Raw genomic sequence first — 72089 nt, forward strand, 5'->3', positions numbered from 1 at the left:
ATTTTCTTATAGCATAATAATGACTTTATATCTCTGTGTGTGGGGGGGGGGGGGGAATAAGGTGAAATCCAAGGAATATGCTTTAAAATGATGGTTTAATTAGGTCATAAGAATTGTTAGTATCACCTCTAACCTATGAAATTATGCTTTTTAATTTTCTAGTATGCTTTAGATTTAGATATTGAGGGAATATATTATGGTTTGTGTGCATATAAGTAACTTTCGATACTAAAAAATATGGATTAGGAAGAAAACCATTCTTTAAACCTTGATTTAGTCTATAAGAACCATATGTATCACTCCTCATCCATAAAAGTGAGTTACTAATCCATTATTTGGGAAAATTTTCATCTCTAGGATTTTTTATAGTCATGTAAATGGCATTAAGTCTAGAAAATTTCGATTTTAATTTAAGACACTAAAACATGTTTTATATCACAACAATCATCCATACACAAACTTATCCATGAAATTAAGATAAAGGGAAAAACATGGTTTTAAAAACCAGATCTAGTAACCACCTCGATCCACCTTTCAAACCAGTTTTTGAACCAGAACTGGAAAAATAGGATTGGTAAGATCTCAATGAGTTACTAGCCTTTAAAAACAAACATTAAATAATGATTTTTTAATGAAAAAAGTATTTATAAAATTTAAAGCCATGATTCCAAACTATTAGAGACAAAATATGCAAAGTTTGCTCATCTATATACCATGTAAGGATGAATAGATCAAAAGGGCACTCGGTGCAATACATATCAACAACAAAATACATAATCATCGAGGCTCTAAATGGGCTCTAGAGTGAAAAAAAATGTTATAAGCCACCAGACCACTAGCCTACTACAAGTCTACATATCAATGATCAACATGATCACTCCCTGTCAAACTCATCACCACTACTAAACAATGGATCATCAATAAGAGCTACATAAACATCATTTTGCTTAGAGTCTGAGGAATAGTTGCAACCTCAGTAGTACTAGTTACAACAAAACTAGATCTAACATAAGCATGAGTTAGTCGAGTTGCACGATTAGTGCTTTCCATTGGTTGTTTTATTTTGCTTGATTGAGCTACTAGTTCTAGTTCCACTAGAACTACAAAATATGCATTGTGATCAACCCCCCTAACTCTATGGCGTCAATATCATATTCAGGATCAAAATCAGTTGGTTGAGTTGCCTTTTCCCATTCTGATGTTGGATCAATATCCTCGAACATAATGTGATCTAGATCAGGCCTTTTGTTCATCAACTAATTACGTCTTAATCAAAGGTTGTAATGCACAAAAATGAGATCATTCAACCATTTTTATTCCAAATGAACTCTCTTCTTCATGTGAATCCACTAAAAAATAGACCAGTTGCGCTCACAACTAAAAGGAATGCAATTTTGGTTGAAGACTCTAACTGCAAAGTTTTGCAATTGAGGAAATTGGCTACCAAATGACTCCCACTAATGTGTTGCAAAGACAAAGACTGTAGTTAGTTCATTGTACAATAATTTAGATTCTAAATTTGGCTACAAAGGAAATTGTTTCAGATTTGAATTGTAAATAATTAAACCTAAAAAAAAATGGAATTTCTTACCTGGTTGATCCACATCTCTTGCCATCTTTGCAAGTTTTTTCCAAAGGTACCCGAGGCATTAGTGAAAATATTTTTACATATTTCCAACTATTTGGACTCATTACGTACCATGAGCTCCAAGCAATCATACAACCCAAATTTTATCTCGACATTCTAATCTTCTCCTAGCTAAGCTATATAATGATACATTGGGTTCAAGAAATACCCAACTGCATATATTGTACAATGGAGTTGATTATTTCATCTATAGTCAATGATTTCCCAAATTGGCCCATATTTACCCATTTTATGTTTGTAGGCTACTCATATCTTCTCCTTTTCCTAATCCATAGCCTCATAAATGTATCCCATGGCCAATTTTTCCCCTCCACCACCTATAACACCTTAACAAGGAGCTCTCCAATTTTCACAACCTCTGCAGACTTTTTCAAAAAAGGGTTATCAAAAAATTATTTTTGGTGTCATTTCCATCTTGTTTATGAGCTGACCGAGATGAATTCCATTCATCACAAGAAAACACTTTTTGCAAGTTTAGTTGTTGAGATTTAAGAGATTGCAACATAAGGAAGTGAGTTGCAAATCTCATAATTGTAGGCTTAATAATCTCCTTTCCCCTTGTATTTTTCTTCATTAGGATAAATACCCATGAGTGGTTGTAGATGTATTTAGTGATACACTTAGCAATCTCTACGATATTCTTTACCCACTCCACTTTTCCTATTCCCTCAAGCGTGAGGTCTATGCAATGTGCAACACATGGGGTAAAAAATATGGTCCTATATTTGGCCTCTAACATATTTCTAGCTAGAACATAGTTTAGGCATTATCTGTGATGACATACATATCATTTTGATCCCCCTTTTTACTATTCATCTCATCCAAAAATTGTACTAGAAGGTTAGTATCATTCACCCTATCATATGCATCAACTGATTCCAAAAACAAGGTTTCTTGAGGGAAAGAAACAAGGAAATTAATGATAGTGTGGTTCTTTCCATCATTCCATCCATCTGACATGATGGAAAAAAACTAGTTTTGTTTCGTGACTCTTTATACTTAGTCAAATGTCCATCAATAGAAAAAATATCATTTTGCAAAAAGACTCCTCTCAACTCATGCATACTAGGGCCTTTGAATCCCTTTCCTCTGGATATAACAAAGCCCCACATAGCTTGGTAACAAGGTGGGAACTAATCATTAAATGGGATATTTACATAATACCACCATGTGATAATGTATTGAAAAACAACTTCTTTCCATTGTTTTTTCTAATAGTGATCTATTGACAGTGTTGGACCTGCCAACATTTAAGGGATCTATCTAATGTGAAGTCCCAAATAAACCTCACACCATTTGGAGTAGGAGTCCCAGTAGTGGGTGATAGTGTAATTCCTTGACCATGGTAGCGTGCAAAGGGAAGTATGATGACTTCCGGTGAGAGCAAGTGTGTGACCCTACGGAGATTCAAGTGTGATGCATGGAGGTTCCATCACATGAATAGAAAAGGAAGTACTCCCCTTGGAAGCCTATAATACTATGCAGCTTGAAGGGAACACATGAGTGAAATGACATCACAAGCTAAGATGAAAAATAGTCCACAAATTAAAGTGATTAGTTAATCCAACAACACGTATTCAACACGATTCGTACAAATTCATACAAAGTAGTTCATAAGAAAATGTTTAAGTTAAATAAAATATATTTCCAATACAACAAGAGTAGTCCTACTATATTAACAACATATGCATGAAAGTGTGTTGGCTCTGGTTTTATTATTATAAGTGAAAGTTCCATCCATACATACACCATTGATGACCACTAGCCCCAATAGTGGAACATTACAGTCAAGGACACTTTCTCCTCCATAGAAGTATATTGGCTCTATGCTATGGAGAAGCCAAGGCTCTTCACAATACTCCCAAGCCTTTTCTAAGCCTAAGCCTAGCCAAAAGCTTCACTCCCAAAAGCTTGTTACATGAGTTATGAGGTTCTATTTATAACAATAAGGGGGTTGACTCTCCAACTCCCCCTTTGTGACCTTTGGACTACCCTCATGAATCTCCAATTTCTTCACTAAATGACAAATAACATGGTGAATTTTCATATCCCAATATTGGCACTTGGAATTTCACTTACAAAATAATTACAAATAGTATTACATTTTCCACATGTACCCATATAAGACAAAATAGGGTAGAGACATCCTAACAAGAAACAACACTATGATTCTGGAGCTTGGGGAAAGTCTAGCTCAATGACCTCCACTTGTTGTTTCTCGGTCACATATTAGTGCCAAACTTGGTATTGTGTGATGGTGTCCCCAAACTTATTAATAGTGTATTGTTGGAAGAAGACTCTAGCCGTCATGGAATTCGGTTACACTCTCTTGGAACCCATGTCCAACTCATTCTGAATCATGAGAAACATTTTCTTGACCTTAACAGGACCACCGATGTACTTCTGCATGTTTTGTGCATTCAACTCCAGGTCTTCCCTAGTGGATTCTTGTCTTAGCTACTCCAAGTATTGATCGATCTCTAGTTAGACCTGGTTCTTGGGTTTAGCATCGGAGAGGGAATCGATTGAAGGGATCCAGTGCTTTCTCACCATGACATCCAAACTACTGTACAACCACACATATGAGGCATGTGTGTTGTTGATGAATGAGGTGAATTTCTCATTGTTCTAAATCAACATTCAGACCTTCGCTTTCTCCAGATCTGCCTATGGCTTCATCTTCTCCATTAAGTCAAGTGGGGCCCCTATGTATCACATTGTCCACTCTTTTACATGGGAAATGGCAGCATGTATTTTTTTAAGAGTTTTAACAAACTCTTTTCTCTGCTATTATAGCCCATGAAAAAAGACAATTGCTTTATGCACGGTGACAAATACGTCATAGAGTTTCTGCATGGCTTCTCCAAGTGATGATATTTCAAAAAGTATCATTGTCCTCATCTCCCCTAATGTGGAAACTACATTTTTCACTATTGCTCAAAATTGTTTTACCTCTTTCCTGGCATCCTGCAAGTTCTTTGCCAGTTGTTCATTCTCGGTTGTCAAATACTTAACATTTGAGCTTATTTTGCCTACATAGGCTATGCTAGATTTGGAAATGGTAGTTGGATGTTTCTTGGTGTCTAAAACTATCACCAAATCATAATAGAGGAGAACTACATACCCTTGGTCACTCGAGGCTGGCTCTATTGCCGAAGGTGGTGGATATTGAGGGATGACCTGTGGCGCTCTCAGAATCAAGTCAACATCTTCATTATGTGGCTCATGTTCCAACTCCATGTCTGTTACTTCAATCAATTGCTCAATCTATTGAGCAAGTTCTTGATCCTGCATTTTCTCACCTTTCTCCTCTACTACTGGTTGTTCCAACTCTTCAACATGTATCAGAGTTGTTTCCTCCATCATCGTGCCTTGTCTTTGTTCTTCTTCCTACTTTTTCTTCTCTTCTCATTCTCTCCTCCTCAATTCCTGTTCTGCCATCATCTCCTTCTATGTCTCCTGCAGCCTCTGCTTTTCTCTATTCCTCTGCTATGCTCTCTTGATCAAATGCTCCCTCTTTTAATCCACTGCCAAAGCTACATTCTCAAGGATAGGATCAATCTTCATTTTGTAGCTTTTATCTCCCTCTTTATTGTGAACAATGTTCCTCTTTCCCTTGACCTGCACTAGATTGTTTCCTTTTGTTGTTGTTGTTGTTTTTGCTTCTGGAGTTGTTGTTGTCTTTAGAGCACCCTTCCAAGTTCTTTTTATACATATTGGCTCATTGAGTTTGGAGGCATTGTATCAGTACCTCCAAGGGTCCTCCTCTAGGAAATGAGATGTCTCATTGATCCATGGAAAGTAAACTCTCATACAGTGGTCCTTGCAAATGATATGGGGATGACACAGATTAAATTCCTTGGTGCCAATCTCAAATTTCATTATGTCCTTAGCCTCATCATCTGCATATTTCAAGCTTTTAATCACTTATAATCTGATCCGCAAAGGAAGAGTGGGCCATGGCACTTTCTTCTTCCTATGCATTCCTACTAACAACCCTGTTGTGAGGTGGTATGATACTTCTTGCATGACTAGTTTGTTAGTGGCATTCCTTGGTAAGAAATGTAGAGGCTTCTCTTCACCAAACACTCTGATGAAGGCACCACCTAGTGAGGCATACCAATCTACAATGTTTATTATTTCCTCCATTTATTCTCAGGACATGCAAGGTGGATCTTTCTCGAATATAAGCTTGTATAACAAGATGATAAAGTGGTTAGTTAGTGTTTCCATCACTCCTCGATAATTGCAGTAAAAAAAGAACTTGTAATAGATGTTCACGAAAATATATTGTGGTGTCCATGTCCTATTCATTCCAGAGAACTATTATTGCAGACAGATTGCATCCAGAAAGTAAGGGGACTTATAAAACCATGATTTCTCATTCTTGGGAAGTTTCCTAGCCTTAGCGACATGGGACTTCAACTATTGAGCCAACAAATCCAACTAGTTGAATGACCTTCCAGCGATGATGTAATCTTTGAGATAAGTACTCCTCCCTGGTGCTTCTTAGGCCTCCCTAATAATTTCCCTGTGCTCCGCCCTTATGTATCCTTCTTCAATGATTTGATCTTCAAGTTGCCTCTTCTTCTTCTTGTGGTCACCTTAGCTCTGATACCAAGTTGAGAAATCTATGAGGAAACTAGATTAAGTGATTTATATTACATTGGTAACTGCTTATGATGTATTTTTACTTAACTTGATTAGCTTCTTCTTCAACATGACTATTATTATGTTTTCTATCATCAAACAGTGACCAAACATTAAACATCAATGAGACAAGAGGACAGGAGTTAGGTTACTAGCCAAGCCGAAAACCTCTCCTCTTGAGGGGAAAACCCATGAGAATTCTTCTATTCTTATAGAATCTTCAAATGACGAATTCCAAGATCTAAGACCCTTAACAAAAACCCGTTCATGACCAAGTCAACCTTTCTTCTTAATGAGCTTTCCTTTCACAACTTACAACAACAAACTTTGACCTTCTAGTGACAACTTCAACCCCAACAACTTTTCCAGCAACTTCAACTTACAACAACTTTCCGGTGACTTCATCCTCTAGCAACTTTCCAACAACTTTTACCTAGAAGCATTAGAATTTTGTTGCACTTAAGAGAGAGAGAGGGACCCAAAAACTTCGACTCTAGCTTCCTTCTTGAACTTCACTTGCCTTATGACTTATTCCTTTTAAGATAAAACTCTTATTCTTACATTTTTGTATGTCTTGGATGTATGCTCCAAATAAGGTCAAATGCCTCTTAGACATAGGTTTTCCAGGGGTACAAATTGCCTCCATGAGGCTGGCTTGATCTTGTATGTAGGTCAACTTGTTCCAAATCGTTGACACGGCCTTGGAGGGTCTTTTATGACTCAAATAAATTTATTTTACATAATACAAGATGGCCAAAGGGGTCTTACATATATGACAATCACTCTTTTGACTTCATAATTCTATGAAAAACCTAGAAGAACTTAATGGGTACTTGACCTACAAATAAATTTACCTTCAGCATGAAACACATGCATCAAGAATGAAAATAATAAATTTATTTTTCTATTTTCGTTGAACACAGAAAATCATGATTACAATAGAAATTATGAAGATATAACCTAGTTACGCGTTTCAACATCAACGTCGTGACCAATTTGGCAAGAAGGAAGGATGGAACCTCCATTAGGAGGATCATGAATTGCATTGAATTGAAAATCCTTGTAAACAATATGTTGACCAATGACGTTTCTCCTTAGGACATACCCTTTAACATCAAGACGAGAGTGTCATTTTGTCTCTCCAATCCCATGAAGACAACGAAGGAGTTGTCATCCGTCTTCACACATGGCACAGATATGATAGGAGAATCCCCCCATTCTCATTAATATGGGCGAGAAGGAAGAAAGGATGGGTTGGAACAAGAGGCTTTGCTATCTTCATCAAGAACCTAACTGGGAATCCTCTCCTTTTCTGGGTTGTAGATTTAGACTCAGTGACAAAGTTGAAGCAGCTCATAGAGAATAGGTTGGGTATTCCTGCAAATACACAATGTCTCCTTTATGAAGGAAAGTTGCCACAAGATTTTTCTTAGATAAGGAACTACTGCATTTCAAGAAACTCTACCATAATCTTGAACCTGAGGTTGTGTGGAGGGGCTCGGTGATCCAAAAACCTTGGTGATTATGTCTCCTACAAGGATGCACCACAAGGAAAGGGCACCAATCCAACAAATTTACCTATGCACATCGCATGACCTCACGCTGCAAAACAAATGAAACAAGTGTCTTCCATGGAGGCTAACCTATAATTGGTAAACCACCTCTTTTATGCTCTCGAATCTATGGTTGTGATCTATAAGTTCAATGGCTTTTGGCCTAAATTTGATGCTTTGCATTAGTGGGTCTTTTCAACTTGCACCCCTAATTGTGATATTTATCTATGATCCAAGGGTTTCTTTATTGTACAATTTTATACTCAGGAATATCGGGAGAAAGTATTGAATGATGGGCCCTGGATATAGGGAAGAGTTTGGATCTTCATCACCCCTTGGTTCCGAAATTTTGATACCACAAAAATGGTGGTCTCAACAATGTTTGTATGGGAGAGGCTACCAAATCTCCTCGTTCCTTTCAAGTACCTCAAGTACCACAAGGCTCTAGATGATATTGAAAACACCCTAGGATCATTCAAAAATATTGACCTCGAAAGAACGAAGAAAGGTCTATTTACCTTCGTAAAAAACCATGTAGAAATAAACCTCGGTAAGGCCTCCCTAATCGCATTCTGCTAAAACATAATGTTTAGTGGACCGAATTTTTGGACTATGAATATATAGCATTCAGATGTCAAATATGTTACCAAATAGGACACTTGTAGAACACATGCCCAGAGGCAAAAAAAATTGCAAAAAATAAAAAGAGGAAAGCTCGAAAATCAAAGGGATGGTGGCCTTCTGATACCTACCTCTCAGAACAAGAAATGATGGAGAACCCTCCAAATCAAGCAGAAGGGGATGCTCTGGTGCAGAATGATGACACAACACATATGTGGAATGGAAATGAATCAAAAGAGTTCCAAGCACTAGATCAGTAGAAAAATGAGGCACACAAAGAATATGGAATAAGAGGTACAAAGAGAGATCACATTTCTGAGAGCACAAATTCAGACAAAGAACTTCCACCAAAGACAATAGGAAGTGAATTGGCAATGGTTCAAATACATCCCAACTCTCAGGGATGGAAAAAGGTGCAAAAAAAAGAAAGGCAAGAAAGAAAAGTTAAGTGATTATTATCACACTTAACTTGCAATATATTATGTAATTTTTTCCGTTTTTTTTTTCTTTTTGCACATAAGCCAAGAATCCTATCTTACCAAATGCTTTTGGCATCTACAAAATGCAATTTTGTTCCTTGTTTAAAGTAGAATAAAATTATAGATTCTTTCCCTTTGAAGAAAAAAAAAAGGAAAAGAAAAAAGAGTGCAATGCATAGTAAGTTCTTTCTCTTGATGTTTTGGACCAGCAAACCTAAGTATTGGTTTACTCAAATTTTTCAAAAATCTACCCTCCACCATAGAAGAAAGTTCATAACAACCTTTTACCATTCAATTTGTCTATACATTCTCTGAGGGATCTCAGTAATCGCTATAAACATATAAATCAAAACCAACTCTCTTGAACAAACAATTATCTACTTCAAACACCCTTATTCCAATCCAATTATTCAATTAAAATTCACCCTCTCCACACAAATAGTAGGTGTCAATTTCACTAGAAGGACCTTTATATTGTACCAAATAGGAAGATTGTTCTTTTGATAAATGTTCCAGTGTCACCATAAATGTGATAAAAAGAACATTGGAGCAGGGCTTCTGATAGTGGTTATCAATTTATATGGAAATGGCATTCTATTCTTTGCATTGTCAGGAACTTACTCTCTACAATACACTATATAGTTAGGGCAACCTAGAGATGATATCCATAGCTATCTATTGGGAAAGAAAGGGAAGAACAAGAAAAGAAAACCTCAAATTGGGTCAATACCTCTAGTGGTGAAACTCATTCATTTATTGAAAAAAAAACCATTTCACTCACTCCGATTAAATCGTGACTCGTAATTTTTTCCTTGCTTATACATTTTTCAATGGTTAATTTTGTGAGATCCCAGATTTTGTCACAAAAACCTTTTGGTAGGTAGGTGCCATTTTACTGATAACAAGCACAGTCCCATCACCAACCATACTACTGCTCATGAAAATATAGGGGGGGATATTATTCTCTAGCACACAAAGGATGACGAAACTATCAATTTGCAGCATGGAAGAACACACACAACACACAATCATTTGATGAAGCTCATTCCCCTTTTCTCTGGTATCTTTGCCTTTGGAATGGCAGAAGAAATATTATGTGAGGAGAAAGAGAAAAGCATCGAAGGTAAGAAAATTGGTTTCCTTCTCTCTGTTTTGACATCTCTGCTGGGGAAACCATGGATTACATACCTCCCCATCTAATTTATGATGGCCTTTAAGAGAATAGGGGAGACAATGGTAGGAAAAGAAGAGGTAGGCCACCTAAGTCCCATAAATGAGAGGAGGTTGGCCATTTTCATAGGGCAATGTATAGATGATATCCATAGCTATTGGTTGGGAAAGAAAGGGAAGAACAAGAAAAGAAAACCTAAAACTGGGTTAATACCTCCAGTTGTGAAACTCATGCATTTATTGAAAAAAAAAAAAAAACCATTTCACCCTCTCCAATTAAATGGTGACTTGTAATTTATTCCTAGTTTATACAGATTTCAAAGGTTAATTTTGTGAGATCCTAGACAGTGTCACAAAAACCTTTTGGCAGGTAGGTGTCATTTGACTGATAGCAAGCACAGTCCCATCACCAACCATACTACTACTCATGAAAATATAGTGGGGATATTATTATCTAGCACACAGAGGATGACGAAACTGTCAATTTGGAACATGGAAGAGCACACACAACACAATCATTTGATGAAGATCATACCCCTTTTCTCTAGTATCTCTAGCTTTGGAATGGCAGAAGAAATATTATCTGAAGAGAAAGAGAAGAGCGTCAAAAGTAAGAGTATTGGTTTCCTTCTCTCTGTTTTGACTATATTTACTGGGGGAAACCATGGATTACATACCTCCCCATCTAATTTATGACAACCTTTAAGAGAATAGGGGAGATAATGGTAGGAAAAGAAGGGGTAGGCCACCTAACCCCATAAATGAGAGGAGGTTGGCCATTCTCATAGGCCACCACTGGCTTCTCTTCCTGGGAAAGAAAAGCAAAAGTGATGGTGGCTGCCACTAAAATAGTCTACCAGAGGCACCATTTAGAGACTACAAGGAACCAAGTAGAGCTTGGGAATAGAATCAAGCGGAAAAGAGCCCAAACCCCTAATCCAGTAGTAGATGAGGTGGGAAAAGTAATTCGAGACCATGGGCATTCAAGTGGCAGAAACTCAACATATTTTACGATGGCAGATCTTTATAGGCATGTCTAGGGAATGATGGCCTCCAAATTTGGAGGGCAAGAGATTCACCCAATTATGGAGGAGCTAGATCAAATGGATGCCAAGTATGATGCATTCATCATGGCCATTCTCACCTTTAATGAAGAAGATGATGAAGAGGAAAATGACACTGGGAAAGATCAAATGCTGGATATTGATGAGGTAGGAAAGGAAGCTAGAAGTCCCTCAAACCCCATTTCCCTGGACACTAATGTCTAGGAATGACCCCCAGACCTGCCCTGTTATATACTTTTCTATGATGAATATGACATTAGTAGTAATTCTTTTGGATTATAGCCCAGTTAGTTCCAATTTTGGTTGTTAGTGTTACGGTAGTATGTATCGTAGACTCTAGAGGCAAAGGGCCCATTTTTTATTTATGCTCATGGAAAACCACTGGTTAAAACTGATCTTTTCACAATTACAAAGCATTGAGCCTAGTTCTGCCAACCCTCACTCTCTGGCATCGTAACCTCTGTGTATATTAATAGAATAGACTAAGTTACAAAAAGACAGTTAATTTTGAAGGAAAGAGATTGAATATCTGTAATTGGATTGCCCTATTTGCTTTAATTTTCTTATTTGAATAATTTGCCTTCCTTCACTGTCATATGGAATTGAGATGCATTTACTTTACATACATGACAAAAATGAAATAAATGGCGAAAAACCTCAAATACATCAAGGCCATTGTTCCAAGCATGCAAATATCTTGAACTGACAAAAAGCACTAGGAAGCAGATAGTTCCTGCGTACCTTGCATAGATAAAATAAAATTCTATAAAAATGCTCATTATAGAAATACAGTTTACGGCTGTCCCTTATTGCGGTTGTCCATTAAATCCATAATAAATAGAACGTAACGTACAAGAACAAGGTGTAATAAGTTGGAACCATTTATTTGTAAATAAAATAGTTTCCATTGCTAATCTTCCATTCTAACTCATTGTGCTGAATTCTTCAGAAGCCAAACAAATTCATCATGTGACAAGTATGTAGTGTCTCTAATTGGAACTAAATTGTTCAATGGTTCTAGTCGCAAGCACTAGGATATCCACAAATGCACTGAAAGAAGCACGGAGAAATCTAGCTTCCACTGCTGCAAACTGACTGAAGTAACAAATGCAAGCAGCAATTAAATTCTTTGAAAGTTAAATTGGCAGAAAGTATAATGTTTCTTAACATAGCAGATGTAAATACAAATCCTTCAATAAAACGTATTTCAAGTCCTAAAGCTACTTCTTTAATTCTGCATGACATTAAATCTTAGGAACTGAGACCAGTCCAAGCACCTACACTTGATATACAGACTAGAGATGATAACATGCTGTAATCACATTAAATCACTATACCTACTAGAAATGCACATTACAAGTGTAGACCCATTCAGAATATCCTGAAGGTCACTAGCTGCAGACTTGGATGCAACCAGACTTCAATATCCGCAATACCATTTTAGGTGCAGATGCATTGCATAAAACTGATAAAGGGGAGATTTACTCACACCAAAAGTTGCCAACCATTGAAAGCCATATTCCTCTTCACTTTGCCAGGTTGTAACTGCAGGGAGAAAAATATATGTTTAGGAATAAGAATCTTACTGACTTGCACTTAATAGTTCTTCTCCATCATGAGGAAAATATAAACATGAAATCATCGGACACTCCCAGCAAAGAAATCACAAAAAAATAGCAGAGAGGCCTTAAGTCCATTTATTAAAGTTGCAAGAGCAACATCAAAATGTTGTGAAACACAGTTTCATGCTAACAAAGATTCATTACAATAAACTATAAAGTTGCATGCAGAATTTAGATACACAGTTCTATGATGTATCAAAAAGCATTCAACAAAAATACCTAGACAAGGACGTCCGTGGCAGTGTTGAAAATATCACGAAAAGATCGTGATGAGTGCCGATTTTATCTGCAGGAAAAAAAATACCAATTTTTAAGTCTGAGAAAAATAGGGTAAAATCGTAAAAATTGTGATAAAATCTAAAATATTGCCATCACTTTTTTTAATTTAATTTTGCCGATTTTTAAAATTTTTTATTTTTCAAACCTTTGCAAATTTTATCCTGATGCCGATTTTTTTAATATTGATCTGGGGTAGCCAGTGGGTCAACCCAAACGCTGTTTATCAATGTTACAAAACGACGCCTCCCCCAAGCTGGGGCATGCTCCCCATGTTTCCCACACTCCTAGAATGGGGGATGGCTATGGAAATGTTTCCCCACATCCCCTTTTTGGGGAAACGTAGGGGAAAATGTTTATCCAAACTAGTAAACATGTTTCCTTAAAACAGGTGCATGTGGGTTGCCTCCCTCGAAAGGGAATGGGGGTGAGAGCATCCTATGAAAAATCCACAATTGTAATAAAATAGAAATTATTCTTCTAACTAATGCAGTTTATTTGGTTCTGTTAATTAATTGATGGCAAATAACAAATAGCTCACTACTACAATGTTCACAATTAAAATAAATGTTGTGAAAAATAAATTTAAAATAAATGCTGTGAAAAATAATTTCAAGCAACTAGTTTCAGATTGAAAAAATGAGATTAATTGAGAAACAACACAGAATGAGCCCGACACACACCTGGACGCTGGTAGGCTCCATCAAAAAGCCCTAGGCCTGATCATAGTTTGTAAGATATTCTTTTTGTGTCAAAAAATTTCTTTTAATGGATTCCAACCACTGCCACATGCACTCCTGATTTTATAAGCTATTTGTGGTGGACTGAGCTCTACTCCTTGGAATATGATTTTGTTCCTTGAGGTCCAAATACCCCAAACATATAACATGGTAAATCCCTGAAAGCTTTTTCGTACATGTCTCCAATCGAAGAACAAAATCAATACATCAAAGTTCTCTGCTCCCACTAGTTTTCTTTCACTTATTTGAAGCATTTCAACCCATACTACTGTAGACAAATTACAAGAAACAAACAAGTGATCCACAGTTTCCACATTGCCCTTACACAGAGTGGATCTCCCTGGACCCTGCATGTTCCTTTTCTAACAATTTCCCCGTGTCAAAATTTTGTTGTCGAGCTAACCAGAGGAAAATTTTGGCATTTAAAGGGCAGTCTAACATCCACACTAGTTGTCACCACAAAACTCTTTCTCCATTTTGGTTTTCTTCCATCTTAGCTTAATATCTCGAATTTTATCGTATACTCTCTAGATCCATGACTTTTAGACCGCTTGAGAAATGGCTTCTTGATGTGAACGTTTTATGGCACTCGATGCTAATATGTTTACAAAAAGTTTCCATTCCTCTGATTTTTCCCCTTGCATAGGCCAAGTCTTCTACCGACTTCTAGCACTCGGCCCATATATTCCTTACATCATTTACTACTGCATCCTCCAAAGAGAAAATCTCTTATGCATGAAAATACTTAACAACGCTTCAGACATCATGAAATACCTTTACACACAATCCAGGGTCTTCTCCTATTCTCTACTTATTTTCCCTAACAAGTTTCCATGCTACCCATTTTCCTATGAAGGGAAGACCCTTACCAAAGTTCCTTCTGAAGACTTCCTTTCATTCCTAATCCATTCTACAAAAGACAACCTGCTCAGATATTTAGACTTCATAACCTTACCCCACAACTCCTCATTATATACAAGCCTCCAAAGAATTTTGCTAAGAGCCTGACTAAAGCAATGAATATTTTTTAACTTCCAACCTCAAGCTTCTTTTAGGTTTCCCACTTTAGTCCATTTTACTCTAGGAATTTCTTTCTTCTCCCTCTTTCTAGTCCAAGGGAAGCTGAAGCACTAATCTTGTTAAGGATAACTTTTGATATGTGAGCAATAGACATCCAACACATGGGAATGCTTGCCAAAATAGCCTCTACGACCCCTAGGAAGCCAACTATTACACTATAGGGAAACACTCACTTAAATTTTATTGTACACCCATACACAGTATTCACACTTGTGAATATTAGGCTTTACGATCAAGCCTAGGTATTTGATGCCTTCAGATAAGTTCAACGTATTCATTGGGTGAAGGGAGACCATTTAAGTTTTTACTTCTTCATCCACAGTATTAAACAACATTGATGACCTTCCCAAATTATTCTCCATGCCTATGGCCTTGAAAAAATTATCCAAAATCTCTTTTATTTTTTTGATTTCAGAAATAGAACCTTTGCCAAAGGTCACGATGTCATCAACAAAAAGTAAATATGATAAACACGCTTGGAAATTTGTACTCCTTTCAAGGTTCCAACTCTCCTAACTTCTCTAATCAACATACTTTGATTTTTGGCCACCAGTACAAAGAGAAAAGGAGCTAAAGAACATCTTTTTTTAAGTCCTTTGGCTACCAGTACAAAGGAAAAATGAGCTAAAGCACATCCTTGTTGAAGTCCTCTAGAAGCAATAAAGAAACCCAAGGGAGAGCCATTTGTTAGTAAGGCAAAGGAAGCTAAGGCCTGTAATCCATTCCACAATCTGCAAATTCATGCCCAGTTGGATCAATAACTGTCTAAGATATAACCAATTTACCTTGTCATGTGCTTTTGCAATGTCTAGCTTCATCATTGCAGTAGGAAGATTCTAGATTTAATTGAATGCATTCCTTGCTAGGCTCTTCCAACAACATCATGAACTTTTCTATTAAAAAGAAATCTAAAATGCTCTTCAGCTATAACTCCAAATAAAAATTCCTTTCAGCTTGTTGGAAATAATTTTAAAAATGAATTTGCCTACCAGGCTACACATAAAGAGAGGCTTCAAATCATCAAAGGATACTGCATCTTACTTCTTAGGAAGGAGTGCTATAAAAGTAGAGTTGAGCACACCCAATGCTTTCCCCAAAACCCTAGATTCCTCCACCATCCCAAGCAGATCATCCACCATCAAACCATAGAAATGTAAATATTCAACAACATAATTCAGCAAGGATTCCCAAGAGACTGGACAACTAGCCTAACAATACTCCTTTTTAAAAGTGGAGACATTAACAATCCTTCCAATCATAGAACCATTATGATCAATCCTTTGTTTGCAAAAATTTTTAGCAGCATGGTAGAAAATAAAATTAGTAAGTGGGCAAAAGTAAAAGAAAAGCGGGCAAAAGGACAAGCGGGTTTTAGGCCGAAGCATTCTATAGTGGATCATGGTATCACATTGACATACATTATTGAAAAGGTTTGGGGGGACAAGGAAGAAGTATTTTGCTGCTTTGTTGACTTCAAAAAGGCATTTGACACAGTCCCTAGAGATAAGTTGTGGCATAGAATGGAAAAACTTGAAATTCCTTTGCATTATAGAGTCGTTGTCCATAGACTTTGTGAAGAGGTGAAAGTCAAAATTAGAACCTCAATGAGTATTTCATAAAGCTTTAGAAGTGACATTGGAGTCAAGCAAGGTTGCCCTCTATCCCCTACTATTTTTGGTTTATATATTGATAAACTAGAAGAGTGGCTAAATGTGCAAGGTGGAGATGGTGTTAGGTTGAGGGAGTCTGTGATAAAGATTCTTTTATATGCTAATGATCTTGTATTGATTGCTAAATTGGCCCTTGGATTGTAGATGCTTATATTCCCTTGAGCATTATTGTAGAACAATGAGGATGCAAGTCAATACTAGCAAGACCAAAATAATGATCTTCTCTAGTAAAAGGAAGAAGAGCCAGCATATGTTCTTTTTTGAAGGCAGCGTTCTTCAAGAAGTAAATGAGCACAAGAACCTTAGTGTTGATTTCAACAACAAACTTAATTGGGAGGACTGCAGAAACAAGATAAATTTAGGAGGGTGGAAAGCATTATATGCTCTTCAAAATAGATGTAGAGAGGCAGAGTTATGGGATTGGAAAATGAGTAAAGTGTTTCTTGGACTCCTAGTATGTCAAGTGATGCTATATGGGTATGAATTGTGGGCTAACAACACCCCCATCTCAAAATGGAAACAAATTGAGAAAATCCAAAAATGATTGATCATGAGTAAGTGAGGCAAAGTTATGGGATTGGAAAATGAGTAAATTGTTTTTTGGACTCCTAGTATGTCCAGTGATGCTATATGGGTATGAATTGTGGGCTAACAGCATCCCCGTCTCAAAATGGAAACAAATTGAGAAAATCCAAAAACGCTTGATCATGAGTAGGTTCAAAATAAAAAGTTTGGTACCTTATGAGATAATGTTGAGTGAAATAGGAGCAATTCCCATCGAAGCAATTGCTATGGTGCGGCTCATAAGATATCTAAAAAAAATTAACAAATGGGAGTAGGTATATGGCCTAATGTTATATTCGATGAAGACATGAGTGAAAGAGAGAAAACATGGATGAGACAAAACTACACATGCATGCAAAAATGGAATATCTACCTCAATGTTTGTCCCACAAATAGCAAGGAGCAAAATAATTTTCTTATGGAGAAGTTTCGTAAATGGATATGGGGAAAAGAGTTGGGTAGAAAGAAGAAGTACTACGTTGATCCGGATTTAAATAGGAACGCAATAAAATACAAAGATAACCATAAAGACAAATATGCAGCGGAAATAATACTTCATTTCATTACTGTAAAATACTGAAATATGCTTACAAATAGAAATGGAAATAACCCAGCTAAGGCGATGGTAGCTTATCTCTGGGAAGAGATGTGTCGCCTACATGCCTCTGAACTGTTCTCCAAAAAACTGTGTTACAATGAGGCTCGAGGGCCTATTTATTGTTGAGAAACAATGGAAAACCCTTCACATTCCAAAACCTAACCCTAGAAGATGAAACGCCAAATTGTGGGCCCCGTTTTTGGGTAAGTTGGTACATCAACTTCCTGGGGTCACGAATTGATCGTACTATCTCCGTTTGATGCGCATGATAGCCCGTTGGAAAGATCTCTCCGAGGACTACGATGAAAAAGACGATTGTTGGATTTCCCAAAAAACGTCGTTTAGGGCCTCAAAACAGCTCCAGAAGTTTAGGACCCGAAAAACTGCTAAAAATAGTAAACTGTGCTATAATTAATGAAACAGAAAAACTGAAAGAGACAGTTGTGGGGATCCAAATGGGATAGGTGGGTGGCCACCAACATCCACCTGGATCATACGTTGAGGATTTCAACCCTACATGTGATCTCCAACAAAAAGAGTACATCATGGCTAGAATTCCATGGAGGGCAAAGGTTCTTATCGTTGAATTAAGAGCCAACTCACATACTCTTTGGTTTGAAACAAGATAGTGGAAAAGGCCTAAAGAAGCTTGCGAAGAATGGATGTGTACATTTTGCACGTTTGGGGCAGCAGAATTGGAAAAACATTTCAATTTGGAATGTGATGCATTCAAAGATATCAAAGAAAGTTATAGGAATATGTTAGCATCAGTTTCTTGGCATTGTATTTTCAACGAGGGGATTGTTAGAATGTTGGGCCAACTCATCATCAATTTGAATAAGAAAAGGATTGAATTGTAAAAGGCGAAAGAACAGGGCACTGGTGGTCCCATAGACTATTTCTAGTCTCGTGGACATTAAAATATCATTTCATTTCATTTTACATATGTACATGACAACGTCCAAAAAATTAAACTAGCGCAAATCCATCTTAAAACTAGATCTAAACACCTAGAGGGATCAAATTTCTTAAGGTGTAATTTTTTTAATCATTTAATATAAAGAAATTAACACATGATGTTGGCATAATATTTTCCTCTACTTTTGATTCTAAAAGTGGCTCTAGCATACTTGCATCTATCTACAAAGGTAAATAAAAAATAGAAGATCATATATTTCTTGTTAACTATCCCTTCTACTTGAGCCAAATTATAAAGCACTGATGAAACAATAGTTTACATCAAATGAAATAAGGAAAATAAACTTGGCAATGAAATGTGTCATGGAATTCATTGTCAAGAAAAATACTAAAGAAAACAATTATTAAGGAAAATCGAGAAATGTTGAACTTCGTAAACTTCAAATTTTATTTATCTAATTGTTCAAACATATGGTAGAATCCAATCATATCTAAATCTTGAAGACATGCAACAAGAACATAAGAATAAAAGGACTTCAAGAATTGCACACCAATAAGAGATTTGTAACTAACAAACTGATCTGAAATACATTGCAATGTAAGTTACACTTCTAAGAAATTGTTGGAGCTATGTTCGGCAAAATGTATGCAACCGGAATTGTAAGCTTAGCTTATAAACCTAATAGACTTCTTTTATGGAAATTTGAAAACATAATATTCTAAGAAATTGTTGGAGCTATGTTCGGCAAAATGTATGCAACCGGAATTGTAAACTTAGCTTATAAACCTAATAGACTTCTTTTATGGAAATTTCAAAACATAATAAGTTATAATAGTGAAAAATACCATAACGCTTTATATATATCAACCTACCCTAATTGCAAATATATTTAACAATTTTTCCCTGTACATTGATTCCAGTAATCGACTTTGCAAAAGTTCCCATTCCAGACTTCACCCTTAAATTTATCAACCCACATAAATTGCAAAACATTTAACAATTTCACCTTTTACAATGATTTCAGTGAATTGACTCGGCAAAAGTTCCAAAACAGATCTAGGAAAAAGGTGAAGTCTCGAATTCCCATGAATAAAAATCCCTTGTTTTAAGTTTTAACTAGTGGGAGATATTTTTCTTTAGATGAAAAACATTTCAGAGTGACGACAATAATTTCCATTGTCCAATAACCTGATTATACATCATCACAAACAAAATCAAATTACGGGGCATAAATGATGCCTGCAGTCATGACTTACCTCTTTGTCAACGGAAAGTGCTGTATAAACCCTGGACGCATTCTCGTCTGAAGCATATTCCACTTGCAAATTGCTGCATGTCAAAAAGGCAATATTTCATCATATTCAATCACATCGATAGTTTGCCATAGATATGACTAAGGCTGCATTCCTAGCCCTAAAACCTAAAATGACATTGCACTTGCAAATGGCCATTTAAGGTAATTCATTGAATCAAACTGCCAACAACATAGTCATCTTTCCTTGAGGACTTATATTGTTTTTACCAAAGGCTTATTCCAAACATAGACTAGAGATATCCAAGATAATATTATGAAAATCTTGAAGATAAAAGCAACAAAAAAGGTAAGTATAATCTTGTCGAATGGTGTTAACTTTCCAGCCTACTGCTCGAGAAAAATAAAGCAGGGGTAGATAGAAACATTCTCGTAAAATAGAAGTGATATAGTAAATCAGGATAAATACAAATCAAAGCAGCCTAAGTACGATGATCCTTTTCATTAAAAAAAACTAGAAAGCAAATCAAAGGCTCATGTTTATGCTTTTAAAATTGGATAAGTAAAAGACCAAATGTATTAGCAGTAAGCTTTATTGCCTAGTGTGACAGTTTATCTAATGAAAAAACACGTCTGGTGCTAACTGTAATGTCAGACCACAGAAGCCAATTGAATGGAATACTTATATGTTTTGCGTAAAATGTTTCCTTTAACTATTAAGATGATCAACATATGTATCATTGTGTATTGTGTATACAGGGCATTTTATATAATTAAAAAAAGTCGAGCTGCAAAGACAACCTTAACCACTGACAGTCTAAAAACAATAATTACAGACAACGGGCCCATGCACTCATAGTAGTTCAGAAAACAATAGACACAAGTTCTGCTGTCGAGGGAATCTGGCCCAGTGCGGGTAGAGAGAGAACAATTTTCATTATCATGAAAAGAACACTATACAGTTAAGCATTCTGATGGATAGAATTTGATGTGTTATGTTTTGAGTGGATTTTCTCCAATAACATCATGGCTGCCTTGAAAGTATAGAGAACCATTCAAAGTTCAAACTAAAAATGAAAAGTATTGTCATCGGCATTTTGGACTAGACGTGTTAAATCGATGGAGTAGGAGAAATGAGAAAAATCACTAACAGACTGGTGACTGTTATTGAAAAGCCATCCACCAGGGCTTCATTCTTGCCATTGTTTGCTTGATGGCATGAGTCTCGAAGTGATGAGGCCAGATGCATTTACTTGGTGACTCGAGTGGAATAGCTATGGCACTTAATCCCAATGAAGTTCGCACCTGGGGTAAAGCACTGGACTTCAAAGCATGTTTCTCTAAACACTTATAAATAATAATTATAAAACAAAGGAAAAAATGTTTGATCGTGACAAAGCGCAAAATAGTCCTGAAAGTTTCAGAATTGTGAAATAAAATCAAACTTTTATTTGCCTTTAAACATGTGTGAGCATATGGTAGCTAAAGGATAGAGGACCTATTTCAAAGACTTTGTATGGATTTTTTGTAGACAGTTTTTGTTTAGTCTGAATTTTAGCAGAGTAAAAGTTCTTGTGGAGTGTAGATGAAAGGATGTACTAGAATGCCTCTCTCCGAATTGTAAGTGCAATAGCACGGTGGAACTCTAATTTATCCATTACTTGCTAATAGCCTTCAAGCATTTGGGTAGTGGCATAGGTGACCTCTATATAATTACTGGTAACATTTAAAAGAAGGAATAGCAAAAATCATTGAGTTGGGAAATAAGATTACCAAGTAAAATTCCAATCTACATTAGAAAGAGACTGCCCCATCTCCGCGAATGAAACCAAAATCGCAGGTATCGATCGACATTTCTCTCTGCCCTCAGAACTTGAATAACTCCTCCGTGGATTGAGAACATGAAAAAAAAAAAAAAAAAAACTAGATATGTAGATCGGGAACACCAATTTGAATAACTCCTCCGCTGATCAAGAACATGAAAAAAAAACCGCTTGGGTCTCAATGAAATACAAATCTCTAGGTAAAAGGGCAAGGTAAAGGAAAGTGTTTATAATATAAATTATATAAACATTAAATAATGTTATTTGTTTTATATAATTATATGTTAATTATCTTTATAACAAACATGCAATACCTGACATAGTAATCCAACCATGGCCTCTTAAATTTCTTAGGAGAGAAATGGGGTGATGATATTATTGAATTTAAGAATGATTTTATTCCTGAAGGTATATTAAATTAACATCGGGGATTATGTTTGTTTGTTAATTATTATTGGTCTGATTAATTTATTTTATAGTTAATTTATTTTAATTAATAAAAAATATATAATTATTAAAATATAATTAATTTTTTATGTTTTTTTAATTAAAACCAGATATATAGATAGATAGGGCCCTCGGGAACACTTTGATTTTATAGATAAGACTTGGTAACCTTGTTCTTTGAGGCCCTACTATATTAGAAACGCGACCGGAGTGATCATTCTTGGAGGAAAACAAGCTAGAAATGGGACGGTATGGGAAACGTCATTTTCTATGGTCGTTCTAGTCACCATGGGTCAATGTTGGACATAGTGAATTATTTGGAATACATAATCTATAATTCTGTGTATAGAGTGTCTAAATAAGGCAGTTTATACAATTAAGCTTTTTATTACATTCTTCAACAGATAATCCAACACGATGTGTTCTTTTACCATGTATTTTGTTTCAAATGACTTAGTGGGAAACAACATCTTATTGTGAGAAAAATCGAATATTTTCAAATGGCTTATTATTTGCGCATTGAAAAACATGGAGAATGTTATTGCCAAAACAAACAAATACTATAATATTATCCTATAGTTTATTGTTTGGATCATGTTAAAAGTGGTTAACTTTATTTTGAAATGATGTATTTTTAAATTTTATTTAATATTTTACAAGTGGTAGATTATGTATTCTAATTAGGTTTTAGATTTTATTTACAAAAATTTGGTTCTAATTTATAGTTTTATATAAAATTGAGTGTATTCACACTTTAGGTTGAACTTTACTTTATTTGAAGAGTTAAATTTATTTTTTTCTTATTTTTATTGTTTTTTCTCTCTCCTCATTTCTTGAATGTGAAATTTCGAAACTCTATTTCTCATCTTGTTGATGTTTCTCGTCTTGTTTTCTATTTTTCGTTTCTGGTAATATAGGTGCAATAGCACAATGGAACCGTAATTTCTTTAATTCTCGAATAGAAATAGCTTCGAAAAAAAAACAAAGTACAAAAAGCAAAAGTAGGCAGAAAAACATGGCTTCACTATCCATGACTTGCTAATATGCTTGGAATTGTAAGGTGCAATATCACAGTGGAACTATAATTTTATTAATTCTCGAATAGAAATGGGTTCAAAAAAAACAAAGGGCAAAAAGGGAAAGTAGGCAGAAAAACATGGCTTCATTATCCATGACTTGCTGATATGCTTCAAAGACCTCTGTAAAAAACCTTTTACTCAACAATCCACCTCAGCATTGGAAATATTATGAAGAAAAATTTTGCTAGTGTAATAATAGCCTTCAAGCGTTTGGGCAGTGGCATAGGTGGCCACCGCTCATTTTATGATTACTGGTAATATTTAAAAGAAGGAATGGCAAAAATCATTGAGTTCAGACATGGGATTACCAAGTAAATTTCCAGTGTGCATAAGAAAGAGATTGCCCCATCTTCGCGAATGAAATGGAAATCGTAGCTAGCATCAACATTTCTCTTTTTTCCCTCGCAACTTGAATAACTCCTCTGGGTATAAAGGTTCATTCCGACAAACTTATTTCGAACCAAAAACCAAAATGAGTTTGTTTGGGGTTTTATTTTAATTTTTGTTTGTGCCAATAAGTATGGTTATGAGATTTTTTCAATGCATTTTTAAAGTATATTTTTGGGATGAATGAAGAGAATTGGTGTAAATTAAATATTTTTAAATAGTTTGTTTTACATTTTTTATTTATAGTTTATTTTATTAGGATTAGGATTCGTAATGGATTTATAGTTGGTTTTATTAGGACTAGGATTAGTAGTGGATAAATAATTCGCTTTCTATTGATTAATTGCTTGACTCTATTTATTATATTGTTTTATATACTAATTTTTAGTCGTCTGGAAGTTAAAATATTTTTTTTCCTTTTATAAGAAAATTATATTATTAATTTATTTCAATTATTGAATTTTATTTATCTATTATATTATTGGTGGGTATCTTTAAAATGTTCTTATGCAAGTGTAAGAAAGATTTTGAGCTTTTGCTAAGTTTCATGTTAAGAATCTGTGAGAGTGAGACAAGACAAGAAAACTAGTGGAAAAGGCTTGAAGCCATCTATTCTATTATATTGATTTCAACATTTAACTTTATAATACATCAATTACCATTCAGGATCTTTTAGGTCTAGATATAGATCACACTGACAACTTATTAGTGGATCATCATGACATCTCATCAAGATAAGATTTACAAGTCATGACAGTTGTATTCTCATATTTTGTGATTATTTAGGAACTCACAGTGTAACATCTCCTGCCCTAAAAAAAAAAATCACAAGTTCAAATAATTGTACCAGTAACATGTGTTATCTTCAATCTCTAAAACTATTGAACGAAGTTTCAATGAATATATCCCTAAAAACTACCAATATTTGAATATCGAAGAAGTGAATAATTGTTATGTCCAAATATTTTAGTTGAATAGTTGAAATGATTTTATATTGAGACCAGTTACTATGAATGAACTCCCAATTGAAGACTAAATGCTAATAAGACCTCGAAACTTATATTTGATGTCCACCCCTATCAGGTGCAAGGTGAGAAGTTTTTCAATAGTTCATTCTTGAAAGGATCCAAGCAAGGGCTTTGGATTCTTTAAGTGGTGGCTTTCGTGGTTGACCACTAATTATCTTCCATAGAAACTAGTGGTTTATGGTTTACCATTAACCAATCTACTTTGAATAATGTGGTGTCTTGTGGATGACCACTAGCCAATCTTCTTTGAATCAGGTGGAGGTTTTTGGATGACCACTACCACATCTACTTTCAATAATGCGGTGGTTTTTAGATTACCATTAACCTATATGCTTGATTTGAATAATGTGGTGGTTTTCAATTTACCACTAACCAATCTGTTTTATAAATTTACTCTCCCCACCCAAAGGTGTAGGAGAGTTATGCATGTGCTACCCCCATTAAGGTGTGGGAGAGTACCATTTTTTTTTTGGAATAACTTCTTGAAAGAAATTTGTCAATTTCTTCATAAAACTTTGTCTTTACCTCTATCTTGACCAAATTGTAGGACTTCTTCAACTTCTTTACTTCTTGATTCCATCTTTAATGATTTATCCATCCATATTGAATTAATTTCTTAGACTAGTTTGCTTTCGACATCTTTCTGATGGGTGATTTTTCTTCCCACAATAAAGACAAGGTTGAAGATCAAAACATTGATGTCTCCATTTCTCTAACATTGTTGGCACTTTTATCAATCTTTTTAACTTCATCAAGAAATCCTGAACTCACAAACAAAATTGGTTTGGAGTACTTTGAAATATAAAAGTGATCATTGAGTATAGGTGGCCACTGTTCATTATATGATTATTGGTAATGTTTAAAAGAAGGAATGGTGAAAATCATTGAGTTGGGACATGGGATTACCAAGTAAATCTCCAGTCTACATAAGAAAGAAACAACCCCATCTCCACGAATAAAATGGAAATCACAGGTAGCGTCGACATTTCTCTCTTTTCCCTCACAACTTGAATAACTCCTCTGGGTATAAAGGTTCATTTGGACTAACTTATTTCAAACCAAAAAGCAAAATGAGTTTGTTTGGGGTTTTTTTTTATTTGCATCTATGAATTTACTCTCCCCACCCAAAGGTGTAGTAGAGTTATGCATGTGCTCACCCCATTAAGGCGTGGGAGAGTACCATCATTTGTTTTTTTGAATAACTTGTTGAAATCTCTTTGTCAATTTCTTCAGACAGCTTTGTCTTTATCTCTATCTTGACCAAAATGTAGGAATTATGCAACTTCTTTACTTCTTGATTTGATATCCAATGATTTATCCATCCATATTGAATTAATTTATTAGATTATTTTGCTTTTGATATCTTTCTAATGGGTGATTTTTATTCCCACAATGAAGACAAGGATGGAGATCAAAGCTTTGATGTCTCTATTTCTCTAATAATGTTGGCACTTTTATCAATCTTTTTAACTTCATCAAGAAATCCTGAACTCAAAAACGAAATTGATTTGGAGTACTTTGAAATATAAAAGTTATCATTGATCATAGGTGGTCACTGCTCATTATATTATTACTGGTGACAATTAAAAGAAGGAATGGCAAAAATCATTGAGTTGGGACATGGGATTACCAAGTAAAGTTCCAATCTGCATAAGAAAGAGACTACCCCATCTCCATTATAGAAACGGAAATCGCACGTAGCGTTGACATTTCTCTCTTTTCCCTCACAACTTGAATAACTCCTTGGGGTATAATGGTTCATTCCGACGAACTTACTTCGAACCAAAAGAAAAATGAGTTTGTTTGGGGTTTTATTTTAATTTGCATCTCTGCTAAGTATGGTTATGAGATTTTTTCAATGCGTTTTTAAAGTATATTTTTGGGATGAATGAAGAAAATTGGTGTAAATTAAATATTTTTAAATAGTTTTTTTTTACGTTTTTTATTTATAGTTGATTTTATTAGGATTAGGATTAGTAATGGATTTATAGTTGGTTTAATTAGGATTAGGATTAGTAATGGATTAATAATTCACTTTCTATTAATTAATTGTTTGACTCTATTTATTATATTGTTGTATATACTAATTTTTAGTCTTGTGGAAGTTAAAATACTTTTATTTCTTTTTATAAGAAAATCATATTATTAATTTACTTGAATTATTGAACTTTATTTATCTATTATATTATTGGTGGATATAATTAAAATTTTCTTATGCAAGTGCAAGTAAGGTTTTGAGATTTTGCTAAGTTTTATGTTAAGAATTTGCAAGAGTGAGACAAGACAAGAAAATTAGCGGAAAAGGCTTGAAGCCATCTATTCTATTATATTGATTTCAAAATTTAGTTTTATAATACATCAATTACCATTCAGGATATTTTAGGTCTAGATCTAGATCACACTCACAACTTATTAGTGGATCATCAAGACATCTCATCAAGATAAGATTTACAAGTCATGGTAGTTGTATTCTCAAATTTTGTGATTATTTAGGAACTCACAGTTTAACATCTCCCACCCCCCTAAAAAAACAAATATCACAAGTTCAAATAATTGTACCAGTAACATATGTTATCTTCACTGTCTAAAACTGTTGAACTAAGTTTCAAAGAAGATATGCGTGAAAACTACCAATATTTGAATATCGCAGAAGTGAACAATTGCTATGTCCAAATATTTCAGTTGAATAATTGAAATTATTTTATATTAAGGAGACCAATTACTATGCATGAATTCCCAATTGATGACTAAATGCTAATGAGACCTCAAAACTTATATGTGATATCCACCCCTATTAGGTGAAAGATGAGAAGTTTTTCAATAGTTCATTCTTGAAAGGATCCAAGCTAGGGCTTTGGATTCTTTAAGTGGTGGTTTTTTTGGCTCACTATTAATCGTATTCCATAGAAACTGGTGGTTTATGGTTTACCATTAATCAATCTAGTTTGAACAATGTGGTGGCTTGTGGATGACCACTCACCAATCCTCCTCGAATAGGGTGGTGGTTTCTGGATGACCATTAACCATTCTACTTTCAATAATGCAGTGGTTTTTAGATGACTGTTAACCTATATGCTTGATTTGAATAATGTGCTGGTTTTCAATTTACCACTAACCAATCTGTTTTATCAATTTACTCTTCTCGCCCAAAGGTGTAGGAGAGTTATGCATGTGCTCCCCCCATTAAGGTGTGGGAGAGTACCATCTTCATTTTGGAATAACTTGTTGAAATATTTTTGTCAATTTCTTCATACAACATTGTCTTTACCTCTATCTTGACCAAACTGTAGGACTTATGCAACTTCTTTACTTCTTGATTCCATCTCCATTGATTTATCCATCCATATTGAATTAATTTCTTAGATTATTTTTCTTTTGACATCTTTCTGATGGGTGATTTTTCCTCGCACAATGAAGACAAGGATGGAGATCAAAACATTGATGTGTCAATTTCTCTAACAATGCTAACACTTTTATCAATCTTTTTAACTTCATTGAGAAATCGTAAACTCACAAACTAAATTGGTTTGTAGTACTTTGAAATATAAAAGTTATCATTGAGTATAGGTGGCCAATGTTCATTATATGATTACTTGTAATATTTAAAAGAAGGAATGGTGAAAATCTTTGAGTTGGGACATGGGATTACCAAGTAATGTTTTAGTTTGCATAAGAAAGAGGTTGCCCCATCTCCACAAATGAACTGGAAATCGCATGTAGCTTTGAAATTTCTCGCTTTTCCCTCGCAACTTGAATAACTCCTCTAGTGATAGAGAACATGAGGAAAAAAAAGAAAACCAGATATGTAGATAGATTGGGCCTCGGGAACACCAATTTGAATAACTCCCCTGGTGATCGAGAACATGAAAAAAAAAAGATATAAAGATAGATCGGGGCCTTGGGAACACTTTGATTTTATAAATAGGACCTGGGAGCCTTATTCTTTGAGGCCCTACTCCACCAGAAACAAGACGGGAGTGATCTTTCTTAGAGAAAAAACGAGCTAGAAACTGGACAGTACAGGAAACGTCGTTTTCTACAGCCGTTCTAGTCACCATGGGTCAATGCTGGACATAGTGAATTATTTGGAATGCATAATCTATAATTCTTTGTATAGAGTATCTAAATAAGGAAGTTTATACAATTAAGATTTTTATTCCATTCTTCAATTGGTCATCCAACACGATGTGTTGTTTCACCCTGTATTTCGTTTCGAATGACTTAGTGGGCAACAACATCGTATTGTGAGAATGTTAGTTCCCTATAATACTAGTGATTCCCCCATTACTATTGTAGTTGTATCCCTTATTAATATTGTTGTGCCCCTATTGTCCCCATATTGTTATTACTGTGCCCCATAGGATCCCTCTATTGTTATTTTTGTGCCTTTATATTATTATTGTTAGGTCGGCTTGGTTATATTGTGACCCCTTAGACTCCTATATATAGAAAGGAGGTTTTTTCATTTGAATCATCCAATAATTGTTCATTTGTGTAATGTAAATGAGGTTGCCCCCTCGAAGAGGCTGAACTCTAAGGTGTTCAACTAGCTTTTCTATCTTTTTGTGAGCTGGTTTCATAACATTTGTTATCAGAGATTTGAATTCTAGGGTATCACTGCTCCAAACAGGTCATCGTGGCATATGCGCTATAACATTTTTTCTGCGACATTTCATACGCTAAAAAAATCCCATTTGGGCCAAAATTGTTATGAACCTCAGGTTTGAATTTCAGAACTTTTTGCGCTATATTTGTGGAGATATGACCTGAGGAAGTTGGCCTTTCTGCAGACTCTCGAATTTCATTCCAAATAGGTGACCTGGGGAAAATTTTCATAACTTTTGTTTTGAGCATCAGATTGAAATTTCTTCAGAAGTTATAAAAATAGGACGGATTTTAGTTTCCTGTGTATATTTTTCAAATACTAAGGTCGAAACACTGACACGTGGCACTCCATACAAGTTCGCTCTTCTGCAAACGTCTATAATTAGGTCATCTTGGGAGATTGTGCATAACTCTGCCTTGGAGAATCTAAATTCGATCAGACTGGTGGCACTAGAAATAGCACACAAAGGGCTACTGCAGCTCACAATTTCAGAAACAGATGATTTGAAATTACAGAGATACATCAGATTCAATATCGAGCTCCTACAAAGTCAAAAAAGGTGTGTAGTTTTTTTTAATTTTGCATAAGCCTGGTTTGAAAAATTAGTTTGAAGGAATTCAGAGGGCATAGTAAAGCATTATTATCGGTAATAGATGCCCTGAGGAAAGAAAATTCAAACACCTAGTAAGCAACCTAGAATCTCTAGCATGACTCATGAAGAAGAGGAAGAAATGCAACATGATATATATATCAAAACTACAAGACCAAGTGCAACAAATGTCACTCGCACAAAATGTAACAGAATCTAAGATAGATGGTTTAAAGAATGGCATGGAAGCTAAGATGAATGGCATGGATGCTAAGATGGATGGTATGAATGATAAGATGGAAGAAATGAAGATAAATTTGAATAAGTTGCTACAAGAAATGGTCACTAATGGTGAAAGGGTAGTAAAGGAAACTCATGATGAGAACAAAAGAAATGTTAATCATGATTTCATAGACTCTAATGTTGGATCGAAGACCCACCATATTCCAAAAATCGATATGAGGAAGTTTTATTGCAAGGATCCCGCAACATGGATACTACAGATGGAGCAATTTTTTGATCTCCATAATGTGCAAAACACACAAAAGGTACATATTGCAACTTTATATTTGGAACCAAATCAGTTTGTATGGTATCGATGGCTTTTCTCTCGTAAACAAATTGTCACTTGGGCAATTTTTATAGAATAAATGACATCACATTATGAGGATACAAAAAGAAACACTTTTTTTAGCCAATTGATAAGTCTCAAACAAAAGGGTTCAATGATGGAACACATTGAGGAGTTCAAAAAATTGAACATAAGGGTAAAAGATATTCCAGAGGAGCATAGGATTTATGTGTTCATAGGGACTTTAAAGGATAATATCCAACATGATGTTCGCCTTTGGGAACCTAATTCATTGGAGAGGGCATTTAGGTTAGCAAGAAAAATGGAAAGCAAAATTATGACAACCAGGAAGCCTACCACTCACAACTATAAAGATGGAAGTGTTGCTGGTCCTAGCCTTCCACAACCTATAAGGTTGACACCAAAACAATTTGAAGAAGAAAGAGAAAAAGGGCCTTGTTATAGTTGTGATAGCAAATAGACTAAAGGTCATAAGTGTGATGAGAAGAAATTATTCTACATAGATTGTGAAGAGGAAGAAGAAAAGGAACAAGAAATGTCAAAAGAAGAGGAAATACTCCAGAAACAAAGCCTAGATATAGAAGAAATGAATTCGACCATATCTTGTAATGCATTGGTTGGAATTACCACTCCTCAATCCATCAAGATAGAAGGACATATCGAGAAGAAAAAGGTAATAGTGTTGATTGATTCAGGAAGTACCCACAATTTTATTCATTGTAAGATAGCAAAAGAATTGAATTTCTTCCTATATCCAGCACCAGAGTTTCAAGTGATGGTTGCAAGTGGATGAACGATAAATTGCTCTAGAATGTGCAATAATATCAAGCTATCCATGGGAGAATATGTATTGAATAGCCCAATGCTTTCCATTCCAATGGGAGGTGTTGATGTTGTACTAGGAGTCCAATGGCTACAATCCTTGGGTACAATAGCTTTTAACTTTCAAGAACTTTTCATGAAATTTTGCAGAAGGAAAGGAAGTTGAATTAAGGGGTATTGCAGGGAAACCAGGAAAGATAATCAGCTCTGATAGTATGACAAATCTTCTAAAAAAGGAACAATGAGGTGTAATTGCACAATTATGTTTGCTAGATGTTTCCACATTGAAATCATCTATTTCTCTAGATCTCTGAAAATTCTTGGACAATCATTCTAAGGTATTTGATACTCCCAAAGATATCCCACCTATTCGTGATCATGATCATGCTATTCATTTGATTCCAAGAAGTTTTCCTCCAAACATTAGGCCATATAGATATCCCTATTCCCAAAAGAGTGAAATTGAACGTATGGTTGCAGAAATGCTAGAGGCTGCTATAATTCAACCTAGCCAAAGTTCTTTCTCTACTCTAGTAGCATTGGTGCACAAGAAGGATGGATCATGGTGAATGTGTCCAGATTATAGGGAGCTCAACAAACTCACCATTAAAGATAAGTTTCTCATTCCTGTCATTGATGAATTATTGTATGAATTGCATGGATCAATTTAGTTCACCAAGTTGGATCTTCGTTCAAGATATCATCAAATCAGAATGAAGATTGAAGACACTTCAAAAACAACATTTAGAACTCATGAGGGTCACTATGAATTTTTGGTCATGCCTTTTGGCCTTACCAATGCACCTTCTACATTTCAAGGTTTGATGAATTCCATTTTCAAACCCTTCCTTAGAAAATTTGTGTTAGTATTTTTTGATGATATACTAATCTACAGCAAGTCTTGGAAGGATCATGTTGAACATGTTGACAGGGTGCTAAAACTATTGGAGGAGAAAAAATTATATGCAAAAAGATCCAAATGTTTCTTTGGAGTACAAGAGGTGGAATATCTGGGTCATATTGTATCTCATGAAGGAGTTAAGGTAGACCCTAGCAGAATTAAAGCCATTAAGGAATGGAAAATCCCCGCATCCTTAAAGCATTTGCTAGGATTTCTCGGGTTGACGGGGTATTACCACAAGTTTGTTAAGAATTATGGGAAAATAGTAGCACCTTTAACAACATTATTGAAGAAAGATGCATTTTCATGGACTCTAGAAGAAACAAAGGCCTTCAAACATCTTAAAGAGGCAATGTGCCAAGCATTGGTCTTAGCTACACCATACTTTACAAAAACCTTTATTGTGGAATGTGATGCTTCAGGAAATGGAATTGGTGTTTTTAATGCAGGATGAAAGACCCATTGCTTTCGAAAGTCGTCCAATCAAGGGAAAGTATTTACACAAAGCTATTTATGAGAAGGAAATGTTGGAAATACTATATGCACTTAAGAAATGGTGACCCTACCTAATGGGAAGACACTTCAAGGTAAAAATGGATCATGATAGGCTTAAATACTTTTTAGAACAAATATTATCCTTTGAAGAACAACAAAAATGGGTCACAAAGATGTTGGGTTATGACTTTGAAATTATCTACACAGAAGGGAAGCAAAATGTTGTGGTAGATGCACTCTCAAGAAAGGATGAGGATGTCAAAGCATTGTTGTGCACCATTTCTATTATCCAACTAGACTGGATAAATGAAGCAAGGGAGGAATGGAAGAATGACGAAGAAGTGTGGAAACTTATTCAAAAGTTACAACAAGATTCCAGTACATCTAATACATTTAGCTAGAAAAATTATTCGTTATGGTACAAATATTGCTTATACCTCTGTAAGAATTCCCAACTCAAACAAAAGATTCTTCTGGAATTGCAAGCTTCTCCCTTAGGAGGGCACTCAAGATTTTTAAAAAATTACCATAGGGTTAAGAAGGAATTTTTTTGGGATGGGCTTAAATGGGATATTCAAAAGTTTATGGCAGAATGTTTGGTTTGCCAACAAAATAAAGTTGAAACAATTAAGACACCAGGTCTATTACAAGCTTTATCCATTCCAAGCTAACGTTGGGAGGACGTTTCAATGGATTTTATCACAGGTTTACCCAAGTCTGAGGGAAAGAGTGTCATCATGGTGGTAGTTGAAAAGCTTACCAAGTATGCACACTTTTTTGCATTATCACACCCATTTAAAGCCAGTACAATTTCTACTGCATTTATGGAAACAATTCAAAAGCTACATGGAAACCCAAAGATTATTGTAAGTGATAGAGATCCCATTTTTACTGGAAATTTTTTGGATAGAATTATTTTCTTGTCTTGGTACTCAGTTAGCTCATAGCTCATCTTATCATCCTTAATCTGATGGGCAAACTGAGATAGTAAACAAATGTTTGGAAGTATATCTTCGTTGCTTTGTATTTGATAAACAGACACAATGGGTCAAATGGTTGCCTCTAGCTGAATGGTGGTATAACATTTCCTTCCCTACTGCAACAAAAATGACCCCATTTATGGCACTTTATGGATATCAACCACCATCCATCACATCCTATTTAAGAGAAAATTCTAAGGTTCAAGCAGCGGAACATCACATCGAGCATCAACAATAAGTTCTCCAACTCTTAAAGGATAACCTCGTGTTGGCGCAGAAAAGAATGAAACAATAGGCAGATCAACATTGTAGCGAAAGAAGTTTTGATGTAGGTGACTGGGGATTCATATGGCTACAACCATATAAACAAATGTCCCTCAAGCAAGCTAAGAAGGATAATAAATTATCACCAAAGTATTATGGTCCATACAAGGTGTTGCAAAAGATTGGTACTATGGCATACAAATTGGAGCTTCTTGTAGCTTCTCGAGTGCACCCAGTTTTCCATGTTTCATGTTTAAAGAAGGTTATAGGTGACAAGCTCCCAGTTCAAACAATATTGCCAGAACTTGATGATGAAGGAAAAATATATTGGAACTGGAAGCAGTCATAGAAACAAGAATTCAACAGCTACGAAATTGATCCATTTCGAAGTATCTCATCAGGTGGAAGAACTTATTTGGTGAAGATTCCACATGGGAGGATGATAATTTTATACAAAAGCATCCATAACTACTCAAGAGTTGAGGAAAACACCTTTTTGAAGGAGAGGGGCAAGCTAGGTCCCTATAATACTAGTGATGCCCCCATTACTATTGTAGTTGTATCCCTTATTAATATTGTTTTGCCCCTATTGTCCCCATATTGTTATTACTGTGCCCCATAAAATCCCTTTATTGTTATTTTTGTGCCTTTATATTATTATTGTTCGGTTAGCTTGGTTACATTGTGAACCCTTAGACTCCTATATATAGAAAGGAGGTTTTGTCATTTGAATCATCCAAGAATTGTTCATTTGTGTAATGTAAAGGAGGTTTCCCCCTCGAAGAGGCTGAATTCTAAGGCATTCAAATATCTTTTCTATCTTTTTGTGAGATGGTTTCATAACATTTATTTATTTATCTATTATATTATTGGTGGATATGTTTAAAATGTTCTTATGCAAGTGCAAGTAAGGTTTTTAGCCTTTGCTAAGTTTTATGTTAAGAATCTGCAAGAGTGAGACAAGACAAGAAAACTAGCAGAAAAGGCTTGAAGTCATCTATTCTATTATATTGATTTCAAAATTTAACTTTATAATACATCAATTACCATTCAAGATCTTTTAGGTCTAGATCTAGATCACAACTCACAACCTATTAGTGGATCATCACAAATTACTAGTGGATCATCAAGACATCTCATCAAAATAAGATTTACAAGTCATGAAAATTGTATTGTCATATTTTGTGATTATTTAGGAACTCAGAGTCTAACATCTCTCACCCCCCTAAAAAAAAATCACAAGTTCAAATAATTGTACTAGAAACATGTGTTATCTTCACTGTCTAAAACTATTGAACTAGGTTTCAATGAAGATATGCATGAAAACTACCAATATTTGAATATCGAGGAAGTGAACAATTATTATATACAAATATTTCAATTGAATAATTGAAATGATTTTATATTGAGGAGACTAATTAATATGCATGAATTCCCAATTGATGACTAGATGCTAATAAGACCTTGAAACTTATATGTGATGTCCACCCCTATCAGGTGAAAGATGAGAAGTTTTTCAATAGTTCATTCTTGAAAGGATCCAAGCTAGGGCTTTGGATTCTTTAAGTGGTGTTTTTTTTGGTTGACCACTAATCGTATTCCATAGAAACTAGTGGTTTATGGTTTACCATTAACCAGTCTACTTTGAATAATGCGGTGGCTTGTGGATGACCACTAACCAATCTTCTTTGAATAGGGTGGTGGTTTTTAGATGATTTTTAACCTATATGCTTGATTTTAATAATGTGTTGGTTTTCAATTTACCACTAACCAATCTTTTTTATCAATTTACTCTCCCCACCCAAAGGTGTAGGAGAGTTATGCATGTGCTCCCACCATTAAGTTGTGGGAGAGTACCATCTTTATTTTGGAATAACTTTTTGAAATATTTTTGCCAATTTCTTCATACAACTTTGTCTTTACCTCTATATTGACCAAACTGTAGGACTTATGCAACTTCTTTACTTCTTGATTCCATCTCCAATGATTTATCCATCCATATTGAATTAATTTCTTAGATTATTTTTCTTTCAACATCTTTCTGATGGGTGATTTTTCTTCCCACAATGAATACAAGGATGGAGATCAAAACATTGATGTGTAAATTTCTCTAACAATGTTGGCACTTTTATCAATCTTTTTAACTTCATCGAGAAATCCTAAACTCACAAACTAAATTGGTTTAGAGTACTTTGAAGTATAAAACTTATCGTTGAGTATAGGTGGCCAATGTTCATTATATGATTACTAGTAACATTTAAAAGAAGGAATGGAAAAAATCATTGAGTTGGGACATGGGATTACCAAGTAAAGTTTTAGTCTACATAAGAAAGAGGTTTCCCCATCTCCGCGAATGAAACGGAAATCGTAGGTAGCTTCAAAATTTCTCTCTTTTCCCTCACAACTTGAATAAATCCTCTAGTGATCGAGAACATGAAAAAAACCAGATATATAGATAGATAGGGGCCTCGGGAACACTTTGATTTTATAAATAGGACATGTGAACCTTTTTCTTTGAGGCCATACTCCACCATAAACGCAATGGGAGAGATCGTTCTTGGAGAAAAACGAGCTAGAAATGGGACGGTATGCGAAACGTTGTTTTCTACGGCCGTTCTAGTCACCATGGGTCAATGATAGACATAGTGAATTATTTGGAATACATAATCTATAATTCTATGTATAGAGTGTCCAAATAAGGCAGTTTATACAATTAAGCCTTTTATTCCATTCTTCAACTGATCTTCCGAGACGATGTGTTGTTTCACCCTGTATTTTGTTTCAAATAACTTAGTGCGGAACAACATCTTATGTGAGAAGAATTAAATATTTTCAGATGGCTTATTATTTGGACATTGAAAAGCATGGAGAATGCTCTTGCCAAAACAAACAAATATTATAATATGATCCTATAGTTTATTATTTGAATCATGTTAAAAGTGGTTAACTTTATTTTGAAATGATGTATTTTTAAATTTTATTTAATATTTTATAAGTGGTAGATTATGTATTCTAATTAGGTTTTAGATTTTATTTACAAAAAGTTGGTTCTAATTTATAGTTTTATATAAAATTGAGTGTAATCAAACATTAGGTTGAACTTTACTTTATTTGAAGAGTTAATTATCTTTTCTTATTTTTATTGTTTTTTCTCTCTCTTTGTTTCTTGAATGTGAAATCTCAAAACTCTGTTTCTCATCTCGTTTCCTATTTTTCATTTCTAGTATCATAGGGGCAATAGCACAGTGGAATTGTAATTTCTTTAATTCTCGAATAGAAATGGCTTCGAAAAAAAGCAAAGTGCAAAATGTGAAAGTAAGAAAAAAAACATGGCTTCACTATCCATGACTTGCTAATATGCTTGGAATTGTAAGTGCAATATCACAGTGGAACTATAATTTCTTTAATTATCGAATAGAAATGGCTTCGAAAGAAACAGAGTACAAAAAGGGAAAGTAGGCAGAAAAACATGGCTTCACTATCCATGACTTGCTAATATGCTTCAAAGACCTCTGTAAAAAACGTTTTACTCAACAATCCACCTCAGCGTTGGACATATTATGAAGGAAAATTTTGCTAGTGTAATAATAGCCTTCAAGCATTTGGGCGATGGCATAGGTGGCCACTGCTCATTATATGATTACTAGTAACGTTTAAAAGAAGGAATCGTGAAAATCATTGAGTTCAGACATGGGATTACCAAGTAAAGTTCCAATCTGCATAAGAAAGAGATTGCCCCATCTCCACGAATGAAATGGAAATCACAGGTAGCATCGACATTTATCTCTTTTCACTCACAACTTGAATAACTCCTCTAGGTATAAAGGTTCATTCCGACAAACTTATTTTGGACCAAAAAGAAAAACAAGTTTGTTTGGGGTTTTATTTTAATTTGTATTTGTGCTAATAAGTATGGTTATGACATTTTTTTAATGCGTTTTTAAAGTATATTTTTGGGATGAATGAAGAAAATTGGTGTAAATTAAATATTTTTAAATAGTTTGTTTTACATTTTTTATTTATAGTTGATTTTATTAGGATTAGGATTAGTAATGGATTTAGAGTTAGTTTTATTAGGATTAGGATTAGTAGTGGATAAATAATTCACTTTCTATTGATTAATTGTTTGACTCTATTTATTATATTGTTTTATATACTAATTTTTAGTCATCTGGAAGTTAATATATATATATATATATATATATATATATATAAGAAAGTTATATTATTAATTTATTTGAATTATTGAATTTTATTTATCTATTATATTATTGGTGGATATCTTTAAAATGTTCTTATGCAAGTGCAAGTAAGATTTTGAGCTTTTGCTAAGTTTTATATTAAGAATCCGCAAGAGTGAGACAAGACAAGGAAACTAGTGGAAAAGGCTTGAAGCCATCTATTCTATTATATTGATTTCAAAATTAACTTTATAATACATCAATTACCATTCACGATCTTTTAGGTCTAGATCTAGATCATACTTACAACTTATTAGTGGATCATCACAACTTATTAGTGGATCATCACGACATCTCATCAAGATAAGATTTACAAGTCATGACAGTTGTATTCTCAGATTTTGTGATTATTTAGGAACTCACATTCTAACATCTCCCGCCCAAAAAAAATCACAAGTTCAAATAATTGTACCAGTAACGTGTGTTATCTTCAATCTCTAAAACTGTTGAACTAAGTTTCAATGAAGATATCCCTGAAAACTACTAATATTGGCAAGACAATGACTAATAGACACCATCATCATTGTCTCTTAAGGCACATACCCCATACCTATTGGATACCCTACCACATCCTCAAAGGGTATCGAAAACCATATGCTTACTCAATCCTCCATTCTTTCTTCATAACATGAAGAAAAGAATGATGTGTCTATCTCTCCCTCTTAACTAGGGAAGGTATACCCATTCCTATAAAAGGAATATATTCAATCTCCCTTTTAACAAGGGACTTGTCTAAGCTCCCTCTCAACTAGGGACTTGTTTCCAACAATAGTTTTTTTCTCTATGGTGGAGATCATGGTACCATCAATTGCTTGTAGGGCTTCTTTTTTTGCATCTAGTTATGAACTTCATCTTATTCATTATGGATCCTTCTTCAGTATAACTTCTTTGTAGGGCATCATCCATCTTCTACATCAATTTCTTTTCATAGAGTTGAACCAATAACCATGCCATCCTTCTCTTCATAAGAAAGTGATCTTCTAGTCCACATCTCGTTATCCTTCATATAACTACCTTTTCAAAGTCATATTTATTTTATGATCTTCCATCCATTCCCATGAGCACTAGTTGTAGGTAACTTCTACAAATTTCTTTCGGTAGCCCTATTTCAACCCAACCAGATGTTTTCAAAAATCAAAATTAACATCAAATCTAATTTTTCGTCATGACATCAGCTTCTTGCAACATGAACATCCTGCACATGTATGACTCAATCTCCAAGACATTTAATATCAAGGGTCTCCTTTTTTAGTCTTTATTAGGGTCTGCATACCTTCTCCATGGAGATGTCATAGCTAATTCTTCTACTTATCAGATGTTGATCATTTATCTTATGTGACTATAGTTGCAACTTTCACGAACTCTTCTTCCTTTCTTCACATATTGCTTTCCTCAGGATCTTGTTTACATGGTTCTTTCAACATACGAACCATGATTGTCAACCAACTCATATTTTATATAAGGTCATATAATGTTGATTTCATCTTATCAACATAGATATGAGTTCAAGGCACATTGTCTACATGCCTTCATGCATCATTCTAATGGAATTGATCCTTCTTCTTTGATCATGCTCATGAGATGGAGCATTCAACCATGCTATCAGAAACTATATGATTACATGACTTTATTTATTAAATATATACATACAACTTCTTCCTTTTGGTCATCTAGACTTCCTTCTAACAGCTTCCTTTCCTTGCTTGAAGATGAAAGTACTTCAACCAACTTGACATGTTGCACATCTCGATCATCATACCATACCAGTGGATCCCACACGTGATGGAATGTGAACTATCTGCGATTCACTTGCGTCTTCTTAGTAGAGGTGAAACTTCCAATGAAGATTCCAATGGAGGATCTTGATTATCCTCATCTTGTGAATGCCTCATTCCTAATGATGATGTTGTGTGATGATTTCTTTACCTTCTATCTTGCTAGATGACTTTCCTCCCACCATACATATTGCTACTATGGTTGTCCTTATATGCTTCTAATGGAGATGTCATGAGTTACTTTCTTTCTACCATGATGATAGCTACAACCATGTAGACTTCTATTTCAATTATCCTTCCATGCTTCTATGATGATGTCATCTCTATCTTGCTATAATGCATCCTATCATATTTATGATGCTTTCTATTCTCTTCTATAACTGAAAAGAACTAAGTGAAGCAGATTATATCAGTCATAGTAAATATCTTTCACTTCCTCCTTCGATTTATTCTTTTTTTTATTCTTCCACTTCTTCAGTAACATGGGCTTCATTTATTTCCTTTCTCTTCTTGTTGTCCTTCCTGCATTTAGGACAATTCCTTTTGAAGTGCCCATATTAATTGCATTCATAGCATTGTATCTTTGACATATCGATCTTCTTCTTTTTCCAAGGATCAAACTTTCCAAACATTCCTTTTCTCTGAGCCATGGTAGCATATGCTTTAATTTCTTCATTTGACCCAACATCACTCTTTGTTTTCAACCTAGTTTCTTCAATCTAACACAATGACCAAATTTCATCGAATGGAGTGGCTTCCTTCTTTCCATAGATACCAGATATACAAAATTGCCCCATTCATCAAGTAGTGCATTGAGCAAAAAGGTGGCCATCTCTTTGTCAGACAATATTTCTCCAAGTTCTTGTAGTTGATCTCCTATTTGGGATACCCTCATAAGGTACGAGACTACCCCTTCTTCCATTGATAAATTCATTTTGTATAGTTTGGTTCTCAATGATATAAATTCTCCTATCATGCTTATGGAAAACGATTCTACCAACTTTTCATAGATATATTTTGATTTCTCCAACTTTTCTACATAAGAGATGAGGGAATCCTTGATTGATTCTATGAGGATTCTTTGATCCCTTGTTTCCCCTTACATATATTTCAATATTGCCTGGGCTTGCTCTTGAGATGGCTTGGATATTGAACCCTTAACATATTCAATAACTTGATTCTCTATGTGGATCAAATCTATCCTCTTTTTCCATGCAAGGAAATTTGATGACCCGACCAATTTATTGCTCTCCTTATAGAATGAAGTCATTTTAATAGTAGATTCAAACATATATATAAATATTCTTACTGGTCAAGTGTAGATGCTCCTATATGATGATATCTTCAACTTGATGTTTTTTGTAGGATGATTTTCTTCAAGGATGTTTGAGATGTGATCTTGGCTTCAATGTGAGGGAGATCACCTTGATTTGTTTCACGATGATCAAAATGATTCTTATTGCTTTCTTTGGATGTAGAAATGTAGGATATGGAACCTCAAGATGCTTCAAATATGTAGTCCTTCTTTCTTTGAGTGGAGGTAGGGTCCTTGAGGCTTCCTTCTAGCGATGATGTAATCTTTGAGATAAGTATTCCTCCTTGGTGCTTCTTAGTTTTCACACAAGAAAATTTGATGACCCAACCAATTTATTGCTCTCCTTGCAGAATGAAGTCATGTTGATAGTAGATTCAGACACATATATAAATATACTTACTGGTCAAGTGTAGATGCTCCTAGATGATGATATCCTCAACATGATGTTTTTTTTATAATGATTTTCTTCAAGGATGTTTGAGATGCGATCTTGGCTTCAATGTGAGGGAGATAACCTTGATTTGTTTGATGATGATCAAAATGATTATTCTTGCTTTCTTTGGATGTAGAAATCTAGTATATGGAAACTTCAAGATGCTTCAAATATGTAGTCCTTATTTCTTTGAGTGGAGGTAGGGCCCTTGAGGCCTCCTTCTAGCGATGATGTAATCTTTGAGATAAGTACTCCTCCTTGGTGCTTTTTAGGCCTCCTTAATAATTTCCTTGTGATATGCCCTTATGTATCCTTCTTCAATGATTTGATCTTCAAGTTGCCTCTTCTTCTTCTTGTGGTCACCTTAAATTTGATACCAAGTTGAGAAATCTAGGAGGCAACTAGATTAAGTGATTTATCTTACTTTGATAACTGCTTATGATGTTCTTTTACTTAAATTTATTAGCTTCTTCTTCAACATGACTATTATTATGTTTTATATCATCAAACAGCTACCAAACAATAAAGATCAATGAGACAAGAGGACAGGAGGTAGGTTGATAGCCAAGGCAAAAACCTCTCCTCTTGAGAGGAAAACCCACAAGAATTCTTCTCTTCTTATAGAATCTTCAAATGACGAATTCCAAGACCTAAGACCCTTAACAAAGATCCCTTCATGACCAAGTCAACCTTTCTTCTTAATGAGCTTTCCTTTCACAACTTATAGCAACAAACTTTGACCTTCCAGTGACAACTTCAACCCCAGCAACCTTTCCAGCAACTTCGACTTCCAACAACTTTCTAATGAGTTCGTCCTCTAGCAACTTTCAAACAACTTTTACCTAGCAGCATTAGAATTTCGTTGCACTTAAGAGAGAGAGAGAGAGACCCAAAAACTTTGACTCTAGCTTCCTTCTTGAACTTCAATTGCCTTAGGACTTATTCCTTTTAAGATCAAACTCTTATTCTTACTTTCTTTTATGTCTTAGATGTATGCTCGAAATGAGTTCAAATGCCTCTTACATATAGGTTTTCCGGGGGTACGAATTGCCTCCATGAGGCCGGCTTGATCTTTCATGTAGGTCAACTTGTTCCAACTCATTGACACTGTCTTGGAGGGTCTTTTATGACTCAGATAAATTTCTTTTACATAATACAAGATGCCCAAAGGGGTCTTACATATATGACAATGACTTTTCTGACTTCATAATTCTATGACAAACCTAGAAGCACTTAATGGGTGCTTGACCTACAAATAAATTTACCTTGAGCATGAAACACATGCATCAAGAATGAAAATGATAAATTTATTTTTCTATTTTCATTGAAAACATAAAATAATGATTACAATAGACATTATGAAGACCAAACCTAGTTACGCATTTCAACATCAACTTCATGACCAATTTGCCAAGAAGGAAGGATGGAACCTCCATTGGGAGGATCATGAATTGCATCGAATTCAAAATCCTTGTAAACAATATGTTGACCAACGAGGTTTCTCTTGACGACATACCCTGTAACATCAAGATGAGACTGTCTTTTTGTCTCTCCAATCCCATCAAAAAAACGAAGGAGTTGTCATTCGTCTTCACGCATGGCACATATATGATAGGAGAATCACCCCGTTCTCATCAATATGGGCGAGAAGGAAGAAAGGATGGGTTGGAACAAGAGGCTTTGCAGATCTTCATCAAGAACCTAAATGGGAAGCCTCTCCTGTTTTGGGTTGTAGATTCAGACACAGTGACAGAGTTGAAGCAACTCATAGAGAATAGGTTGGGTATTCCTGCAAATACATAGTGTCTCCTTTCTGAAGGAAAGTTGCTACAAGATTTTTCTCAGATAGGGAACTACTGCATTTCAAGAAACTCTACCATAATCTTGAACCTAATGTTGTGCGGAGGGGTTCAAGGATCCAAAAACCCTGGTGATTATGTCTCGTACAAGGATGCAGCACAAGGAAAGGGCGCCAATCCAACAAATTTGACTATGCACATCCCATGACCTTACGCTGCAAAACAAATGAAACAAGTGTCTTCCATGGAGGTTAAGCTATCATAGGTAAACCACCTGTTTTATGCTCTTCAATCTATGGTTGTGATCTACAAGTTCAATGGCTTTTGGCCTAAATTTGATGCTTTGCATCAATGGGTCTTTTCAACTTGGACCCCCAATTGTGATATTTATATATGCTCCAAGTGTTTCTTTATTGTACAATTCGATACTCAGGAAGATCAAGAGAAAGTATTGAACGAAGGGCCCTGGTTCTAGGGAAGAGTTGGGTTCTTCATCAACCCTTGGTTCCCAAATTTTGATGCCACAAAAATGGTGGTATCAACAATTTTTGTATGGGAGAGGCTACCAAATATCCCCCTTTCTTTCAACTACCACAAGGTTCTAGATGATATTGAAAACACCCTGGGATCATTCAAAAAGATGGACCTCAAAAGAACGAAGAAAGGTCTATTTACCGTCGTCAGAAACTGTGTAAAAATAAACCTCAGTAAAGGCCTACCTAATTGCATTCTGCTAAAACATAAAAACTTTTAGTGGACCAAATTTTTGGACTATGAAAAGATGGCATTCATATGTTGAATATGTTACCAAACAGGACACTTGTAGAACACATGCAGGAAGGCAAAAAGAATCCCAAAAAGGTAAAAGGGGCAAGCTCGAAAATCAAAGGGATGGCGGCCTTTTGATCCCTACCTCTCAGAAGAAGAAACCATGGAGAACCCTCCAAATCAAGCAGAAGGGGATGCTTTGGTCCAGAATGATGGCACAACACAAATGTAGAATGGAATTGGATAAGAAGAGTTCCAAGCACCAGATCAGTAGAAAAATGAGGCACACAAAGAATATGGGACAAGAGGTACAAAGAGAGATCACATTTCTGAGAGCACAAATTCAGACAATGAACTTCAACCAAAGACAACAGGAAGTGAATTGGCAATGGTTCCAATACATCCCAACTCTGGGGGATGGCAAAAGGTCCAAAAAAAAAGAAAGGCAGGAAAGAAAAGTTAAGTGATTATTATCACACTTAACTTGCAAGGTCTTATGTAACTTCTTCATTTTTCTTTTTTCTTTTTGCACATAAGCTGAGAAACTTATCTTACCAAATGCTTTTGGCATCTACAAAATGCAATTTTTTTCCTTGTTTAAAGTAGAATGAAATTACAGATTCTTTCCCTTTGGATAAAAAATAAAGAAAAAAAAGGAAGAGGAAAAGTAGTGCAGTGCATGGTAAGTTCTTTCTCTTGAAGTTTTGGACCACCAAACGTAAGTAATGGTTCACTCAAATTTTTCGAAGATCTGCCCTCAACCATAGAAGAAAGCTCACAACAACCTTTTACCTTTCAATTAGTCTATACATTCTCTGAGGGATCTGAGTAATCGCTATAAACCTATAAATCAAAACCAATTCTCTTGAACAAACCACCATCTACTTAAAACACCATTATTCCAATCCAATTATTCAATTAAAATTCACCCTCTCCACAAAAATAGTAGGTGTCAATTTCATTGGAAGGATCTTTATATTGTACTAAATAGGAATATTTTTCTTTTGATAAATGTTCCTGTGTCATCATAAATCTGATAAAAAGAACATTGCAGCTGGGTTTCTGACAGTGGTTATCAATTTATATGAAATGGCATTCTATTTTTGCATTGTCAGGAACTTCCTCTCTACATTACACTATATAGATAGGGCAACCTAGATATGATATCCATATGAAAGGGAAGAATAAGAAAATAAACCCTAAAATTGGGTTAATACCTCCAGTGGTGAAACTCATGCATTTATTGAAAAAATAACATTTCACTCACTCTGATTAAATGGTGACTTGTCATTTTTCCTTGTTTATATAGATTTCAATGGTTAATTTTGTGAGATCCCAGATTGTGTCACAAAAACCTTTTGGTGGGCAGGTACCATTTTACTGATAGAAAGCACAGTCCCATCACCAACCATACTACTACTCATGAAAATATAGGGGGATATTATTTTCTAGCACATAGAGGATGACGAAACTGTCAATTTGCAGCATGGAAGAAAACACACAACACACAAAGGTCTACGAGCACAAAACCCTCAAACTATTGCATAATAAATTTATAAAAAAATTGTGCTTAAATGAAAGTTTGATATATATACATATTGAAAAACTATTGGTTTTCACTCATCAAACTAGATAAACTTTTAATGTTGCATACTAATTAAAAGAATGTGCAACTTAACTGTAATGAGTATGAACATAGCAAAATATCAAAAACCATAACACAAACAACCATAACACCACGAACTTAATGAGGCTCAATAATTAACAGAAAGCTATATATATATATAAACATTTTGTAGAACCTTTAAAAAAAAAATTGTGATGGCTCTAAAAGTATCAATGGACCCAAGACTAGAAAACTATACAGAAATATCATCAAAACATCAGTGAGGGCCTCTTCTACCTCATACTGAAATTATAGGAAAAACCCTTGTTGCTAAAGAGCGAAAATGGAAGAAAACCATTGTTAATTTAAGATAGCAACATTGTGGACATAAGGTCCCAAAGAAAAACCTAATACAAAACTCTATACATTAACAGGCCGAATATAACTATAAGGAAAACGATATATTATAGCTGTTTCGGAGGGGCTGAACTGTGAATAATCAAATCAAGACACAAATAACTATATGAAACCTATGTAAATTAGATTGAGTAAAAAAAGTCCCTCAGCCGACCTCAACAAGAATTTAGACGGGTAAATTCATGATATAAGACTGTAACAGGGTTGTATGGCTGTTAACTAAAATAACATAGTTCTAAACTCAACCACCATAATGTTACCATAAACACGAATTCAATAACTGAAGGAAGCATTTATTCACAAAAAATCATAACTTCAATGTGCTAAGAGCCCATTAGGGCGGATCCTTCCTAGTAAATGAACAACAAATGAGGAAATTTTATTAAAAGCTTTATGGAAGAACAAAATTACAGTTGGAAGTTGTCGCATTCCTTAAAGAAAAAAAGCAATGTATTTCTTTCACCCAACGAAAAATCCTAAGCCACAACACTATAATTTGAGAACTTGGAGCAGCAACAAGAATCCCTGAATCTTGGGAATTAAAACCACACCGTAGTACTCAGAACTGCACCATTGATGTCGTCCCTGTAGATTTGACAGAGGAACAAGTGGTCGGAGTCCATTGAACTCCATGCTGAGTCGCAGGGTAACCTATTAGGGTGGTGAGAGCATGCAAACTTAAATAGTTGGCAACCAAAATCAACAGAAAAATAAATAAACTATAATTGCACAAGAATTTACCCACCATGATGGATCCCTGTTGTACCGAATCTCTAAGGAAGGTAATGAGGTTGGCCGACAGTCCACCGCCCTCAAACAACCACAACATAGGTAAATTCAGACACTCAGCCATAGAAACTAGAAAATAGAGTAGCAAGGGGAGAAAGGAATTCATGTGTGCCAGTGACTTACCTGTGGATCAGTTTCTAGAGCTGGAGATGCCTCTGAGAGGTGAGAAAATGAAATGGGTTCTTGCAAGCTAGCATTACTAGTGACGATGAGTGTTGGAAGAGTTACAGGGCCACCATCGCTAGCAAAATTTGCAGAGAAAAGCCCTCTCCAAAGGAACAACCCAAATAGGAGATGGAGGGCAAGGTTAGGTTGGGTGGTTACCAAAATGAAGCCTAGGCCAATGTCGACTGTGTGATCAAAGAGTAACCAAATCAATGCTCACGATGAATTCAAGTGGCGCCTAAGAAAGATCTGGAGCCTGGGGCGGGATGGCCACCTGTCAATCAAAGTAACAGTGATAGTTATGTAACAATTAAAACACCAGTACCACCAAATTGTTACCCTTTCAATTAACACTTAATGCGAAGGTCCGTATTGCATGATTAAGTTTTCCAGATGTCCTTATTATTAAATATGTGGCATCGGTGTTTGTATAGACATGAATATGTTTTATGAGGGTATGCATATATTTTGTGGGGGTATTACTAATTTTATTTTTGTTTATGATTTTAAATATATATGGTATGTCGACGTTACACTAACTTTGAGCTTCCACTAGCTCATCATCCAAAAAAATCTATGCCAACATTTACCAACTTTACCAACATTTATATGAGGGCAACATTTACCAAATTTTTCATAATAAAAATAAGTAAAAAAAAATTAATGTAATTTCCAATGTTATAGACCACTTCCATCATTCAAATGAAATGTAAAAATGTAAAACTAGAAATTGCCCTAAAGGTGCAAAGATACACCGAATGAACGGAAAATTTGGGAATAAGATTCGTGAAATATTTTTCCCTATATCAAATGGAGTGGAACAATAAAAATAGATAGATGAACTATTTTCCTTTATATATTCATTCATTGAATGGATGGGAGTTCGGCAAAGAAAAACCTACAAAATGGAAAGTGGATGATGATATTTATTGAGACATCTAAAAAAAAATTCTGATATTGATTGGTTGACGCAACCAACAAGTTTGTGGTTTTGTATTTTATAAAATTAAAATCAAGGTTTGCTGATGTCAAAACGGATACTGATAATCAAGATTTGAGAGACTGATATTGATATTGGATGAGGTATACAACAAATTTGTAAGTATGTATTTTATAATAGTAAAATCAAGATTTCCAGAAACTAATATATCTAAGTAATTTCTAGAAATTGATATACCACACAAGTTTGAGTGAAGAGAAGAATTCACAGGACTTTAGCTAACACGAGAGTTTCTCAATAGGGTAGTCTTGTCATTCCCACATTTCATCACTTGCTAGGACCTAGAGGACTAAATTTTCAGGAGAATCCAACCACTACAAATGGTAATGTCTCAGGTGACCACCATGAGACTTCCTCTTCCAAGGAGGAAGACAAAGACAAGATAAATGGTCAAGTAGTGAAGCCATGATGACTTTAGGGGAGTTAGGGAAGGTCTGTAGCCTACCATATTTTCCTTACGACATCCATATTTCCTTCTTCATTGTTTATGGTTTGTGATTCATGGTTTTTTTCCTCCCTTGAGACTACCTAATTTTCCTCGAGGATTTCAAGGGGGGGGGGGGGGTGGATCTTTTGGGTAAAGTTTATGTGATGAAAACGAAGACTGGGTGATCTTCATTTTCAGTATTTTTACAAGCCCGATCCTGGGACCTGTGGATTATGGGCCCACGAAGCCTTTCAGAGTCACTTCTTTTTGACAGCGAGGTCTCACTTACCAATCTGACCTCAACAACTTCGCCAACTTCACTAACACCTTCTTGAGATCCTCTTCATCGGCGTCCTTATCAAGTCCACCAACAAACACTTCAGCTCTTTCTGCTTTATCCGCTCCTTGTCCATGGCTGGCATTTCCACGTCGTGTTGGTCATCACCTCCGTCTCCCTCTACACCCTCTTCACGGAATCCCGCTCCTTCAGCAGCTTCATTTCCTTGACGTCCTCCTCGCTACCATCTGCAGAGGCTTACCAGTATCCTTGGTGGATTCTTTCTCCTCCTCAATGGCATCTTCTATGGGAATTTCTTTCTCCGCCTCGGCCTCAGCCTCGACACTCGGTTCGTTCAAATCTTGAAACGGCTCGGCGGCTTTTCCTTCGGCTTTCGGTGTTTCAACGCTGGGCGACGGCTTCGACTCTTCTTTCTCGACATCATCCTCATCTTCAGAAGAGGAGTCTTCATCGTCCTCCTGCCCACGGGAATCACACAGAGAACCATGTCTGAAACCATTACTTCTTAACCGAATATTATTTGGATATAGAGGATTAGCACCACGGAATCCGGCGCCTTCTTCCTCGTCCTCGTCAACAAGGGACGGAATATTGCCATTGACCTGGAAAACCTGGTCCAGCTTCTCCCGCGTATTTTTTATCTGAAAAAAGGCAGGCCAAGCCATGGCATGCGTGCGTAAAACTCATCGAAAATAAAATCGAAATCATGCTCATCGACAGATGCTTGAATGTTCATCCAGTAACGGATCAAAGCCGAAATTCTGGCAAGGGTCGCTCTCAGAACCCTCATCCTGGCAATGAGGGTCGAACTCTCCAGGACTTTCATACAAGTCGTCGGCGTCAGAATCTTGAAATTTACCCAGCGGCGTTTCTTCCTCTAGACTGGAATTCTTATCCAGCCATTCATCGAGTTCCCTCTTCCTCGCTCGCTAAATCTTCATTCCCTAAATCCTCTCGAGGCATGGCAACTAGTGGAACGAAATCCTCCACGACGGCCTCGTCCTCTGCTGAAATTCTTCACAAAGCTCTACCGCAAACCCTGCGTATTAACATGCCTGTTCTGTGGCATTCACATTTTCATTTTCAAGAGAAAAGGAAACCGGAAAACAACAAAAACATATAAAGACGCAAGTTCACACAGAAACACTTTTATTATACACAAATTCAGATTACAGTTTTAAGGCATTTCAGCCTTAATCCAGATTTCTCTGGCGATCACATTTTGCCTTCTCTCTCATACACACGATTTTCCTCTCTCTTTTCTTCTTCCTTTACTCAAGAATCCTACAGTTCTTATTACACATACATTCAGTTTTAACTGATTTTTTAACTAAAATTAGTTCATTAACCGAATCTTGTTCAAGATTGGCCTGGATGTCCATGTGGTTGTCCACTTGTCCTCTTCCTCTAGTTTTCTTTCATTGACGTGTCCGGATGCTCCTGCATCATTATGGCTCGAAAAAACTTCTTGGAAACAAGGAAATCTCTTACCATCTTGGAAGGTTTTGAGGGATGCAGAGTCCATATATTGTTTCCATTCCATTGATGTGAAGGGCCATTGTCTATGGTGCAGTTGGATTGTTGAAATTTCTTTTCAGTTTATCTATAGAGGAGATTTAATTTCCTCACTTCTTGGTTCATTCAAGCATACTTGTGCATCTAATGCCCCCCACCAAATAAGTCAATAGGGGTTTTTTCCTATATAAGGATAGGGTAATAGCAGGGTGAATTATGCCCTCCATAAGACAAGGCCTTCTAGCTCTAAGTCTTGATCTTGGGAAGATCGCTGGAGGTAAATCCACAAACCAGGTGAAAATGTGAAGGGTTGATCACGCCTTTATCGGTTGGTCAAGGCCTTACCTTCTAGCTAGTAAGTGAGAGCTTCAGGACCTTCTGTCTATTAGCATCGTAGCTCAGGGAAGGTACCTGAGCTTTGCACCTGAACCTGAGTAGGTGGGTTATTGCATCCTTTCTATAGTCATGGCATGATAGGGATCTCATTCAAGTGCTGGCTATCCCCTTACTTACCTTCTAGCTTAGGTAATATAAGGACCTTCCATTCTACTTTTCACCCCTTCAGGACCTTATTCTTTTAGAATGGAATTGATAGGGGTTTACTTGGCCAACCAAGAAGGGTAGGCCATTTCATAGATAAAGGCCAAAAGAAATAAGGAAAAAGGCCTACCTCCACGGTCATTATCGTTCATCACTTTACCACTTGATGGACAAGCTGCCCTTATCTCCTTGGCATTCGAACTGATTGATTTACAGACATAATACGCCACATAGCCACCCTCCCTTCTGCTATATGGATGGATTTCTCATTCATTGATGGCCCATCAAGACAAGAAGTGTTTGTGCCTTATCTGTTCCCTATTTATTTCCTCCCCTATCACCAGCTTTTTGTCTCATCTACTACCTATTCATTTCGTTTTCCCTTTTCGTTTAATTCCGCTTTTGATATAATGAATTAGAGAGTTGAAATGCCATTACTTATTCTAAGTAAGGAGGAGGGTGGACAAACATCAAAGGACATTATTATTTCATCGTAAGCAATTGACGCCCAAGTGAGAGGTTGTATACTTGGCTGGATGATCAATGGTGGCTGCTATAAGAAGCTAATGTCACGTACTACACAATAATGATGAAGATCCCTCTTCTCACCAAGAATGTCGAGGATGTAGATTCAAAAAACGAAAGAAAGGTTTCCTGGTTGATCGATCTACCTACCATTTGATTTGATCTTATCTCGGGCAGGGGAGAAAAGGAGAAGGTGCAGAAACCTCACTTTTACTCAATTTTAAAAAGTACTTATTTCCTCTCCACTATATACTATAGTTGCCTACTTATGCTTCCTCTCTTGCTGGTCGAGCGACTACATTCCTCTATTTTTGGGGCCCTATCACTTCACAGAGTGTTCGTCCCTATGCTCCTCACCCTCACCCTCTGAATCAGGTGAGAGGATCTGTCAGGGATTGGGTGGGTTGGTAAATAGTTTCAGGAAAATAGAGCAAGAAATCAATGGTGGCCCGTTGGTCTATCCATGTGTTAGCACCCTCTCCTTAGCAGTCGAGTGTGCTAATGCACCCTCACCCAAATGATGGATGAGTGATAAATCCCTCACCATATGAATAGTTAGTGACTTCGTTCCTTTGGTCGATCACCCAAAGGCAATCCTCACCCTCTCTATGGTCGGGTGAGTGGGCTTCTCGTTCCTCACCCTTATTTTTTCACTCTGCTCAGGTAAGGCAAAGAAATTTCTTGCTTGCTTGACCCAATCAAAGTGGGGCCAGGATGCATATGCACGCTTGACTGTCAAGGAGAGGGATGGAGTCACTCACTCATTCATATGCCCACCACCTAATAAGCATCAAGGAATGCACGCTCTCAATTAAGGCTACTGTCATTTGAACGCTCACTCATCATATGGTTGAGGGCCCCAGAGCGAAGCCGCTTGTCCGCATCGGGCAAGGCCCTTTCAGGACCTTTGATGAGGATTTGTAGCATCATTCGTGTAAATACAAATTGAGAATGTAGAAACATGAGCTTGTGATATAGCAACACCTAACTCCGAACTGGTCGGTGAAAAAACTATTGATAGAAGACCCGGATCTCCTATGGAATACATAATATTATTCATACATGGCATAGTTCAAGCGAACCCACTTGGGATCTTTACTGAACTATGACCAGCCATCATATTAGTGGAAAGAAGGAGGGATTAGCTCAAGGAGTACTAAGAAAGGTGCTAACAGTAGTCGTACTCTTGCGGGTGATGAGAAGCTGGAAAAATGAAGCCCATTTATTTGAGATCCTACTATAATAATTCGAATAGAAATCGAAAATGGGAGACCCGAAGCAATTATAAAATGACTTGTCACTATGGAGCTATATGGTATCATACCCTAGGGATTACAAAATGACGAAGAAGTAAGAGTGATCGAGATGTGAGGGGAAGACTTTTCCTTAACATTTCCGGAAAGACCACCTATTTGTTTGCTCACCAGGTTCAGCACAAAATCATGAATAAGCTCTACCAAGGATTGCCGAGCATTTGGTACTGAGTTTCCCCCTCCGTTCTTAGTAACGAAATGAACCAAGAGCAAGACTGAACTGATAGTTAGTGGTATGGAGAAAGATGGATTTGTGAATGGGAAACACAAGTTTCCTATATTCATAAGAATCAATGGGATAATGGGAGATTGCTCAAGTGGGCTTTTTGGCATAATAAAGACTTTTATTTCATCTCCTTCCTGTACTTCTTACTCCTGAGTGAGATAGATCGAAAGACTTTTCTTTGCTCGCTCCTTTTTCTTTCATAGCTAGCAATAATGGTGAAAATGGACAAAAGCATGGGAATTAGCGATAAATAGGTAAGTTCAAGAAAACGACCTTTATGTAATATAGAAATATTTTCCTATCCTATTAGTATTGTGGGATCAAAAGAGTTAGATAAGCTCACAAGAGCTTGCGTAATGAATTCGCACTCCTCAGGGGTTACTTTTTGACCCGCGACCGTGAGTTGCTCAATGCTTCTGAGCAAAGCTGCTTCATTCTTTTCCACTTGCCCGGAATGGGAGATTCTCCTTGAGTCAACTATTTTTATCTCCGCGGATGGCGGCAAGCCCCCATTAATAGGGGGCTTTTTTAGATCACGGTAAATGGGTGTGATGATCCAGAGGGGGATTATGAATATAAAGGCATGAATATATTCCCGGAGCTGCCCCCCCCACCGACAAATCTGGAAGAGGGGCCGGCCCCGTAGTTGTCATATTTCTCTCAAGAAGATATATGAGTGGCTCCAAGGACTTGAAGGTGTCCGAGGATATCTACAAACTAGATACGGGGAGTTGGCATAGAGCCAACCAGAAGCCCACGCTATTTCCAAGGATCTGAAAGATAACCCAGGTGATGAATAACTTCAATAGTCAATCCAAAAAATTGGGATTTCCTCTCTTTAATAGTCGAGTGTGCTAACGCACTCTCACCAATCAAAATTCATTCGTCCCTCTTCTTATAGTCGAGAGCTCAGCAGGCTCACCCTACCGGGCCTTTCCTTAGCAGTCGAGTGTGCTAATGCACCCTCACCCATCGAAATTCATTTGTCCCTCTCCTTATAGTCGAGAGTTCGGCAGCCTTATGCTACCGGGCCTCTCCTTATAGTCAAGAGTTCGACAAGCACATCCTTGGCCTGTTGGAGCTCTCTTCAACCTGCTCATGGCTAGATCGATCGATTTTGGGTCAAATAGTCACAACTAGGAGATTTTGTAGCTGGAAAGAACCTACACTTAATGGCTTAAGCCACTGTTACCATTTACTCGCTGACCCATTATGCAAAAGGTACACCGTTAGGGTGAGCCGCGTCCAGGTCAACCTAACCCTGAGCTTTTCTTAGGTATTTGACACAAATAGAGGGCCCCTACTCCTTTATAAGGGTCACTCACTCATTCTGATGGGTGAGGGTATTTCCAGTCAGATTAGACCCTGAGAATATTACCCGCAGCTTCGCTCCTTTCCCCTGGAGGGTCAAGCAAGAAATTCCTCTCCCTTACAATTAAGCCCTGTCGGGGGCATCCTCTCCTGTTAGTCAAAGACCAAAGGTCTAGAGGTCCAAAGGACCAAAGTGTCGGTGTAAGGACCGAAGGGCCGAGGAGAGGGTCGAAGGCTCAGGTGTTGTAAGGTAGGCCGAAGGCTCAATTGTTGGAAGGTAGGCCGAAGGACCAAACAGCTGAGGAGAGGGCCGAAGGCTTAGGTGTTAGGCCGAAGGCTCAATTGTTGGAGGGCTGAAGCCAAAAGTTTAAACTAAAAGAGAAAATAAGTAGAGGGTGGGGTCGAAGGGGCCCCATGCCGTTCGGGTCGAAGGGGCTGAGGGTTCAGGGAACACAAGTAGAGGTTTTGGTGGTCAAAGGGCAGAGATTAAATTTTAATCTGGTTGACGCTGGTAGGAGACTTAAAGAAGATTATCCAACAAGGTTGGGTGGGGTTGGTGGATGTTTGGTTGTAAGGTGGGGTGATGGGGTGATGGGGCCACATCAAGGAGGGGTCTCCCATCAAGGAGGGGCCCCATCTTACTATATGATGCATTTTGGCCCTCTCTCGGTAACCTTTGGACACCGGGAGAGGTCCAAAATGCATCATATAGTAAGATGGGGCCCCTCCTTGATGGGGCCCCATCACCCCACCTTCCAACCAAACATCCACCAACCCCACCCAACCTTGTTGGGTTATCTTTTTTCAATCTCCAACCAGCGTCAACCAGATTAAAATTTAATCTCTGCCCTTCAACCACTAGAACCTCTGCTTGTGTTCCCTGAACCCTGAACCCCTTCGACCCTGCCAGCATGGGGCCCCTTGGACCCCACCCTCTGCTTCTTTTCTTTATTAGTTTAAACTTTTGGCTTCATCCCTCCAACAACTGAGCCTTTGGCCTGACACCTGAGCCTTCGGCACTCTCCTCAACCCTTCGGTCCTTTGGCCTACCTTCCAACAACTAAGCCTTCAGCCTAGCTTCCAACACCTGAGCCTTTGACTCTCTCCTCAGCCGTTCGGTGCTTACACCGACACTTTGGTCCTTCAGACCCACCAGCCCAAGGGGGTAATGGATTTTTTAAAAATTGCAAAACGTATATATATATATATATATATATATATATATATATATATATATATATATATATATATATATATATATATCAAATATAGAAAAAAGACAAAAAAACAAAAAAAAACAAACATAAAAAAAAAATTAACAATAAAAAGAAAAATAACAATCATAAAAATGTAAAAAAAAAACAAAATTAACCTATAAAAGATAAGAATTAAAGAAAAAATAAAAAGTAAAAAAATTATGAAAACATAAAGAATTAAATAATAAAAAAAGCATATTTTGGAAAAAAAATTACATATTTTCAAAAAAAAATTACATTTTTTTTTAAATCTAGTAAAGCAAAAAAAGAAAAAGAAAAAATTATGTAAGCAAAACTAGAACTTTTTTAAAAAGCATATACAAAAACTAAAAAGACAAAAAAGAAAAAAATTAAAACAAAGTAGATTAAAAAAAAAAATAGAAAATTAACAAAAAAAAATTAAGAAACTACTAAAATAAAGATAAAAATATTTTAAAAAAACCTAAAAAAACAAAAATATAATCAAATTAGGAAAAAAAAAAACCAAAAAACATTTGAATTTTAAAAAATATACGTATTTTCAAATTTAAAAAAAATAAAATTAAAAACATTTAAAATAATAATAAAAAAACAACAACAACAACGACAACATCATATTTTTTATATATAACAAAAATAAATAAATAAATTTTATATTAAAAAATTTAAAATTTAAAATTTTGATTTAAAACTTTTCTTAACATTGTTAACAAAATGTAATTTTTATTAAAAAAAAAAAGAAAAAAACAAACAAACATTTAATTTTTTTTTTTAAAATAGATACTATTTGTTTAAAAAAAATTATATGCACTTTTTTTGTTTTTTATGTTTATAAATATCTGTTTTTATTTTATAAATGGGTAAGTCTTGCAATTGAGTCACATAGGGTTGTGCCCCCATGGGTGGATGGGCAGCGGCTGTGCGGTTCCGGGAATCGCTTAGTTGTCGCTCGACCGCCTGTGGGGGCACAGCCTTGGGCGATTCCACGAATTGCCCAGCGACCCCCTAGCTGCCTGTGGGGTCGCAGCTACAACACTTGCCAATTAAAAAAAAAAATTGATATTAAAAAAAAGTAAAACAAATCTTTTATAAAAAAAAAAAAAAAAAAAAAACAAAAACAAAAACAAAAACAAAATACATATAATTTTTTTAAAAAAATAATATTTATTTTTTATGTTTTTTTTTTGTTTTTAAAATATTTTTTTTTTTTTTCTAACAGCGTTATAAAAAATTTAAATTTAAATTTTATATTTTAACTTTTTTAATATAAAATTTAAAATGTTTTTTTTTTTTTTTAAATAGAAAATATGTTGTCTTTTTTTTTTTTGATTTCAAAATATCTATATTTTTTAAAATTTTAAATGTTTTTTGTTTTTGTTTTGTTTTGTTCTGTTTTTTTTTTTTAATGTGAATACATTTTTTTTTAAGGTTTTTTCTTGTTAATTTTCTAATTTGTTTTTAAAAACTAGTTTGTTTTTAAATTTTTTTAGTTTTTGTTAATATTTTTTTAAATTTTTCTAGTTTTACTTAGTTAATCTTACGGTTTTTTTATTTTTTGTTTTTTGTTTTTCCTACTCTTTTTATGGTTTATGAGATTTATTTTTTTTTCATACATTTTTATGTTTTTTTTTTTGTCTTTTTCATTTATATTTTTATACTCTTTTTTATGTCAAAAAAAAAGTTGACATAAATTTTTTTAAAGTGTAAAAAAATGTAACATTTAAAAAATATATCCACGCTTAATTCATTAAAAACTTTAAAGTGCCAAAATTTGTTAAATTTAGAAAATAATTATTTACATTTCATACATTAGAATATTTAAAAGTAAAAAAAGATGTCTTTTAAAAAAAGGGCTTGATGCAAAATCACCACTTTTTTAAATCAGCATGCAAATCACTAACATTCTAAAACGTAATGTACATAAAAAAATTTAAAGTGCCAAAAACTATGCTCTAAAAAAATATGTGTTCTCCATCACCAGTTTTCAAAATCGAGTCACTTTTTTTCTATCTCTACACAACGGGTAACAGTATCAGTTACTCTTTCAAAGTTTACATTGTTAATTAGAGACTGGAGAGACTTTAACTACTTAGGTGTCCCTATCTTCCTAAAATGAGTTTCTTCATATGCTTGGAAAAATTTCCTAGACTAAATTAAATCTAAAATATTTAATTGGGAAGGAATCTAGCTTAATAATTGAGGGAGGAATATTCTTGTGAAATCAATGCTTTTAGCTATCCCACTATATGAATTCTTTGCTAACCAAGCTCCTAAGTATGTTCTACATCAACTAACGATTTATATTAGAAAATTTCTCTGGGAGGTTGGAAAGAAAGTAAACAAAAACTTCCATTTGGTAAATTGAAAATTTATCTGAAGCCAAAACAACATTGATGTCTAGGAATAACAGACCCCGCTATGTTCAATATGTAATGGGGGCCAAGATCTATTGGATCTTGACCACGAACCCCGATAAATGGTGGCTCCAACAAATGAGATAAAATTATGTAAACCGACATAACAATAGAGAGGTAAGAATGGAAGTGACATAGGGTTCTCTAGTATGGAAACTCATCAGAACATCCTCAGACATCATATTGAATAATTTATGTAAAATTATGGATAAAGGAGATTCAAATAATATCTAGTCAGACATGATCATAGGTCTTCATCCTCTGTGTTCACATCCCTCTCTCATCACATGATGTAGAATGGGGTGGTCCATTTGGATCAAATATTATATTTGGATCAACAAGGAATATGGAAGGGGTGGAGATTTGAAAAGATCCTAGTAAATATGATACCATTAAGAGAACTCCTAATTAAAAATCTAAGTGGATGTGCCCCCATTTTTATTGTCAAAGAAGGATACTCTCATATTCTTTCCAATTCCCAAATCCCTCCAAAGTCCTCAAAATGGAACAAAATTTGGAAAACAAATGCTATCCCCATGGTAAACTTTTTATGCTCCCTCTTAGCTCATAAAAAGGTCTTCACAACAGAGAACCTTAAGAAAAGAAGTTTCATTGGACCTTCTAGATTTCACCTTTCAAATTTTTTTGAGGAAATAATCCCTCATCTCTTCCTTCAATGTCAGTTTTCAAAACATGTTTGGTTGGTGGCCCTTGGTCCTCTTTTCCTTAGAACAAGATGGACCAGTGATCTCCTTTAGTTATTTAACTCCTAGGCCAAATTTTATCTGGGCACCCTTCAGGCCAAAATAATCATAAATGAGCTGTGGATTGCTCTTCCCAAGTGCATTTACTGGAAAATATGGTTACCAAAGAATAAATAAATCTTTAGGGTGACTTGATCGATAATGAGAATCACGGCTCTTAAAGCCCTTTTGTCTTATATGGAATTTCACAGATGGATTATGGGTTTATCTCTGGATCAGGAAGAATCTCCATGAATCTCTTCTTGGGTATGTCCTAAGGCCTCCTTGTCCTCCTCTAAATCTCCCTTGCCATGCCCTCCATGGATCATTAGACTATCTCCGTAAGGGTTTCTAGATTGGATGAAAAATTAGAATAAGTGGACTCTAGAATTTGATGGAGCTTTGAAAAGAAAAACTAGGGTGGTAGGAGGAGTAGGGTTTCTCATTAATGCCAAAGAAATCATAGAATATAGATATGCCTAGGGATTGGGAAATAAGACAAATAATCAAGATGAGACTTATGGGTTGTTCCAAGGTCTCACCTTTTCTTAGAAAAAGGAATCATGAATATGAATATTCTAGGTGACTCCTTTCTTATCATAGAGCATATAAACTATAACTTGACAGCTCAAAAAAATAAGTTGAATGAAATCCTCAGGAGAGTCCAAGGAATGCTATCTCACTTTATAAAATTAAAGTTTTTTCACATCCTAAGAGGAAAAAATAAGGAAGTTGATACACAAGCCAACTATGTTTTCAAGATGAAAGAAGAAAGCAACGAAGTGAATAGTGTAGTGGGACATTATCCTATCCCCTAAATTCTCATATGAAAATAAAAAACTTGATAGTTATTTTTTATTCCTGCATTATAAATCAAAATAATAAGATGGAATTTAGGGAGATCGTGTGGTTTATAATTCCCATCATCTCCCTGTGGTCTCCCTCTTGGCTCACCCATGGCACCCACTTCCTTTACTCCTATCTCTTTACCCTCACCCCACTCTTCCACCTCGTCCACCACATCGCCCACCTCTCCCAGCTGCCTAGGCCACGTTGGATATTGGTCCCTCTTCACCCTAGCCCTATCCTCCCATCCCCTATCACATCTACCCTCTCATCTCATGCCCCCCATCCCCTCCTCATGGAGGCTCTCCTCAATGGGACATGCATTATCCATTATTACATCCCTATTGTACTCAAAAGGTGGTAAAGATTGGAGATGCCTAGTGATTAGTTATGGGAGACTTGGTACTCTCTTCTCGGATCAAGCTCCATAACAAATGCATTTAAGGAGAAACCAAATGAATTCCCTTAGAACAAGATTTCCATTTAATACAATGAGGCTGGTGCAAATAGTTCATGTGGGGGTTGATGAATTCAGACAAGATGGAAGTTGCTTCAACAATCCAAAACATTATGGAGGATTGTTGGGGATGAATGAAGTAATCTCACAGTTCCACATTGTTGTATTTGGCTCAATTTCATAAATTTCTATTTAAGGAGGAGTAGTGCTTCAATCTCCTATGAAAAGAGCGAGCATGTCTTAGTCTTGGTGGTAATTAGCTCAAGGACACTATGGCAGGGTCTGGGAATTCTGGGGATCCAGGGGTTTTTCACAACAGTGGGATTATAGGGAACTCACTCTTGGGAGTGTGAGATGGTTTTTGCAGAGGGGGGGCTTCAGTGAATTTGAGAAAATTGAGGCAAATGAGAAGCTTTATGTTTATCCTTTTAGCACAACCTTCACTCGGATTTGTGTTTATCATTTCAGTGTGGTCTTTGTTGGTATCTATGCTTATTATTTATGTGTTCTTCATTGGTAAATATAGAGTTTTTTTCAGTTAATCCTCCCTCTAAGTGTATATCAATTGTTTTCGTGGAAGAAATGAGTCATTCCATTGAGGTGGTCTCACTTACAAGTTCATAGGGTCATCGTTGCCCTCATTCATGTAGAATGTCGACGCTCTCAGTGAAGGAACAAGGGAGGACCACTTCAAAATCAAATTTCCCATCTCTAGATTGTGGTATCTATGTCAAGGAAGATGCTCAACTCAGGGAGGGGTTAGCAGTTATGAAAATATGTCTTGATCAGGAACATAACAAAGCATATGAAATGCAGGAGTGACAGATAAAAAAGAACCTAAAGATTCATAAACTAGAGGTTGAAGTGGATGCTTTGAGACTGCAAATTGAAGAACCCCAAATCAAAATGGAAGGAAATAACTCTCATTCTGATGAAGACTATTGGAATTAATCTCAATTATCCAATTGCAATGGTTGATTAGCCAGCTCTGCGAGTTTTTGTTTTTGATGATGAAACATAAATGTGTATTGATTTTGAAGTATTTCTCTAGGTTATATAATGGTAATCAAGTAGATATGTGGTATTTTGTAATTTTGGAAAAGAATTGGTTCTCAAAGAAAAGTTTGAAATTACTCCTGCCCATGGATGGTAGTGTAAATAATCTATAATTGTCAATTTTTGGTTGTGTACGGGCGTGGATTAATATAATCCTCCTCTCCTTACTCTTAAAAAAAATTAAAATTATGATTAATAATTAACAATTTTTATTTATTAATTATTTCTTATTTTTTATTATTTAATTATTAATTATTCTTAATAATAATAATATGTTTATCGTAATATTATTTTTCTTATTATATATTTATGAATGGTTTTTGTGGTAGATACAAATGAAGCCTTCTGCGAATATCAACGACGTTTAATTATTTACATATGTTTGTACTAATATATTTTTACATAGTTAAAATCTTAAACACTTATTAGAAATTCTATGCGTACATTTGTTACTTTTAAAGCTATAAAGAATTTTCAAATTACCATACTTTGTATTATTACCATAGTCATTTTTTAAAAAGAGATTGCTTTAATGATAATGTTAAAATGAAGATAAAAATAAACTATTATATTCATTTAATTAAATCCTCAAAAAAAGTCGTAAAGTGTTGTCTGTGTCATGCATTGTATTGTTGTCCGTAAGTGGTTGGGAATGTAAGGATTGGCTCAGCATACAATAAATCTCATTAGCAATAGTGCTTCTACTAAAACTCCCATTCAGATTCTAGGAAATTACCATACATTCTTAAAATATAAAGAAAACATAAGGCAATGGTCGAAAACAATAATTCAGTAAATATTCATGTTGAAAACTAAAAAAAATAACAATAAGGTATGCCACTAATCCTTTTTCACACATTGAAATTTATCCTACAATTCAATAATATGCATTTACTTTATAAGGCTTTAATCTTATAAACAAAATCATTGATTATATATTTAATATCGACTTACAAGATTGAGGGATTTGTTCTTTGAAGCTTTCCTCCAAAAGAGTCGATTGCTCCTTGGACAATATGAGTTTCCTCCCTCATGCCCATACTCATTCCAAGTCCAAGCCCTGTATTGGAATCCTCAATATCTATAACATGCATCTAACCTATAAGTGGCATAGGGAGTAAAGAAAAACATTAAAATAAATAAAAATATATGTTAAGTCGAAACTTTACATGAATATATATGGATCCTTGTTCTATGCATGGGATAATGTAACAATATAAATATTAATGTTAAATCCACAGGTGCAATGACTCATCAGTAAGAATACATGGAAGGAAATTCTATTTGATTCTTTTGATCTAGCATTTAGCTTACACATTTTTGCACAAATTCGGATCATGGTTCCATCCTAAATTTTCACCTAGAATTAATGCCAAATTGTAATGCCCACACAGGTTATGGAACCTCTACCAGATCTGTACTAGTTTATATTATTACAAGAACATATTCCTTAGGTTTTGCCCACTGAACATTGTAGGTTGGACAGCCAACGAAACCACTGGTGTTGATCTGGCCCTTGATTTTCAATGGTTGAGATCAACTACACTAGCAACAATATTTTAGAAGGAAGTAACTGATCACTTTGCTTTGACAGTTCATCTGGAATTCTTCCTCCTTTCAACCGTAGGGCTCTGTCGATATGAGCGATTCGTTTCCACAGTATTCCATGTAATGCATTCAATTCTTCTAGACAATAAATCCTTCTCACAATTATTTATCTTTCCTGGGATTGATTTCCATTTTGGTTTACAGAGGGTTACTCTTGATTTGGTACGCTTCTTCAAAATTGAGTTGATTACCGGTCTACTACTTTTGTTTGGAAGGTAGTAAGCTTCTACATCTTCTAAATCTTATACAACACATTCTTGTAATGAAATGTCTTACTGACAGATGATCCTGTTTCTATGAACCCTGGCTCAGTTTTCCCTCCTTGCAATTGCTTTTTATAGGTATGACTCAACACATAATTTTTATGGTTTTCTCTCCTTGTATTTTTATATTTTTCTGCCAAGCTTTAAAGGATAATTGGGATTTTATTTATGTGTGTATTCTAGGTATTCCCATGGACTCTTTCCTGTATGCGCTTCAAACTAGTTTTCCAATAGGATTCTATTCCTAATAATCAGGTACTCCTATTCTAGGTTTCCATTTCTTCTGGCCCGACATGGCATGCTATGGTGACCTTACTCCAGAACTTTACTAGCTCTTTCCTCTGCAACTTCCATCCCAAATTTGGGTGGCGACTCGAGCATGTTTCTAGGTTCCTAGTTCTATTATTTTCTTAGAACATCTCTTTTCAACTACAACCCTATTTTCCTTAGGGTTTACTGAGTTTTGAACTTTTTATTCAATCTGAGACTTTGGCCATGAGTTTTTACTTATATTTGGAGTTAAATTTAGTTATTTATGTAATTTACTTACTTTTACTAATCTAGATCCGGGTGTGATGAAGGACCCTTCAAGGACCATTTAGTGTTAAATTGCATTTTTAAAACAAACATAAATGAATACATGTGCATGTTGTAAATAAGAGGAACATGTTAATCATTAGCAACATAAAAACTCAAGACATTGATAACAGAGTTCATCCAAAAGGGACTACGTCTCCGATCCCCGGTTTTAAGATGGTGTAGGCTACTACATTAAGTGTTGTTAATGGTGATGTACATAAGAGTTGATGTCGTTATCATACAAGGAAAAATTCCCTCATGTAGGAGTGGCTCCAAGAGATGTTCTGCTACAGGAATTGTCAGTCAAAAAACTATTATCAATATGACATAAAGATCATGCATGATGAGCATCTTCACAACATGGCATAAAAGGGATCTCAATGCAACACATACATGACGAAAACCTGAGCATCCCATCAACATACAACAAAGGGATCTTGAAACACAACATGATGAATCATGACAACAAGTATGTCACATAGATGATTCCGTACCACATCAAGCAGGAAACATGAAGCAAAGTAAGAAACAAGATCCCACATCAAACGCCAATAGGGATCTCTCCAACACAATGCATAGCAAAAGAATTACATGAACATACTGCATATACCTCACAACCAGGTGCCATCTAAAGAAGCAGATGTCAAATTGCTGAAGCTGCTCAGACCATCGATCTCATACCATCAATTGCATGGAAATGACTGCTCGCACATAAATGTTGACACTTTCATTCCACTTAGAAAAGTGGTTGAAGAATAGAATGAGAATATGAGAAATATGAATGCACCATTAGATTTTTGGCATCGAATAGTGAAAAGTTGACTATCTAAGTTCTAAATTCTTAGAAGTTGAGAATCTGGGGCTCAAGGAATCTTTTAAATTCCCCATAGGTTCCTCAAAGATTAAATATGAAACTCAAAAGGTGAATCTAACATCGCCATTGTGATCCTTGTGGAAAACGACTGTAAACTTGACTATATTCAGATATGGAGAAAAATTACCTCCTCGGGAAAATTGCAAGGATCATGGTTCCGCTCCCTGTTTTTGTAACAATCATAGTTCTACCTTCATCCTGAAAATGGCCGAAAAATGCAGAACTTTGATGGACACACCGACAACACCATTACGTTCATGGTGATGAGAAGTGCTAAATCCATATAAAATTTGTCAAAATCTAACAACATGAAATTTCACCCCTCTTGCAAAATGCTACCTCGAACTGCATGCACAATGTCCTCTTGTTTTGAAATTCATGCCTAATCTTGATTCCTCCATCTGCCTTGAAATCCGTCAAATTGAGATTTAAATATTTCGTATGGGTGGAAATACCAATGTAAGTTGGTTAACGCAGGTGGTAAATTTGGGCAATGGTTGAGGAGGGGTCGGGGAATCAAATCTTGCCCCTCCATATATAATTTTAAAAACCAATTCGAATTATGAATGGGGGGTCGATTCCACAATTGGTGACTTGCTCCCATATCCCCATACTCGTTGGCGCATTAAACTTGGAGCATTAAGTTATGGGTACCATTGTTTACATACCATTTGTTATGAGGTCGTATTAATGGTTGCTGACTTTTGTTTTGGGGCTGCCTGCTTGGGGGCCGGGTTGGTTCGACCGCTACTGGTCCTGTATCATAGTGTTGTCATCACATTAATGGTTGGTGGTTGGGGCGTGGGCCGGGTCCATCGGCGGTGGCCTGTGCCCGCCCCTGTAATACATGTTTTAATAAATATATGCAGGGTTATGGTATCAGGGCTCGGCAACGTGATGGCTGCCAAGCCAAAATTAAAATATATTATTTATTTGGGTAAGGTTGCGGGAGGGCTGACGAGGGTGATGGCACGTCAGTCCAAACAAATTATAATTTTGTTTATGTGATAAATTTAAGGGGTGGTGGGGGTGGTAGCCTGCCACCTCATATATATATATATATATATATATTATTTTTTATAAAGAGGGGGTCATTTTTTATAAAGAGGGGGTCATTTTTAAACTTTTAGAAAATAAGGGTCATTGGCCAAATTAACGAGCCCCCATGATCTGAATTGGATCCTAAAACACTCTCTAAGTTTTCATGACTGTTTCAAATTATGCCAAAAAATCAAGTCTTAAAAAAATCAAAGCTATAAGAAGGAATCATCGTAACAGTGGCAGTTGTGGCCAAAGTGGAGCAACAAGGACCCTCGGTCGAGCGTGCAGACCGTTGGCCCATGGTAACGGGCGCTGGCACAAACTGCCAAAACCAGAGGACAAATCAAGAACAGGGGTCCTTTCTAATATGCAATTAGCACTAAAGTGCTAATTGCATATCGCAGGCCGTCCCCCTCGGTGAAGGAAAGCCCCAAAGCACCCAGACCCGAAATCGCTATAAAATTTTGAAAGGTAATGCATTCGATTCTGTAGCTCGAGATTCCACAAACCGGCAGGATATCAGAAGGCGTCAAGGCGGTAAGCAGTTTTGACTGAGTCTGGCCTGATGCCATACATCGAGTGACACGCGTCTAGTGGATGAGAGGGAAAACTGCCTGCATCGGATGGGTAAACATCATGTGACTTGTTCGCCTGATATAAAGGACGACTGTAGGATCTGGGGTCCCAGATCAACAATAGAGATGCATCCCGATGATTGACTGGAATTGACAAGTCAAAAAGCAAGATGACAGGGGATTTGAAGTCTGACGTGGATGATGATTTGGCAAACGATTCATGATTCATAAGCAATCTTGAAGCAAACGGAATTAAGGACCATTCAAAAATGATTCCAGGAATCTGACGACCAGTTCGTTGGGAAACAGGTGGCCACCTCACTGCGAGGTGTTACCTAGTGATGATGACGTAGAGCAGAGGAATTTGAGCAGATAGAGGAAAGGAAACCAGAAGGTCGAGAAGTAGAAAAGAACAGTCAAAAGAATAGACTGGCTTTAAAGCCATGACTTGATAGAAGCAGAAGACAATAACACAAGAAGGCAGATAGCTAAGAGCAGAAAACAAAGAGTAGAAGTCGAGCTGACCTGAAGGTAACATCAAGCCAGACAGAGCCAATGAGAGTCAGAGAGTCTGTGTACTCCATAGAATGCTTGAGTGCTTCAAGAAAACTCCTCAGCATAGGCCCGTCATACTAATGTGACCATCAGAGGTCGAATTTCAGTAAGGAGAGTCTATGCACTCCATTACTACTGACTTTTATTTATTTAGTGAGACTCAGATTCAGCTCATTGTTGTAAAAGCCCTTCTTCAAAGCATAACAGAGAGGCCACCACTGAGATCTAGACCAGGAGACGTAGCCCCGGAACATTGGGTGAACTCCTTATTAAACTTGTTGTCTTACATGTTCTCCTATTATGTTTCTCTCTAACTGCCTCAGTGTCTGTGTATTTTGCAACCTTATCGATCCATTGCATAAAGTAACATAGGCACAACCATGCACATGAGTCTGTAATACCTTTAATTCTTTGTCCTGGATAAATTCCAGATCAAGTGGTATCAGAGATCTAGGTTACTAAGGTTAGACAAGGTTGTGTTGGATCTTGTTTTTGAATGCTAAGTAGATCAAAGCTTAAATTAGGAGAAGGAGGGTTGGCTAAAACTAACTCGAAAATTGGAAGAGTCTGTTCTAAGAGGAAAATGTCATAAGAAAATCCCTTGGAATCAGACCCCCAATTCATGGATAGTTTTATGACCATGAGATCCATGGTGGAGGAAACGTATAGGGAATTTAAGAAAAATAGAGATGAAGATTCATCAAACTCCAAACAAGAAAAAGGAGTAGAAGAATCTCTCCTCCATGACCACTCTAAAGGCAAAGGAAAAGAAGAAAAATTTCTCACACCTCCTAATATCCCTGAAAATAAAAGAAGGAATATTTGATTAAATTAGATGTTAAATTTGATTTACCAATATATGATGGAGAGTTGAATGCAGAGAAGTTGGATAATTGGATCAGAGAGATTGATGTTTATTGCAGAGTGTAGAGCATTGACTCGGACAAGAGTAAGATTCAGTTGGCTAGCCTACGCCTTGGAGGCACTGCCTTGGTATTGTGGGAAGGCAGGACACAAGCTGACATGAAGAAACATGGTAAGATTCTTTCTGTTTGGAGTGAATTTGTTTCTACAATTAAAAAGCAATTCTATCCACTAGCCTACATGTAGCAAGCCATGATGAGCTGGAAAACTCTTCGACAACTAAAAGGGAAAAGTGTACAAGGTTACATCCAAGAATTGAGGAAAAGAGCTTTGATTATAGGAATTTATTTAGACTCACCTGAGACTCTGTTGAAGTATATAGGTGTTCTACACAATTACATGAGGCAGAATATCCTCATGCTTAATCCCACAGCCATAGATGAGGTATCCGTTCAGGCTATGCATCTAGATGCTAGAGGTAAGAATGGGAACCAAAAATTGGGGGATCATCAAAACCCACTGCAAGCAAAAATAAGGAGAAAAGAAACAGAAATGGAAAGAGAGGAAGACAAACACTATACAGAAAAGCAATTCTTCATGCACTCACTATAAGAAGGATGGGCATGATGATGAGCACTGTTGGATTCTACATCCGGAGCTAAAACCTAAGAAGCTCAAGGGAAAGAAGAAGAAGACTTTTGCAGCTATTCAAAAGGACTTGGGGTCAGAATCAGGAGATGAAGCAACAATCGCAGCCATAGGTATAAAAGCTAAAAATTCTAAAGCATCTACTAGTAATTCTGCACAATCTACTGATAATGAAGAAAATGAGAGAAAAAGGCATGAGATTTTTGATATTCGAGTTATTTCCAACCATCAAAAGATTGATACTTTGTTTGATAGTGGCTCACAAGTAAATTTAATTTCTAAAGCAATTGTAAATAAATTGGTATTACTACCCACACCTAAAAAGAAACCATATCCATTAGGTTGGTTATGTGATAAAGCAAAGCTACAAGTGACTAGACAATGTAAACTTAAGTTTTCTTTTGGGTCAACACTTGTAGATGATGTTGAGTTAGATATAGTTCCTTTGGATATATGTGGAATTGTTTTAGGAAGCCCTTACTTGTATGATAGAAAAGTTATTTTCTATAGAGTTGAGAACAAGTATCTACTCATTAAAGATGGAATCAAATATATTGTAAGAGCTCATAAGCTCAAGAATAATTATACTCTCATAAACTCAAGGCAGATGAAACGAATTGTAAATTCATGCAAACAATTTTTACTAATGGTTCTAAAGGAAAAGAAACTTGATAAAACCAATGTATTTGAGGGTTGTGATGCTAAACAACAAGGTGATTTAGAAAATGTTGTTTCAAAATATGATATATTGTTTCAAGAACCTAAAGGTCTGCCACCTAAAATGGAAATAGTGCATGATATTAATTTGCAACAAGATGCTCCATTGCATAACATCGGAATGTAGAGGTTGTCCGCTTTAGAGAATGCAGAAATGAAGAAGCAGGTACAGGAGCTGCTCAAGAAGGGGTTCATTAGACCTAGCACATCACCATGTGGGTCTCCAATTGTTTTGTTGAAAAAGAAAGATGGCTCGTGGAGAATGTGCATTGATTACCGAGCACTGAATAAGATAACAATAAAAAATCGTTATCCCCTTCCTCACATAGATGATCTATTAGAGTAGTTGAAATAAGTAGTTTATTTTTCCAATTTAGACTTGCATAGTAGCTATCATTAGGTCAGACTTGCAGAGCAAGATGCATGGAAGACTGCTTTCAAAACAAAGCAGGGATTGTATGAGTGGCTGGTTATGCATTTTGGCTTAACTAATGCTACTGCTACTTTCATGAGAGTAATGAATGATGTACTCAGACCTTTTCTTGATGATTTTGTTATTGTATATCTGGATGACATTCTTATATTTAGCAAAACATGGGAAGAACATTTAAAGCATGTTAAGCAGACTCTAGATGTCTTGAAAAGAGAAAATATTTATGTTAAACTCTCAAAATGTGAATTTGGCAAAACATATTTGAATTATTTGGGACATATAGTAGTGGGTGGTGAATTGAAGATAGATCCCTCTAAGGTTGTAGTCATTGTAAACTGGCCTAAACCCAAATCTGCTACAGAAGTTAGAAGCTTCTTGCGAGCAGCACAATATTGGAGAAAGTTTATTTCTAACTTTTCCTTAATTGCAGCTCCCTTACATGCTTTAACAAGATTGAACAAGGTGTTTTAGTGTGGAGGCAAATAGCAGAAAGCCTTCAACACCTTGTAAGAAAATATTACTATAGCACCAATACTAGCACTGCCCGCTCTTCAAAGCCCATTTGAGATTGAAAGAGATGCCAGTGACTATGCCATGGGAGTAGTGTTGATGCAGCATGGTTAGCGCATATGTTATCATTCCGAGACATTTAATTTTATAGTAGTTAACCATCCCACATATGATAAGGAATTATATGCATTAGTACAGAGCATGAAAAAGTGGAAACATTACTTAATGGGCAAAGAGACAGTTATACATACTGATCATCAACCACTTCAATATCTACACTCCCAAACTAAGTTGTAGCAATCAAGACACTATAGATGGCTGGGTTTTCTACAAAAGTTTCATATAGTCATCAGATATAAAAAGGGCATACAAAATAAAGTTGCAGATATGTTGTCTAGACCAATTAAATGCATCTACTATACTTAAGCATAATTTAGTATTGCATGAGAGCTACATTGAACAATATGGTCAAGATATAAATTTTAAAGATGCATATGCAACTTTAAGTCAAGGAAAACGAGTAGAAGAATTGGATTATCATGTTAAGGACCAACTCTTGTAATCCTTTTGGGAAGCTATGCATTCCAAAAACTAAAAGAGTAAAGATAATTCCAGAAGCACACACTTCTCTAATATCATGTCATTTTGGTGTAAGTAAAACAGTTGCACAGCTGCAAAGATTTTTTTATTGACCAAAAATGAATGAGACGGTTTCTAGATATGTAAGAGGTGTACCATGTGTGATAAAAGCAAGCCCAACAATAGAAAACTAGGTTTGTACACTCCACTACCAGTTCCTTCTCATCCTTGGGAAAGTGTTTCCTTGGACATTGTTGGAGGACTGCCTAAATCTAGGAAAGGTCATTACTATTTATATCTTGTTGTGGATAGGTTCAACAAAATATGTATTTTAATACCTTGTAACAAACATATTACAGCTAAACAAACTGCAAAGTTGTTCTTCCAACATATATGGGTCCATTTTCGATTACCCACTTCCATAATATCTTATTGGGATACTTGATTTGTTCGGAAATTTTCGTCAACTTTGTGGGAATTGATGGACACCAAGCTAAATAAGAACATAGTTTTTCATTCGCAAACAGATGGCCAAATTGAATTGGTCAATAGGACAGTGATCCAGTTGCTTAGAGGTTATTGCAGCAAACATCCCAAACATTGGGATGAACATTTATGTTATGTGCAACATGCTTATAACTGAGCTAAGCATTCTTCTACCCAGAGATCTCCTTTCAAGACCTGTTTTGGTTTCACACGAAGGTCTCCCTTGGATATTGTCTTTGATAAAGACATCGCAGTTGATGGACACAGTGATGTGGACAAGGCAACCAAGTTCATTGAACAAATCCAAGAGATTCACCAGGCAGTATAGGAACAGCTGGAAAAGAGACAAGCCAAGTACAAGGCAAGGCATGACAAGCATCGGATGGAGCATACTTTCCAGGTCGGTGATCAAGTCTGGCTATATATCAGCAAAGACAAAATGCAAGGTGAAGGTAAGAAGCTGAAGCCAATAAGGTATGGACCTTTCAAGATACTTGAGAAATTTGGTGAGAATGCTTTTCGCCTTGATCTACCAGCATACATGCACATCTACTCAGTCGTTCATGTAGATAGCTTGAGACTATTTGAACCTTCATTAATCGAAGATCTCGAAGAGCAGAGTCAATTGCCTTCTATTGATGATCTGTTGCCTAAATATATTAATGAATTGCAGGAAGATACAGTTCTGGACAGGAAGGTAAGAACTACACGCAAAGGGGATGTTGAATACCTTAGGATTGGACTCAAAGGTTCAAAGCCAAGAATTGTGAAATGGATATAAATTGAGCAAGAAAGGAAGCAATACCCTCACTTGATTGATGCTTAAAAGAAAAACCAAATGTTTGTGGTCCAAAATCCTTTTCAATAGGAAGGCCGTGATCCGAATTGGATCCTAAAACACTCTCTATGTTTTCATGACTGTTTCAAATTATGCCAAAAAATTCAAGTCTTAGAAAAATCAAAGCTATCAAAAGGAATCCTTGTAAGGGTGGTAGTTATGGCTAGAGCGGAGCAATGAGGACCCTCAGTCAAGCGCACAGACCGTTGGCCCGTGGTAATGCGTGCTGGCACAAACTGGAAAAACCAGAGGCGAAATAAAGAAATCGGGGTAGTTTCTGATATGCGATTAGCGCTAAAGTGTTAATCACATATTGCAGGGTGTCTCCCTTAGTGAAGGAAATCCCCGAATTTTCCGGACCTGAAATCGCTATAAAATTTAGAAAA

The 72089-nt window shown here is 35.9% G+C and overlaps 1 protein-coding gene across 1 annotated transcript; it reads right to left on the minus strand.

Annotated features, from left to right (window-relative positions):
* Positions 1–12174: 12174 nt before the first annotated feature.
* On the minus strand, positions 12175–37699 carry LOC149169925 (uncharacterized). Its single transcript, XM_089427473.1, has 4 exons — positions 37620–37699; positions 19911–19983; positions 12675–12730; positions 12175–12280 (listed from the first exon to the last, which is right to left on the minus strand). Exons 1-4 carry the CDS (start codon positions 37697–37699, stop codon positions 12175–12177), a joined length of 315 nt encoding a protein of 104 aa, XP_089283599.1.
* Positions 37700–72089: the final 34390 nt, after the last annotated feature.

The sequence above is a fragment of the Pinus tabuliformis genome, chromosome 4_2, assembly GCF_031772625.1.
Source record: "Pinus tabuliformis cultivar Carrire ecotype Pingquan chromosome 4_2, CPIR1, whole genome shotgun sequence".
Classification (NCBI taxonomy): domain Eukaryota; kingdom Viridiplantae; phylum Streptophyta; class Pinopsida; order Pinales; family Pinaceae; genus Pinus; species Pinus tabuliformis.

Bases quoted from the DNA above. Each gene is read 5' to 3' on its own strand.
- LOC149169925 (XM_089427473.1), bottom strand. From the start codon at position 37,699: ATGTCGATGCTACCTGTGATTTCCATTTCATTCGTGGAGATGGGGCAA. The intron at 19,984-37,619 runs GTAATCCCATGT...TTTGACATGCAG, and splicing joins GCAGATTGGAACTTTACTTG to CAATTTGCAAGTGGAATATG. The intron at 12,731-19,910 runs GTAAGTCATGAC...TTCTCCCTGCAG, and splicing joins CACTTTCCGTTGACAAAGAG to TTACAACCTGGCAAAGTGAA.